The sequence below is a fragment of the Panicum virgatum genome, chromosome 2K (genome assembly GCF_016808335.1).
Source record: "Panicum virgatum strain AP13 chromosome 2K, P.virgatum_v5, whole genome shotgun sequence".
In the NCBI taxonomy this organism is placed as follows: domain Eukaryota; kingdom Viridiplantae; phylum Streptophyta; class Magnoliopsida; order Poales; family Poaceae; genus Panicum; species Panicum virgatum.
Genome location: NC_053137.1, coordinates 55176534 through 55246772, shown reverse-complemented (window position 1 = coordinate 55246772; position 70239 = coordinate 55176534). Strand labels below are relative to the sequence as shown.

At 46.7% G+C, this 70239-nt stretch overlaps 4 protein-coding genes across 8 annotated transcripts; 3 read left to right on the top strand and 1 right to left on the bottom strand.

Annotated features, from left to right (window-relative positions):
* Window positions 1-7489: 7489 nt before the first annotated feature.
* LOC120686626 (protein indeterminate-domain 5, chloroplastic-like) lies at window positions 7490-12834 on the top strand. 2 transcript variants are annotated; one of them, XM_039968839.1, is made up of 4 exons: window positions 7490-7646; window positions 8198-8553; window positions 8682-9078; window positions 11498-12834. In XM_039968839.1, the coding sequence occupies exons 2-4, from the start codon at window positions 8400-8402 to the stop codon at window positions 12483-12485; spliced, it is 1539 nt and encodes a 512-aa protein (XP_039824773.1). In that variant the 5' UTR covers window positions 7490-7646; window positions 8198-8399; the 3' UTR covers window positions 12486-12834. The 2 variants fall into 2 exon arrangements, with proteins under 2 accessions (XP_039824773.1, XP_039824779.1); XM_039968845.1 differs by having other exon boundaries at window positions 7510-7646; window positions 8203-8553.
* Window positions 12835-36975: 24141 nt separating this feature from the next.
* Window positions 36976-44159, top strand: LOC120686611 (putative E3 ubiquitin-protein ligase RF298). Of its 2 annotated transcripts, none has more exons than XM_039968828.1 (3): window positions 36976-37104; window positions 37271-39436; window positions 43395-44159. In XM_039968828.1, the coding sequence occupies exons 2-3, from the start codon at window positions 37409-37411 to the stop codon at window positions 43917-43919; spliced, it is 2553 nt and encodes an 850-aa protein (XP_039824762.1). In that variant the 5' UTR covers window positions 36976-37104; window positions 37271-37408; the 3' UTR covers window positions 43920-44159. The 2 variants fall into 2 exon arrangements, with proteins under 2 accessions (XP_039824762.1, XP_039824755.1); XM_039968821.1 differs by having other exon boundaries at window positions 36986-37195.
* Window positions 44160-45636: 1477 nt separating this feature from the next.
* LOC120686601 (protein COFACTOR ASSEMBLY OF COMPLEX C SUBUNIT B CCB3, chloroplastic-like) lies at window positions 45637-55852 on the top strand. Its single transcript, XM_039968813.1, has 4 exons — window positions 45637-45886; window positions 53676-53723; window positions 53834-55144; window positions 55275-55852. The coding sequence occupies exons 3-4, from the start codon at window positions 55034-55036 to the stop codon at window positions 55704-55706; spliced, it is 543 nt and encodes a 180-aa protein (XP_039824747.1). The 5' UTR covers window positions 45637-45886; window positions 53676-53723; window positions 53834-55033; the 3' UTR covers window positions 55707-55852.
* Window positions 55741-68220, bottom strand: LOC120686579 (ABC transporter D family member 1-like). 3 transcript variants are annotated; one of them, XM_039968797.1, is made up of 27 exons: window positions 68091-68220; window positions 67845-67970; window positions 66638-66800; window positions 66251-66527; window positions 65592-65816; window positions 64866-65063; window positions 64230-64684; window positions 63006-63144; window positions 62857-62935; window positions 61183-61421; window positions 60740-61044; window positions 60543-60654; window positions 60295-60456; window positions 59979-60078; window positions 59783-59891; window positions 59515-59605; window positions 58769-58893; window positions 58539-58688; window positions 58373-58445; window positions 57818-57998; window positions 57542-57700; window positions 57225-57371; window positions 56940-57143; window positions 56703-56857; window positions 56565-56617; window positions 56405-56483; window positions 55741-56279 (listed from the first exon to the last, which is right to left on the bottom strand). In XM_039968797.1, exons 3-27 carry the CDS (start codon window positions 66697-66699, stop codon window positions 56193-56195), a joined length of 3966 nt encoding a protein of 1321 aa, XP_039824731.1. In that variant the 5' UTR covers window positions 66700-66800; window positions 67845-67970; window positions 68091-68220; the 3' UTR covers window positions 55741-56192. The 3 variants fall into 3 exon arrangements, with proteins under 3 accessions (XP_039824731.1, XP_039824727.1, XP_039824738.1); XM_039968793.1 differs by lacking the exon at window positions 68091-68220 and having other exon boundaries at window positions 67845-68054; XM_039968804.1 differs by lacking the exons at window positions 66251-66527; window positions 66638-66800; window positions 67845-67970; window positions 68091-68220 and having other exon boundaries at window positions 65575-65732.
* Between the last annotated feature and the right edge of the window lie 2019 nt (window positions 68221-70239).

Sequence of the window (70239 nt, the reverse complement as noted above, 5' to 3'; positions counted from 1 at the left end):
TCACTTCATTGCTTGAGGACAAGCAAACGTTCAAGCATGGGGGGAGGTGGAGTAAGTGCATTGTGTTGCCAATGGTTCTGAGGAGCAAAAAGAAAGAAAAAAAATAAAGAAAGAAATAAAAAAAAAGAGGAAGAGAGAAAAGAAAAAAATAAATAATGATGAAAAGCTCCTCGGTTCCGTTTGCTTCATTAAACTCCAGGTACTTTGAAGATTATTCTATACTCAATTATTCCAACCATGTACAATCCGATAACAAGGACTTCAGTCGTGCCTTGGGATCAACTGTTGCCATTTGCACATGTCCACCATCTAAAGTGTGTGTTCCATTCTCTCCCTCTCCACAAAGAAATTATTTTCCAATGGTCTTTTTGACGAGTCTCGGTAAATCCATAAGAAGTATTTCTTGTTTTGATAATATCTTGATTATAATATCTTTTGTTAGTACTAACCTTTCCAGAGCTCCAGATAAAGCCTCACACATACATATGAGAGAAAGAAAGGAGAGAGTTCTAGCAAGTTTGAGAGACAAGATGAGCTGAGAGTTTCCATGAGCAAATTGCAATGAGGTTTGAATTATTGATCTTGGTTTAGCATTACTTATGGAACTTACTTTCTTACTCCTGAGACTTGTTTAATTTTGAGAGCATGTGCTTAATAATTGTGGGGAAGCATTTAACTTGTATCTACCTTCCACATTGAAAAAGCTGGGTACAACTTGAACTAATAAATACAAAATATTTTTTGGGAGCATTGTGTTTTCTCGTGTATGATCAAGTGCAGGGATTTGACACTGAAAGGCAGTGCTGATTTTTATCAAAGACTTACTCGAGGACGAGCAAGGTTTAAGCATGGGGGGAATGTTGGCGCTCCTTAAGTATCTATTTTATCCCCTATTTAACTTTGATAATGGCATGAATTTAATATCAAAATCACTAACCATCCTAACCTCGGTCCAATTATTGGTCGTTTTCACGTTTGCACATATATTTTGGAGGTACTTCGTTTTTGCAGGTTTTTGACCAATTTTGGAGCATGAAATGGCGAGGCCCACGATCACGCGATGACACGAAGAATGACGAAGGCCAAAGCCCGAACAAAGGATCGAAGGCCATGATGATTAGAGGCTCATTCATGCACATCCACCCTCCAATGAAGCCCAAAAGACAAAGCCCACAAGATAAGATTGAGATGCTTCGGGGCTAAGCAAAGCAAAGAGATATTTAAGGAAGGATTTTCCATCCTATCCTTCTTCTCGAAGAAATCTCGAAGAAAACGACGTCTAAAGGGGTGCAATCGTGAAAGACATAAATTCTAGAAGATTCCAGGAGACTTGGGGAGAAAGTTGAGCACGAGCCGGCGAAGGAAAGACCCAGGCCGGCCGGCCTAGGCTCATTGGGCCGGCCGGCCCAGCCTGTTTTTAGGTCGGTTCGACCTCCCCTTTGACCGAGGGTTCCCTGAGGCTATTTAAAGACCCCTTCCCAAGGTTCACGGAGAGAGCAATTCGGGAGACGACGCCAAGGAGCAGAGAAGATAGAGGGACACCTCTAGGAGAGCCGAGGGTCGTGCTAGTTGTCTAGGGTTTGCCCTAGCCGACGTGGGAACCTTGCAAGGAAGACCACGTCGGAGTTCTGGAGCTAGGATCATCAAGATCAAGGTAGGGTCCCGGTTGTGATCTTGTGATATACTATCATTCATGGTGAAGTTATTTGTGTTTCCGAATGTTTAGCGACCATGTTCTCCTCTTTCGATTTCGTTTTTTTCTTTGGGTTCGCTTCATCTTAGATCTATTATCGAGATAGATCACTTAGCATGATCTTGTAGTCATGGTGGCTAGAGGTTCATGGCGGAACTACCAAAGTGAGTTCGACTTGCTTCAGGGTATCCCGTTGAAAAGGGGGGCGTCGTGACAGGCCGTCTCCGCAGAGTAGGTTGGGTATCGAGGGATCGGATTGGAGATTTTGGGTTTAAAGAGGCTTTTCATTGAGATTCACATCTATCTTACTTCACTTTATCTAGCTGGAACTACAACATATGCATGATCTAGGTGATCTAGATTGGTTATCTCTAACTTCCTCTTGCTACCTTCGGTGTTTGTCGTGTTTTTAGTAGATTAGATTCGTTTTCACCATCTCAACACAAAGGAATCTCTATGCTAGTAGATTGTTTCTTGTCTCTTTGGTTCCGTGGATTGATAAACCTTGGGGGAATACTCTGAGGGAAAAGCTACACGAAACCGTGCGCTTGCGGTATATAAATCGGGGGCGCTAAGGAGCGTCAACAGCTGTCAGCTCGGAGCTTCCCTTCCTTAGAGACACGTGGCGTCTCCGGACCCATCCCCAGGCAGGGAACGGGTCCGGGGCCGTTGGCCTGGTGAGGAAAGAGCCTGACCCGTGGGGCCTGGCTACTCCGTCCTTTGCGCGCAGTTACGGATAACTACGCGGGTCCTGCCTTGCTGTAGTAAGAGTGGGTATCCCTGCTACAGGGTACCGACAAGAGCTTTCTTGCAATCTCAGACCTGTCAATTTTATCTATACTTATTACTAAAGTGAGTAAGGTTTCCACCTAAATTTTTGGTTTGGTATGTTGGTTTGGTCCGATTATTGACAGATGGGCCTTAGTCCATCCCATATGCGAGTCGGACTAACCCTCTCCGTCCACGACTCGATCATGTAGATCCCTATAAGTTAATACACGGGCACTAATACATATCCGATAATTACACCAACTTATTCGTAGCAACGCACGGGTATAATTGCCTAGTATAGCTTTAATTCAAATACCTCTTGCGCCCCTTGCCTAGGCAATATGTATAGTCGTCATATAATCTTTAATTTTGGGTGACTATCGTCCCTAATAATCTTTTCAAAAAGTTCTCTGAGAGCCTCGTGCATGCACCCTTGATGCCAACCCATTTTACTTGGATTCTAGGTGTGATCATTGCTTGTCTCACTCTGACTCAGACGAGTTTTGACACAATTATATGTGCATGAAGCATCATATCTCCAGCACCTCCTCATTATACGATCTATGTAGGATAAGTTGTACGACGTTGGATATCAAATGGCAGTTACATTGACCCGGTCAAAGGTTGTAGAGGGAATTTGAAAATGATTAAAAACATGCGCGTGTGTTTAAAAGCGACATGCAAGGTGGGTATTTGAAAAGCTAGCGTCCTGATTTGTAGGAAGATTTTTGCAATTCCCCCCCTACCACAATATAGATAAATCAAGATATCTATTAGAGATAAAAACAAGATTTATCTCCATATTGTCAAGCTATATGTTGTGCAAAAAAGATCCAAGGAGGGTGTCGAACTGTCAATAAACTCCAGATATTAACCCAATGTTGGGGTGGGGTGGGGGCTTGATATTACACAAGTATATGGTATTGATCAACCCGAGCTAGATGCAAGTGTGCATTATGGTAAATACATTTAAGGGGAAAAAAATCCATACACACTACTAGTTGAACCTTCAATCCCTCCTCATGTGCCATTGTCATTGTGGTGGTGTGGGTGTGAGTGTGTGTGTTGTGGCGCGGGGGGTGCGGCGAGTGTCATATATAGACACATATCAATGGCCTATGAAGGATTATGAGTTTTCTCGGTGGAATATAAGAAAATTCCCCTACATCAAAATATTACCATATTCCTTTAACCTGTGGCCCACGGGAATACTTCAACTATGGGTGAATTTCTCAACTAATATCATACCACTTTCTCTCATACATCCTAGCCGTCAATAACCATTTCCACGAACTATGATTAGTTTAATGGTTCCATAATCCAACAAACCGTGTAGCGTTAACAAACCATATCATGTGATACAATGGTCGCCTTTTCCCACTGCACCACTACCAACATACCATAGAATCCAGCCAAGACTGATGTCTCACTCTCACCCATCCTGATCCAGCCAAACCAGTGACTCATCTGTTAATATCTAGCCAAGAGCTCCATGCTGGTGACTTAATCATTTTGACTCTTGCATGCCTGCAAATGCGGCATCAAGAAGCATAAGCAACGCTGTGTGTTTCTCTTGTTCCTTTCAAGAAGAGAATTGTTGGTCAACTGCGGCGACTGCGGCGAGCTCTTCTCCAGGTCCGTTCAATTCCTCCGCCGCGTCCGTTCATTCCCGGCCGGGGCCCCTGCTGGCCTTTGGTTGTTTTGTTCCTCGGCATACTGACAATATCAGTTTCTGCTAGAGCCAAGCGTCCAAGACACGCACGCAAGCACATGGCTGGATTATAGCTTTCTTGCCGTTTCTTCCTGTATTTCTTTATCATATCGATTGTTGTTTTGCATGAGCATGATTGTGTCATGATGAATCGGTTGTATCTAGCTTTATGTGTGTTGGCGGTGCCTTAGAGCTGTCAGTACGTACGTAGCCAGAGGATATTGTGTGTGTAGCTTGCTGGTATAGGATTCCTGTGCTGACAGCCGGGGGCTAGCTGTTGTAGATAGAAAGATAGAGCTGTATTTTTGTTATTTTGTACTACATACAGCTGGTGCCTGGTTTCCATCTTACGTTTCCCTTGGTATGTTGCGCATTATTGCTGCATTAGAATGCATGGCGTCACTTGGACAGATTTCTCTGGAGTAGTTCTCAAGAAAAATCTTTGGTCCGATTTTCTTGAGATCGATATATATGTGGAATTCTAACATGGTTTTAGTTTGAGTAGCCTGATACATATTTTATCCAGTCAAGTGCTGTATTGGCATATGAGTTTGTGCTAGCTCATTGTACTTAATTATGCCTCGAGCCCTAGATAGCATTTGATTCACTCCTCAAATGTAGTAGCACACACATGCAGAATTATATTATTCAGCTCCATAAATAAGTAGCCTTTTGGCACTGTAAAATTTTTAGTCAAAAAATAAGTAACCTTTTGCCACCTGTAAAGTTGTCACTCAATAAATAAGTAGCCTTCCTTCCAAAAAGAAAAAAAAGGGTAATTAGGAAGGTAGATATTCATTTCACGTTAACTAGATTATTTTACACACTCAAGATCTTGTATGTGATCTTTAATCTGAAAAGGTCTATCTCAATGTTAGGTGATATTTTGCTTGTCGCCACTCTTCTGTACCATCTAGATTAACTTTCTGAACATTTTTATTCATCTAGGAATATTTTACTTATAGCTTCTGAAGCCATAACATTTTTTTCTTGAACGGGACCTTTTTTTCTAGAGCAGCTAATTTCTAGTGGAACATTTTTTTTACTTGACTGCAGCATTCTGGAGGAATTTTTTTTGTCTTTAGCGGAACATTCACAATCGATTGTTGGATAGATATGCAAAAAGATTATGCTCAATTACTGATTAGTGCAACATACTGACCTCTCTAGTGTCCCGAACTATACCTTTTGTTTTTGGTTGATGCATGCATATAGAATAAAGAGAACGTTATTAATTAATACCTTGTTTGGCTTTTGGCGTGATTTTCCAGTTAACTGTATATCTATCATTCTCACTACCCAAGCAATCAACATGGTATTATTTTGTGAACCATTCAATAATATTGCCACTTGCCAAGAGAAAAAAGATCTATTATAGCAAGACCCTCTTCAACAGTCTAAAACAACATCCTAATTTTGATTTTGAGCAAGTGTATCTTGGGATTTGTTTTTGTATGGTGTATTAATAATTTATTAATAAATTAAATGATGTGATATATTTTAGAATTTCCAAGTAATTTTTAGCAATTTGATCCTTGCATAGTTTGGTAAGTTCAAGCTGTATGTACCCTTTTTAGTCCTGTATATACACTTCTGTTCGATTTTGATGACATTTTTTGAAAAGAGTGATTTTGACATTTTCATCACGTACGCATGCAGGAAGGACACCTATGCTGCCAGGATTTTCATCACTTCTGTTCAAGCTGTACGCCGTGCAGTTTGACCACGTCATGCCATCGTCCTCAGGCCGGCACCCTCCATGCTTCGTTCTCAGGCGCCATCCTCCTCGTCTTTCTTCCTCGGCAGTGGCGCTCCTTCTCCCACTCAGGATTTCTCCGAGGACGGTGAATACTCCCGGGCCGGCCAGGGCATGTCTCTGCTTCACGGCAAGTCGCCCTTCCATGGCATGATGCAACTCCCCGAGCAGCATAGCAGCACCAGCCGGGCAGCAGCAATGCCTGCCAACGGCAACCTGCTGAACCTCGGGCATTCCCTGGGCTAGCATTGGCAACAACGGCGGCTCGGCGGGCGGCCAGGACGCGCGCCGCCTTATCATCCAAGACCAATTCAACGGCAGCGGCGGCGGCAGCAACACCCACCACGGCGGCGTGATGGCGTCCGTCGGAAGCCATGGCTGCCTCATGAGCGGCGGCTTCACTCCTTCCTTGTACAACTCATCTCCATCGGCCGGCCCACCGCAGAACTCAGCGACGGCGCTCCTGATGAAGGCGGCCCAGCACAGATGGGCTCGACGTCGAGCGCCGACACCGGCCCCAGCGCGCTGCTCCGCGCGGTCGGTTTCGGCGCCGCCCGCGGCGGCGGCCAGGGAACTAGCAGGGGCGCCGACGGGGCAGCAGAAGCCACGTCGTCGTCGCACGCGGCGCACTTCCATGACCTCATCATGAACTCTCTCGCGGGAGGCGGCGGCTTCTCCTTCGGCGCCGCAGGTTTCGGGGCCATGGACGACGACGGCAACCTGAGCACGCAGGACTTCCTCGGCGTCGGCGGCGCACCGGACCCGGCCCAGATGAATTACCACGCTCTGGTCGCGACCGGGGGAATTAATGAACAACGACAACAAAACAAGAAGATGGAGCCAAAGAAGAGATCGACGGGCATGCCGTGAAAGCGAGAGCATTCGCGCGCGTGGAAGGTAAGCTATCTATAGTGACAGCGAGGAACCGGACATCGGGGAGATAATGGAGTGAACTTAATCTAGTTAACCTTGGTTTCCTTTAATTTCTGTGTCTGACGGCGCCATGCCATGGCCAGGGCTGCACATGCGGCGGCTAGCTTAATAATCTTGCTTGCTATTTCGGTACAATTCCGTGGAGTTCTACTATTCCCAATCGCTTAGATTTGGGCTGGTGGCCTGTCTGTCTCCCCTGATGCCAAGCTCATCAGATCATGTGGAGGCCGGTGACCGGGCCTGAACCTAAGCAGCAGGATGCTTTGGACGTTTACTGCTTGTTGTCTCGTGCTCTTTCTGGATACGCCGCTGCTCTCCCCTCCTCGCTTGGTGACTGATGATGATAACGATGCTGTGGCCGGCGGTGGCTATATTCCATGCTAGCTGTGGTTTCTCCTCCTCCGGGTCGTGCCGCTTTCAATTCGAAATCGAAAGGGTCCGGTCCAGTCCGGCGCCGTGCAGCGGGGATGTGCAGAAGCGTCGTGTGCGTCGTCAACCGTCCATCAGGCAGGACACGCACCGCAGCAATGGGCAATCTGGCCGCTTGAGAGACCTGTGGGCCCCACGCGCCCCCGTGGGCCGCGCGACCCCCCACCTGCTGCCTCTCTCCTCTCTCCTCCGCTCCACTGCACGGCGCAGCAGTGCAGCAGCATATATTGGCGAGAGAGAGGCAGGCAGGCAGCGCTCCCAACCACTCCCACCACTGTTCCTCCCCTCTCTCTCTCGAGCTGGGAGATATCCTAAACTCCAAAGCGCAGGAGCGGAGGGGAAAGCAACAAGCGGTAGGGCTCAACTCCTCCCCCCTCTCCTCGCGTAAATTCCTCGGCGTTTTCTCTCGGTTCATCATCTTGCGGGCGCTGTTTTTAATCGATTCCTGTGTGGAGGTCTAGCTGCAGGCGTTCCCCTTTGTTGTTTCCGAGCGTTTGTTGGTTGGTTTACCTTCCGGGAGAGCCGCCATCTGCAGCTCTCTGATTCCAAGCGCGGTTGCCTGCTAGCCCAGAGTTGCCTTTCCCCAATCTCTCTTTCTCTACCTGTTCCTCGTTTGAGCTCTTATTGGCACGGGTTCTGGTTTCTTCCTTGCCTTGTTGCGTGTGCGTGCGAGTGCAACTCGTTTGTCATCTCCCTCGATCGCCTTGTTCGTTTGCACGGGGAAGGGATGGGGGTTTGTTTGGGTTGGTGTAGTGTTGTCCTGTGGCGCACGTAGGCACAGACGATAGATTTATCGATCCGTTGTTGCTAGCTCACAGCTAAATCTGGTCATATTTATCTCTCCATCTCACGCGGCTGCTGTCTTCTCTATTCTTGTTCTCTTGTTGCTCCGCTCTTTGTCCAGATCAGAAGACGCCGGGAGCGAAAGGCAGCTAGATACGCACGGCGCCTGCCATGTCGCCTCTCCGTGACCTGGACTGCTGGTCGTCGGTCACCTGAGAGTAGAGCCCGACGAGGGGGAGCTAGCTGCCAGTTTGCGCACCTGCTGCTGAGTGAGTCAAAGGGGGCAAGAGAAGAAGGAAGCTTGTGCTGTTTGTTTTCTCCCGATGGCGGCCGCCTCGTCCGCGCCCTTCTTCGGGCTCGGCGACACGCAGATGCAGCCCTCTCTGCAGCAAAACTCCTCCGCGGCAGCAGCCGCTCCCGGCGCCGCCGCCGCCGCCGCGCCGCCGAAGAAGAAGAGGAACCAGCCCGGCAATCCAAGCAAGTCCCCTAACTAACCCTACTAGCTACTATCTAGTATCTACCACTCATCTCTGATGATTGATATAGAGATCATCAGATGCATGCATGGTTTTGTTAATTAATTTCATGTGCCCGGCCGCGCGCAGACCCCGACGCGGAGGTGATCGCGCTGTCGCCGCGGACGCTGCTGGCGACGAACCGGTTCGTGTGCGAGGTGTGCAACAAGGGGTTCCAGCGGGAGCAGAACCTGCAGCTCCACCGGCGCGGGCACAACCTCCCCTGGAAGCTGAAGCAGAAGAACCCCAAGGAGGCCCGGCGGCGGGTGTACCTGTGCCCGGAGCCGACGTGCGTGCACCACGACCCGTCCCGGGCGCTGGGCGACCTCACGGGCATCAAGAAGCACTACTGCCGCAAGCACGGCGAGAAGAAGTGGAAGTGTGACAAGTGCAACAAGCGCTACGCCGTGCAGTCCGACTGGAAGGCGCACTCCAAGACCTGCGGCACGCGCGAGTACCGCTGCGACTGCGGCACGCTCTTCTCAAGGTCCGTCGTTTGTTCCTCGATGCGTCGACAAGATCGGTTTCTTTCGACTTTCTCTCCTAGCTATCTATAGGTTGTTTGCCGTTTCTTCATTCATTCGTTCCCCCCATTTCTTTATGGGTTGAATGATTGTGCCATGATGAAACGGTCCGTTGATGATGAGGAGTGAGCTAGGGTTGTGGCTGTCAGTTGCAGCGAAGGTGCGCGCGCGTTGCTTGCCCTACTGGTGTTGGTGTAGGCCGGGAGGGATTCCTGGGCCGGCGGGCTGCTGGAGATAGAGAGAGGAGAGAGAGAGGTCAGGTCAGAGGAGAGAGTGTGCGAGAGAGAGCGCAAGCAAAGCTCCCACCACGTGAATTGCTCGTCGGGAGGGGACTGGAGATATGAGCGCAGCACAACTCCTGACATGGGCCGTGTTTAGATAGGACGTAAAAAAAAATTTGACGGAATTTTGCTAATTTGAAGTACTAAATGAAATCTATATATTTACAAAAAATTTTACACAGATGGGTTGTAAATCGCGAGACAAATCTAATGATGCTGATTAATTCATAATTAATCTATAATTAGCAGATGATTACTGTAGCATCGCTGTTGCACATCATGGATTAAGTAGGCTCATTAAATTCGTCTCGCGATTTACAGTCCATCCATGCAAAAAGTTTTGTAAATAGACTTCATTTAATACTCTATACATGTGTTAAAATATTCAATGTGATGTTTTTTTTGTGTTTACGGAGTTAACGGGTAAAAATCTAAACAGTGCCAGTGCCATTGCCATGGTCATTTTGAGGGCCGCAGCAGTTTCTCTCCTTTTTCACATCGGAATCCACGCCCTGCTGCCTCTCTCTCTCTCTCTCCTTCAGAGGCCTGCATCCCTATACCTGTTCACGTGACGGCATTGCCCTTCCGCAAGCAGCCACGCGGCCAGCAGGCTTCCTTCCTTCTCGTGGGAATTGGGATATGCATGGAACGGGGGCACGCACGCGCTCTGCGGGGGTGCCGGCTGGCTCCGCTTAATCTCGGCTCACAGTCCTGTATTTTCTGTACTGCTGCTGGTGTATGTACGTGCATCATCCTGTTTCTCTTGGTGTGTAGCGCATGGCATAGCTAGCTGCGTTGGCATCAAATGGCTGGACTGATCTCTGCATGTGTTAAGCCTTGAGAAAATCTTGCATGGGCGCTGATGATTTTCTCATTCAATTCTGTGAAATTCAAGCACGTTTTGGATTGCAAGTACAGTTTGTATTCACCAGGACGTTGTGTTGGCAGAGGTGTTTGCTCACTGTACATGCAGCGTTCGTTGCTCCAGCAATTGTTTGCTTGAGAGTAGTCAGCATTTGACTCACTAATTAAATGTAGCAGCACGCATGCACAGTACATATATTCTGCTCCATAAATAAGTATAGCTTCCTGCCACTTGTAAAATTGTCACTTCATAAATACTGCATACCAGAGCAATGTTAATATATAGCTGGCTAGTATATGCATATGTATATGTATAGTTACCATGTCATCTAGAGCCATCATTTGTAATCACTGGCATGATGGGTTGGCATTAGGTTGGTCATCTTCTCTCTTTCTCTTTCATCTGCATTTACAATGTTTGTTTGTAGTTTGTATGTAGAATCTCGCTCTTGCATGGGAGCACGGTTAATAATACAGCCAGTTGCTGGCTGTTTGAATTTTACCTGCCTATCTCTTAGCCCACTCGTACAGTAGTTAACTCTTCACCATTAATACATGGCCCACTCGTCTTTCTCACAAAGTTTTCTTTGTTCTTGTGTCGAAGCTGGATGTAAGCTCGCTCCTCCACTTCAACATTCAGCATGCTTGCAGCCTGTTATAATACTTGCTCTGAGAGCCCGCTTCCCTTGTTTTCCCTTGACTCTCCTCCACATAGCCAAAAGTGCCATGTAGGCAGACAATGAGCCCCTTACTATACTTGTTCCTATATATACGCAGAGGGTAGCCTGGCTTCCTGCTAGAAAAAAAAGGAAAATGGTCAGGTAGATATTAAGGGGGACTCGTATAGAGTAGCTTATTTTTTACACATTCAAGATTTTTGTGTATGTATCGCAATTTACTGAAAAGGTTGTGATGATGGGTTGCTTATTTCTACTACCAGTACTCTCTAGCATGAAACTCTGATCTGTTTTTTAGCTTTATGCATAAAGGAGAGAATCTGAATCAAATTCTTAGTGGCTCCCATCGCTGGACAAAGATATATATATATATATATATATTGTTCTGCTTGTTGCATGATTTTACTGCTTGGATGTATACGGTATACCCATTTATATTTCTCAATGCTAACAATTAACGAACATGGTATATTTTGTGCACCATTGGATGTTGCCACTTGCCTAGAGCAAAAACATTTATTTGTAAGCTTATACCAAAACAAATAAAAAATCCACTGCAGGAGGGACAGCTTCATCACCCACCGTGCTTTCTGCGACGCGCTGGCTCGTGAGAGCGCGCAGATGCCGCCATTGGGCGCCGGCCTCTACGTCGGCTCCGGCAGCATGAGCCTCGGGCTCTCCGGCGCCGCCGCCCAGATGCATGGCTTCGGGGACCAAGCCGGCCAGTCCTCTTCAGCAGCGGCGGCCGCTCAATTCGACCACATCATGCCACCGTCCTCGGGCCCCTCTTTGTTCCGTTCTCAGGTGTCGGCGGCCTCGTCGTCGTCTTTCTTCCTCGGCGGCGGCGCTCCTCCTCCCGCCCCGGACTTCTCCGATGACCCCCAGGGCGGTCAGGGCTCGTCTCTGCTCCACAGCAAGTCGCCCTTCCAAGGCCTGATGCAACTCCCCGAGCAGCAGCGCCAGCCGGGCAGCAGCAACGCCAACGGCAACCTCTTGAACCTCGGGTTCTTCTCCGGCAACGGCGGCGGCTCGGCCGGCGGCCAGGACGCGCGCCTTGTCGTCCAAGACCAATTCAACGGCGGCGGCGGCGGCGGCGGCAACGCCGATCACGGCAGCGTGATGGCGTCCATGGGCAGCCACCTCAGCTGCGGCAGCTTCCCCTCTTCGCTGTACAACTCATCTCCATCGGCCGGCCTGGCGCAGAACTCGGCGACGGCGCTGCTGATGAAGGCGGCCCAGATGGGCTCGACGTCGAGCGCCCAGAACGGCCCCAGCGCGCTGCTCCGCGCCGCCGGCTTCAGCGCCGCCAGCGGCCAGGGCACTACTAGCAGGGCCTGCGGAGAAGGGACGTCGCACGAGGCGCACTTCCATGACCTCATCATGAACTCTCTGGCGGGAGGCGGCGGCGGCGGCTTCTCCGGCGGTGCAGGGTTCGGCGCCGTGGACGACGGCAAGCTGAGCACGAGGGACTTCCTCGGCGTCGGCAGGGGCGCCATGGCGCCGCCCGGGCTCCACATCGGCGCACTGGACCCGGCCCAGATGAAGTGATCGATGTGATGATAGGATCAGGGAAAGAACAACAAGAACAAAACAAGGAGAAGAGGCAACAACCAAGAAGTCAATAAACAGACGGCGGGCGCGTGCACGTGAAACCGAGCTTTTCGCGTGCATATGGAAGGTGAGCTAATGAGGGATTGATCGGAGAGACCAAGTGAACTCAATCTAGTTTTGTTTTTCTCAAATTTCTGTGTTGTTGATGATGGTGCCATGACAAGGCTAGGGGCTAGCTTCATGCAACTTAATTTTGCTATTCCGGTACAATTTCGTGGAGTTTTTCCCCAATTGCTTAATTAAACCTTTGGCTGGAGATGAATTAATTGTATGTGGTCTCCCCTGATGTGAAGTTCATCATGTGGAGGCCGGATGTGTTTGGACGTTTACTGCTTGTTGCGTCGTGCTCCCCCTGGATACGCTAGCTGCTCCCGTGGCACTGCACGTACGGTGATGATGATGATGATGATGGTGTTTGGTGTGGTGATATTTCATGTTGGTTTCTTCTCTGGGTCGCGCTGCTTTCAAAGTTGAAAGGGGCCCGGCTGTGCAGGATGCCGAAGCAAGGCGTTTAACTGTGGGCTTGGCTAGGTCGATCAGGACGGCGCAGGAAGCTACGACAAGCAGATCGACCAAAGCACGCATCCCGGTGCCGGCTGATGCTTGACTTCTTGCTGCGCCCCTGCATCAGTTTTCTCTCTCGAGTCTCACACAAGAGGGAAGGATTTACTCCGTACTCCAGTACAAGTATAGTAGGGCACATCGAAAGGTTGCTAGGGAACATTTGGAAGTAGCCGGATGCTACACAACAAAAAAGGGTGAAGGGTCTGACGAAGGATTGGGCACGTGAAGAGAGAGAGAGAGAGATGTGCATGCAAGTCTGCGCATTTCCAACGTGCTACTGTTGCCCACACGGCGGCTTTCAATTGGAAACTGTTTGTGGCAATTGGGTATATGGATGTACAGTAGAATGTTGTACTACAGTGTTTTCTGTGCGCCGCTGTACTGTACAGGAAGGTACGTACAGAATGACCAGTACAGGTAGCTGTGAGTGTGCCTGCATCTGACTAGTATATTAATTATTCGCTATAGACGAAACTGTAGCCTGTAGGGAAGCCGTCAGCGCAGCTGGATATGCAACAACTCGCCAAAAATTATCTACGGAAGATGAACAAGAATTGTGTAAACATGGAAGGAACAGTACGAAGAGAACTGCACACGTACGCATGCATGGTCTGGAGGCAATACTAGCTAGAGTATTATATATATATGTTGTTTAGTGATAATCTCTTTTCTCTTGGAGTTGTTTACCTTTTTTCACTCCTGCTGATTTGGATTTCTACTGTTCCATAGAAACGAAACTCACTCGGTTCTGAATATTGGACATACTGCCGACGTACTAGGCGTGAAAGCCATACTTTTGATAATTATTATCAATTTCTTATAAATTATTATCATTGTCCAAAATAGAATGTGTCGGTACCCCAGGACTGGGGTACCCCCTCTTGCTATGTCTAGGCAAGGGTCTCGTAGTTATCCTTAGCTACGCCCTGACGACCGAGCAGCCGGACCCCTGTGGTCCGGAGCCCTACTCTCCCGGCAAATGGCCCCGGACCCGCTCCCCGCTCGGGGAAGGTCCGGCGACGCCACGTGTCCGGGAGGGAGGCCCTCCGCCGAAACCGCTGGGGGTCCCGGACCCCAGCTGGGTCCCGGACCCCCATATACTATCCGGACCCCTCAGTGGGTGGAATCGACACCCCGACTGGGTCCGGAGCCGCCACGTGTCCACAGGTACGGGCGCGCGCGCGGTACCGCTTGGCTTACACTGGAAGACTCGCCTACCTACTGCATTCAATGCGGTAGACGGAAGCGCGCCTTGCCACAGCAGAGCCCGAGGCGGCTTTTGCCAGGTTGCACTGTTGATCGCGTGTTACCAAGGCGCGTAGTACAGTCGCTGGCACCGTCCACGCCGCGTATGTCAATCTGCTATGCCAGTTGGACACGGCGGCTCGGCTTCGCCCGTTATGACGCCTACACGGTAGGCCCAGCAGCCTACACCGCAAGCTACATCACCCCAACGGGCGCCTTGCCGATGGGACAATAAGGACTCCCCTCAGTCAGAGAATCTACATGGCGATGAAGCATATCCGAGAAGAGATCCTCACCCGCTGTAGCTCCATTAAAGCTTCATGTGCAGTATACTATACATACACGTTGGACCCACCTGTCGGGGTCTAACTACTGTGTACGCGTCCCCTTGCTCTATAAAAGGGAGACGCCCGTTAGGAAAGGACTCAGGCCCAAGGGGGCGGAGGATAGTCCCATTCATACCTAGAGCAATACACCACTCAGTGGACATAGGGTATTACGCTCCGGCAGCCCGAACCACTCTAAATCCGCGTGTTCTTGCGTTCTAGCCCCCAAGCTAGATCAGCCTAATAGCCTAGCACTTCCCCGAGTACTCCCCCTCGGGGAATAGGCGGGTGCGTTCCGCCACCCGGCTGTGGGTACCCCCAAAAGCCCACGACAGAATGCAATTCTAATTCTATCCTAAGGTAAAGTTGTATAAGTTTGACCAAATATATAGAGAAGAGTATCAACACATACGATATCAAATAAGTACAGTTAGGCTCATCATGAAATTTATTTTAGTATACACTAGTCTATCAACCCGTGCTCCGGCACGGGCTAGTTAGAGATATCTAATAATTATCTATCTCACACTATCTTTAACCAATTAAATATTCTAATTCAGTACTGCAAAGATACATATTTATCATTATGTAATTGTAATAAATGTGATAGGTTTAGTTACTAACAATTTTTTCTCACTTCGCATCACACCTCCATATATGTTTGATATGTAAACTTTGTTTGAGCTATGTGAACAACATGAAAATTGATATTCTTATCTCTTCTCTTATACATGAATATATGGTGACAAACACATTATGGTTAGTATATTTATATAAATAATAACATTAATAATATATTAATAATGATAAGAATAGTAATTTAGAATTGTATATTGATGCGCATTAAGATTGTATTATAATAACATAATTTTGATTCAGATCTGGGGTTCATTTTAACTTTTTATTATGTTATCATTGGATAATATATATGAAAATTTAGGGGGTTATTTGATATTATTTTATAATGGCATAAGAGGGTAATTTACATGAAGATTAGGGGGTTATTTTAGATTATTTTCTATAATGGCAGAGGTGGGTAATTTAGATACATGTTTAGAGGGTTACTTTAGTCTATTTTCATAATGGCAAAAGTGGGTAATTTATGAAAAAAATAATAGATCCAATGGCTATTATAATTAGAGTTGCTGAATTGATGGCCGGATGTTTCTGGTTTTTGTGAGAATTTTTAAGATTTTTCTATTTTTTAAGACCGTCCACCTAGGATCCTAGGTGGCTTCACCTGAAGGCTTCAAAAGGAGCCTCCAATTAGTAATAGTAAGATGACCTCTATTTTGAACAAACAAAGGGAGTATTATTGTTGGACACGTACATAACAACTTTACAAAATCCCATGTCTATACTCTACCATCTCATATTAGGATTATTACTTGTTAATGGTTGATTGAGCTCACTCGATTTGAATATTTTGGGCATCATGTTCCCCAAAATCCCATTCGCTTTTAACTTTTCTCAAAGGCTTCTCTCACTTTGTAAAAAGAAAAATCATCATGAGTAGTTGACAAGCAATGTACCCAAGTAAGCCTAGGAAGCCTCTTCAGAAAGATGGGTGTGATGAACTCCCTTTTTCGTGGTCGATTGCGTCAAAGAACAAAGGGTTTGGCTCACTTTAACCTTTTCTGACGACCTCAACGCTAGGGGTGCTTTTAGATTATGGTAGCCAAGAAAAACATCAACCAAAAAGTCTTGCAAGTGAAAACTTCACAGCTTCACAAAAATTCTTTTCTTTAGAAAAAAAACAGTGATGATATGAGGTGAGTAAGAGATGATCGAGGCACAACTTCACAAAAAGCACACGTATATTCTCTCCAAAAATCGATGTCTTGTGTACTGATGAAGCTTTAGCCCAGGGATGGTGCAAGGCATCTCCTAAGAGCCTAAATTGATTAGAAATTTATAAGAAACGGGTTTAAAAAGGACCAGAAGAAGTTTATATTTTTTTGAAGAAGTAGAAATTTATATTTTTATGAGATAAAAACGATCAAAGGATGGTTGAGCTGGTTTGTGAAAGGCCGGCTATTAGGACCAGCGAACTGAGTGTAGCTCAGTTGGTATTAGCTAAGGTTACTAGTGCTGCATCTAGGTTCGAATCCTTGACTCGGTACGAGTTCTCGTATTTTCTTAAATTTATTATAGATTTTAACCTGAGTTATTTTTTTCTGTGGTAGCTTCGGCAATCTTGAAATCTATCGGCTTAATCTCTCAAAGATCGTAGAGGTAGAGTTGCGTGCGTGTATCTACAGTGCATCGACCAGTAAAAAAAACTCTTTTCTGGAAAGAAACCCGGCGTCGTGTCTAAGTGCTAACGAAACCGGACGCGGACGACAAGTCGCCGAATCACGCTGGTGTCGCGCGCACCAGCAGCGTTCCCGTACGTGCGCCGCTATACACCAGAGAGTACCAGACGACCTACCGCTTCGCCCTCTTGCCGAGTTGCCGAACAGCCGAACTAGTCTCGACACGACTGCCTGTGTTGCCGGCCGTCCTTTACCTGTGGCCTCCCTGACCCTGAGCGGTGACCGCAAACCGTCGTGTCCGTCCCGATCGAGCCGTCCGTGGCCTCGTGGAAAGCCGAGCCCCATCCCTGCCGATCGAGCAGGCTGCAGGCGGCTGCGTGCTGGCCGCCTGCGCGCCATGTCCTGCCGGACCGGTCGCCCGCAGGGCCGCCGCCGCTGCTATCGTTGAGCGATTCACATCACACGGCGCGCGCCTGCCCTCCCGCTGCGGCGCGGCGGAAGAGACGGCGGAAGCCGACGCGCCTCGGCCTTGCTTGTTCGGTAAAGGAAAAGAGGGAAAGTGGCCGGCGATTCAGCGGCCGCAGAGCTTTGTTTCCACGTGGAGTTTTCTACTCCCTCTGTCCTAAAAAAATATAAATTTCGTTTTTCGAGGAGTAAAACTATTTTAATTTTGACCAAATTTATTTAAAAAAATTACTAATATTTGTGTTTCCGAATAGATGTAGTATAGAAGTATATTACATGATTAATCTAAAAATATTTATATTGTAACACAAATATTAATACTATATTATATAAATTTGATCAAACTTGAAATTGTTTGACTCCTCAGAAAGCGAGATTTACATTTTTTTTTGGGACAGAGGGAGTAGCACGTTGTTCCTGGATTCTCACACAGTCACACGACACGCACTGACCCGGCACTACATTGCTCTGCTCGATCTGCATGCATGCATGGCCATGGTCCATGGACGAAAACTACCCCTTCCCTTTCAAATTATATGTTCTTTGACTTTTTATCCATAATCTTAATACTTGTCTTATTCAAAAATTTGTGCAAAATATCACTTCTTTCATTGTGACTTGCTTTATCAATACAAGTTCTTCAAGAATAATTTCAATTTAACTGTATTTGTATAATTTTTTGAATAAAATGAGTGGTAAAATTTGGGGTTAAAATGTTAAACAACCTATAATTTAGGAATGGATGGAGTAGGCCGTCGCCGGAATATTATACGCTACTGCTGCGTGTACTGTCTATCCATATGCCGCCAGCATATCCACACAATCACACATGGGCTCCACGACGCCCTACATACGCCACTCCATGGCACGAAGTTAGGGTGTGTTTGGTTCAGGAGTGAGCCGGAACGGAGCCGTCCCGCTCCTTGTTTGGTTCCCGAGCGCCAGAACGGAGCCATTCCGCGAAGAGAATATTTCCCAATGATTCGGGACGGCTCCATCCCGAAAAATCGGTCGAACGCAGCCATCCCACTTGGACGGCGCCTCACGCCGTGATGGGGAGCGCCCAGGCGTGCGGGCCTTGTCGGCGCCCTGCTCGGGACGCGGCGGGGGCGAGAGGCGGCGGAGGGCCTTGTCGGCGCCCTGCTCGGGACGCGGCGGGGGCGAGAGGCGGCGGAGGGCCTTGTCGGCGCCCTGCTCGAGCCGCGGTGGGGGCGAGAGGCGGCGGAGGGCCTCGTCGGCGCCTGCTCGAGCCGCGGCGGAGGGCCTCGTCGGCGCCTGCTCGAGCCGCGGCGGAGGGCCTAGGCCACGTCCTGCTCGAGCCGCGGCGGAGGGCCTCGGCCGTGCCCTTCTCGAGCCCCGGCGGCGGGCGAATGGCCGCGTAGGGCCTTGGCGGCGGCGGCTCGGCGGACCGGCGGACCCGGGGCAGAGGTCCGGAATGGCGGCGGCGCGGGCCCTAGGGCGGAGGTGCTGGTAGGCGCGGCACGGCGGATCTTGGTCGGCAGCGGCGGAGCGGACCCGGCGCGGTGCCGCGGCGACCAGGGCGCAGTGGCGCGGCGGACCGGAGCTGCCCCCGGTGGCGAGGACAAGCGACGGGATGGGAGGCGCGCGAGCAGAAGCTCAAGCTCGAGGAGGAAGATAACCAGACGAGCGGGACCCACAGACAGAGGCCGACGGATCTAAAATTTTTGTTATCCTATTCCTCCCACCAAACATAAAATGGAACCGCTCCGTCCCTCCAACCAAACAGCTCTTATGAGAGCCGCTCCATTCTGAAAAATAAGAATCGAACCGCTCCGTCCAGCTCGCTCCTGAACCAAACACACCCTTACTGAGCTTCCTATCTGTGTGTGCACGTCACGATGCATCATTTTCCTTCCTGAAGGTGAACCTCAACATGCAGAGACAGATTTAAGAGAGAACCAAAGAACGACTCACTGGTTCGGACTGCGACAACATCTTAATATTGCTCTCCTCTTGAGACGTCGTCTTGGAGTCCTTGATTGCGACACTATGGGTGACAGGAAGGTATATGAGCATCGACGATTTTTACATCAAAGTTTCTAAGAAGACAATTGATGTGGGGTTCTTGTTTCTAAATAAGAACCAAAGCAAGAGAAAGGAAGGACGTAGAAGAAGTTCAAAGTTTAGCCTTTCGGTTTCTTTTTTATTTTTTTATTTCTTGTATTTTGTGTTCCTCAGTTGGAGGTTTAATTTGAAGCCTAATTACACACGTAAACTTCTGACTTTATGAGCAAATGTGTTATGAATGTTCAAGATTATTGAGATTTTTCCTTAATTAAAAAAGAAAAGTCACGTACGGCTGGCTACTCGCAGTTAGTACGTTTTTACCGCGACCACCGAACCGACGGCGGCGGCAGGGGATAGGTCCGTCCGTGCGCGGGCGAAGCGTCCGTGTCTTTTCTGCCGCCAGCTTTCGCCTTGGCGCCGATCTGCAGCCTTTGCGTGCGTAAGCAAGCAGCAGCGAAAGGCTCGGGAAAGAGATCTATCCGCGCTAGCTGCTGCGCGTACACGGCATGCACACAGCACACTGTCCTCTGCCGCTGCGGCCGATGCTTTGTTCAAAGCCCTGGGACAAAACCAAGTACTGGATGGGCGCCGCGCGCTAGCTAGCTACTTCCTCTCCGAATTATTTGGTCGGCGGCGACAACGGCCGCCTTGGCGGCTTGCCGTCCCACCGGAATCTCCGGCCGCCGTCCGCTGCCCGCCACATCCATCCATCCTTCCATTGATCGGAAAAACGAAATCACACTTGCGCCTGGCTTGACGAACGCGCATTCTCCTGGAAAAGGGGATTTCCGGCTAGACCCTGGCCGGCCCGGCCATCATCGTCCGTCCGTGCTCGTCATGGATGGTCGAGGCGCCTGTTGTTTGGCCGAGCGAGTGCTGGGGCAGGCTCGGGTACGGTCCGGGCGCAGCAGCGCATCCATCACATTCACATGCATGGGAGGGCCGATGGGGCGAGCTTGTCTCTGGCGCTGGTCGGGCGCAGTTGGCGCCTTGCACGGGGAGGCATTAGCCGGGCACGCTCTGGCCATGCGCTTGCGCAGGTCATCGTGGTCCGCTGCCCGTCTGCCTCGGCCAGGCGCGGGGACTCAGGCCGTCACAGGCTAGCTGCTGCCTGCTCTCGCTATCGCTGCCGGGGCGATGGAGCTGTTGGCTTGCTCGCAGGACGGAATCCCAATCAATCTGCGTCGTATCGTACCGCGGGGTTCGATAGATATTCCGATCGAACGATTGATAGATTAGTGCTACGACTGGGATAAGCTTAGTCAAAATGGCGATTTGATTGGTCGGAACAAGGCTACTATGATGTGGAAGTTCGAAAAGGCAGCCGTTAAAGTTTCTGAACTTGTTTTCATGAACAGCCCTGCCTTGTACTCTTACCCAGACAAGGCAGTGCATATTGCGATTGCGATGACACAGGAATTGCATTACAAAACATTCGCGGGGTCTAACCGTCTAAGCATTAGCTTTCATTCCACCTCGGTATGCTGCGCTTGTAGTCATCTGTTAAAAACAGTTGTTCCACAAGAAAATAGTAAAGAGATTTCGCAAAAATAAAAGAGAGAAAACAGTTTCGAATGGGAAGGAACTTGGAAGCGAATACGACTAGATGGGCCTAAATTCGAGTGTAGTTTCTGGGCCAAGCTGTTTCATTTCCAAATGTGTTTTGGGTTCTTCATTCGAGCCCATTTAGTTTGCTGAGCCATAGTTTGCTGGGCTCGATCGGATTGTCAGACCAGCCCAATACTACCATACGAATTATGATGTTGCATTTACTTGAAGTTCGACATTTGGAGCCTATAGTTGTTGCATTTCAATACCTAGTTCTTAAATTCAACATTATTTTTTTTAATTCCCATTAGCTAAGATCAAGAATTCATCTTCATTGTTTATACGAAGTAAGCTGAAATCTGAGGTTGTTTCTGCAGTTACCAATTCTGTTAAGCACAGATAGGAACTGGTTTTGTATTATTAATGCAAAAGATAATAAATAATTAGCATATGCAAACAGTGGTACATGGAAAGGGCGAAGAGGGAGCACTTGTGAAATTCAATTTCCATGCAGTAGCATATGTACTCTCTCGCACGATATTGTTGTGATGATGTTACATTTATAGTAGTGGGACCCAATGGTAACCTCCTTAATACCATTGCCTTTGACAGCCACCCCCCCACCCATTGTCTCATGTCACATGTGAGCTTTCTTGCCATGGATCTCGAGCTAGGGCACAACACGAGTTTTTTTTGGTGGTGGTGGTGGGGGGGGGGGGGGGGTCAGACCAGATGGGATCTCAAGATGGGTGTGGCAAGTTCCTCACATCGTAGAATGAAGCACGAGGGCTTAGTCGAATAGAAGCTCTTGGATGCAGAGGCACTAGGATGGGATCTTCGTCAGGCAGCAAGCCGAAATCCCGAAGTACTAGTGTCAAGCTGGGGTCTCGGCAAGGCGGCTAGATCAATGGCGTACCCGATGGGTGGGCCATGTATGTCATGGCATACCTAAATATTTTGATCCACCTAGTAAATAATAGTGTCATTGATCAAATTAGTTAAGAGCTTGATTATCAATTTGTTGTGATAGACATGGAGTTGCTTTCTTGTATATCTGCCTTCAATCCTTCCAACTCATTTGCTTCTTTTGATACATAAAAGGTACGTAGACTAGCTGAGTGAAAGCGATCGGGTGCTCTAACCTAAGAGGGGGAGGAGGTGAATTAGGCACTCTAAAAACTTTAACCTATGGCTCCAACTAGTTTGCACAAAACTTAATCTAAAACAAGCTATCTAGATGTGCAACTATGGTTCACCTTAGTGTGAAACTCTCATCCAAAAAGAGTTTAGCAAGCTATAGCCAATCCTATCAAGAAACTACTCAATGAAAGTAGAGGCACAAAGATTGCAATATGAAATACGGAAGCTTAAAGGAGGGATGAGAGGAAGCGAACTCTCGACAAGAGGATTTATCCCGTGGTTCGGATTGCCACAAAGGTGCCCCTACGTCCATGTTGCTAAAGCACTCACGAAGAGTATCGCTTCTCGGCAATCAAGTCTCTTTCATAAACACAATCACGGTCACCTTGATCCCGATCTTCACTAAGAGAGATTGCCCACGAAGGAGGGGTCTGAAAGGATCTTAAGATGTCTAGAGGGGGGGTGAATAGACAATCTGTAATTTAAAACACTTAACAAAAATGTCAGAAGCAGACTATCCCGGATACTCCGGTCATAAGCCCGGATACTCCGGGTTTGGTGGTCCGGAGTATCCGGAGCTATATCCGGAGTTTCCGGGTTTGAACGACCTAAAATGAAACTGCAAGAAACTCTGTAAGAAAAGTAGATCGAGCTAGAGAATGAGTACCAGGGGTTACTTAAGGTTGATATCCAACAAACAAAGTTCACTAGAAACTCGTGAGTGAGTAGATTGAGCTCAAACCCTAGAAATGAAGTCTCACAAGCAAAGGGCAATGAAATCAAGTAAACTAACACGAAGGAGACAAGGATTTGTTTCCCGAAGTTCACACCCGAAGGTGCTACGTCTCCGTTGAGGAAAGATTCGAGAGACGGTGCTCAAGAACCCCTATGCTCCTCTTCCAAGGGTGAGATCACCTCTCAAGCCCAAGGTTACTTACTATGGATTCCTCGGCGAGGAATGGAGCTTATAAACTTCTTGTGCAGCTCACAATCTTGATTGAGCAATCACAAGCACGCCTAGCCGTCTAGGAGCACAAGGCTCCAAGAGTAACAAACTCGAATCCGCGGGCTTGACCAAAACCAAGTGCTCAAGAGATGAGAATGAGGCTCACTTGCTTGAATCCTAGCTCTTGCTTGCTTCTCACTCAAATCCCTCAAGGGAATCACTCAAGAATGGAGAAAGGGGAGTGAGAGAGCTCTTTCTTGGCTTAGGTTTGAGTTCATCTCGTCAAGTGGCAAGAGAGGAGGCTGAAAGGGTATGGAGGGGGTATATATACTCTTCAGCCTCAAAAGAGCCGTTGGGCGAAGGGGTACCCGGAGACTCCGGGTATATGCCCGGAGACTCCGGGCAACCCTAGGTTTTCAGACTTTGAACAGAGCCCGGACACTCTGGGCAACGGGGTCCGGAGTATCCGGCCCTATACCCGGAGTATCCGGGTATGGAAGGGGAAAAACTCCAGTTTTTGCTCCTTTGAGTTGTTTTGTGGCTCACAAGTGTTTGTCTAGGTTCTCTTGAGCACTAGTTTCAAATCAAAGCCCTTGAATCAAGTCCCTCTTGATAGTACGACGTTCCTATACTCAAAATTCAAATATAAAATCTAATTCCATGAGTATCCTTTGAACTCCGCTTTTTTATTTTCTTTTTGAGGGGTCGTACATCGTCACTTGATTCACCTATACAAACTCACCACCTGCACACATGCTCAATTACACAATTAAATGCACATGTGTTTTGTCATTAACACCAAAACTCACTTAGGGGCCTAGATCACTTTCAATCTCCCCCTTTTTGGTGATTGATGACAACCCACATGTAACTCATTTGATAATCATAAAGCGATAAACATCTAGCATATAAGAGCTCCCCCTTAATGTATGCCATGAACTTTGAATTTTAAATTTGACTTGTCATGTCAACAATCTTGGCATATATATCAAGAGAACTACAAAGGCTCTTATATGTTTTACAGTGGGGTGAACAAGTGAGTGTATCTGTCAGCTGGACCCGGAGACTCTGGGTATAGGTCCGGAGATTCCGGATAATGAATCCGGAGAATCCGGCCTGTAGCCCGGAGTATCCGGCTCTTCTGAGCCAGAACACAGAAAAACAGAAAAACAACAGTCAGTGAGCTCAAACAAGACACATACTAGCAGAAATTTCTTAGAATAAACCCAAGTTCGATAGCTAAACACAGAGTAGCACACATTACAAGGTTCTCACACCACATAGTCCTTTCAAAGGATCAAGGAAGTTCAAAACATAAATAAAACGACATGAGTTCGAAACAAAGGGATACAAGGGCGACACATGCCCAAATGAGTACATAAATGGCCTTTCACTACCCCTTTGTCATCAAGTGCCAAAACGGGAATGAAAAGAAGCATGAAGTTCATCTACTCATCATCTTCATCTTGAGCGGCATCCTCGGAGGTATCCTCATCTTCATCGGAGTCGGGGTGCTCACGATAGCCTATGGGCTCATCTTCTTCGGTCTCCTCTTCCTCATCAAAGATCTCTTAGCCACTTGGAGGAGCACGGCGGGAGGAAGAAGAAGCATGGCGACGAGGAGAACGGGGCTGACGACGAGCACGTGGAAGTAGAGCATGAGTAGCGGCAATAGAAGCCTCATCGGTGGCATCTCACTCAGCAAATGGATCATCAAAGTCCGGGAGCTCACGGTGAGGATCCAAAGGAAGTCCCAAATGACCCCGAATCTCATTGATGGACCTTGTGTTCTCATGCACATCATTTGCAATATTCCTACACATTCCAAATAAGCTGCGGAGGGCCCTCTTTACAAAGGAGTCATGATGACAGTGACGAGACGATGAAGAGGCACCCACAGAAGATGGAGCAGGATCATGTCTTGGGTTCCTTGTTGCACCGGCATGAGCTGGAGGAGGAGGTGGTGCATCACCTGAGCGGGCACGCAAGTGAAGAGGCTCATGCTTAACTGTCTTTGGAAATGTGACCTTGGTCACCCTCTCTATCATATACATGATGTATGGTGCAGCAGGAAGGGACTTCTTGGCCTCAATCATAGTCCTTCTTAGCTCATTCCAAATGAAGTCCATAATGCAAAAAGGTCTACCACTTGGTAAAGTCCGGGCTAGAAGATTCACTGCATAGTATCTAAGTGCCACGGGATCACCATCCTTTGCATCAATGGTTGCTCTAAAGAATTGATTCATTGCATAGTAAACCGGCAAGAGATGGTTTGCCTTTCCTTCTTGAGCACAAATAGGATTGTAGAACAAGGTGGGTACTTGATATGTCTTGAGTTGTTCCTCAACATGAATGGGATCTCTCTTCTCATCCTCAGTGCCAAGTCCAAGTAACCTAGAGAAGGTCATGTAATCCACTCCATATTTTGCTCCTTCGTTGGTCCAATAAAATGCAATCTCATTTTCATCATAATATAAAGAAGAATGAAATTGAGTAAGGATCTCCTCATTCCAATCATAGCGAAAACCCATAATATCATAGAAACCCATCTCCTTGCACTTTTCCATAGCCTCATTAAAGAATGGATCCTTCATATTCTCATAATATTTCCAATCCACGTACTTGCAATGAACAATGGGAGTACGAGACTTACGCATCATAACTGAAGAATAGAAGTCTTCATGAAGCTTGCACCAAAAGTGCCGCTCAAGACCTTCACTCTTGTCATATCTGTAAACTTTCTCTTTGCGTGCCTCCCTAAGTGCCACATCTTGCTTGTAATAGTTTCTTTCCATCTCTACTGTGAAGCCAGGCACTATCCCAGGTCTATGAAGCCTTGGAATGTTAGGATAAGTGCGCTGCCCGGGAGAGTACTCAACTACCAAGCGAGGGGGGGGGGTCTTAGGACATATGTCATGAGCAATACCCTTGCTTGTCGGAGTCGGACGGGATGGAGGAGCCGCGGCTCGGCTTTGCAAAATGTAAGGAGCTTTCCTTGGCTCCTTTCTTGAACTGCTGCCAGCGGGTTCCTTGCCCGCACGATGATGTGGACGCAACTCCCTTGGAGGATTTCGAGGAGCATCTTCCCTTTGAGAGTGAGGATCATGACGACGCTTTTGCCTTCTTTGTTCCGCATCCTCCAAGGACTCACCAGCGCGTGGCCTCACCATGCCTAAGTATAGATAACAAAGATCAAGACCAAGCTGGATAGAATTGGGAAGAAAAAGATGTGCTGGTGGTGATCAAGTCCGGAGACTCCGGGTATATCCCCGGAGACTCCGGCCCAGAGGGTCCGGAGTATCCGGGTGTATATCCGGAGTATCCGGACAGGAGCACCTGAAACCCTAAGTTTCAAAAATCTAAGGATTTGACCATGGGATTTGAATGAAACTTGAGCCAAAGGTTCCTACACATGCTAGGAAGAGATGCCCTAAAGATCTTTCAAAGAAACCTACGACATTGGGAGATCGGGCGATCCGAAGTTCAAAAGTACCTTTGAGACCGTTGAGAGTGCGGGAACTTCAAATCCAATGACTCCCCAGAGTTTCCGGAGGGGAGGAGAGCCTTCCTTCAAAGATTGACGAGTTCGTGATGGCCGGAAGGTAGAAATCGCCCCTAGGGCGTGAGTGGAAGAGTAGAGAGAAGAGGGGGCGGCGGCTGTGGTAAAAAGACTGAAGGGAACCGTTTACCCCGACCCTCCCCGCTGTATATATAGTAAATTCCAAATATCCGGAGTATCCGGCCTCAGGGCCGGAGTATCCGGATAGTCCGGAGTTTCCGGGCCCTGGGCCGGAGACTCCGGCTCCCCTTGAGACTGAGCAGAAAAGAACTCCAAGGAACTTGATCTAGATGGATTTGATATAGATAGATTTTGAGGAACTAAAGGTGTGAGAGAAATTACTCAACTTGAGATCAGCCAATAATCAATCAAGGAGAACAATGATCTCAAGTGAGCAAAGTGAATAACCAATTTTTTTATAAAACAAAGGTCACACAATTTGAAAGTTTTTCAAGATTTTTTTTGTTTTTTGTTTTGAGATCCACTTAATCTATGATCACTCAAATGTATGCAGTAATTCAAGCTAGGTTACGAGAATCCAAGATGTTTAGTTCACTTCTCAAAGCACAAAACCTTGACTCATCTAGAGGCTTAGTGAAGATATCGGCAAGTTGCCCGTCGGTGCTTACATGTTGTAAAGCAATATCTAGCTTAGCCTCATGATCCCTTAAGAAATGATGACGAATATCTATGTGCTTTTTTCGGGAGTGTTGTACGGGGTTGTTTGCTAATTTGATTGCACTCTCATTATCACAAAATAGAGGAATTGCATCAAAATGACAACCAAAGTCACTCAATGTTTGTCTCATCCACAAAAGTTGTGCACAACACGCACCGGCGGCGACATATTCGGCCTCCGCCGTGGACAAGGCAACCGAGTTTTGCTTCTTAGAGCTCCAAGCTACTAAGGACCGGCCAAGGAATTGACAAGTCCCCGTAGTGCTCTTTCGATCCACTTTGCAACCGGCATAATCCGAATCGGAATAGCCAAGTAAATCGAGAGATGAGCCCTTGGGATACCATAAACCAATGTTAGGAGTGAAGACCAAATATCTTAGGATTCTCTTAACCACCATCAAATGACATTCTTTTGGATTAGCTTGAAATCTTGCACACATGCATACACTAAGCATAATATCGGGCCTAGATGCACAAAGGTAAAGGAGGGATCCAATCATGGAGCGATATACCTTTTGATCCACGGCCTAGCCATCTTCATTGAGATCGAGATGCCCATTGGTTGGCATGGGAGTTTTGATGGGCTTGGCATTTTCCATGTCAAACTTCTTGAGCATATCTTTTAAATACTTGGTTTGACTAATGAAAGTACCATCCTTGAGTTGCTTGATTTGAAATCCGAGGAAGAAGGTCAACTCACCCATCATAGTCATCTCAAATATCTTTGTCATAATCCTACTAAAATCATCGCACCAAGTTTTGTTAGTAGAGCCAAATATAATGTCATCGACATATATTTGGCACACAAAGATATCTTTATCAACTTTGCGAGTGAAAAGAGTAGGATCGGCTTTGCCTATTTCAAAGCCTTTTCTTAAGAGAAAGTCCTTAAGGCATTCATACCATGCTCTAGGGGCTTGCTTGAGCCCATAGAGCGCCTTATGGAGCAGGTAGACGTGGTTTGGGAATTTTGGATCTTCAAAACCCGGTGGTTGCTCAACATATACCAATTCGGAGATTGGTCCATTAAGGAAAGCACTCTTCACGTCCATTTGATATAGCTTGAAATCATGGTGAGTAGCAAAGGCAAGCAAGATACGAATTGACTCAAGCCTAGCTACGGGGGCATAAGTCTCACCAAAATCCAAACCTTCGATTTGTGTGTAGCCTTGAGCAACCAACCTTGCTTTGTTTCTTGTTACCACGCCATGTTCATCTTGTTTGTTTCGAAAGACCCATTTGGTTCCAATGATATTTTGCTTGGGTCTTTCTACTAAGGACCAGACTTTATTCCGAGTGAAGTTGTTCAATTCCTCTTGCATAGCCATCACCCAATCCGGATCATCCAATGCTTCTTCCACCTTAAGAGGTTCCAAAGAAAAAACAAACGAGTAATGTTCACAAAAAGTAGCCAAACGAGATCGAGTGGTTACCCCTTTACTTATACTTCCAAGGATATTATCCACGGGATGATCCTTTTTAATTATGCGATGAACTCTTGGATGTGGAATGGAGGATTGATATTGGATTGGTTCAGCTTCTCTATCATCTTGAGACTGATCTTGATGTTGAGTTGATGCCTCGGCTTGAGTAGCCCGGATACTCCGGTCTGGAGTCCGGATACTCCGCTCAAGATGTCCGGAGTCTCCGGATTCATATCCGGAGTTTCCGGATTTTGCAGCGGATGTAGAGATAGATGGCCCTTGAAACATCAAGTCATCATCATCATTGTCTACTTGTTCTTGAGGCTTTATTTCACCAATCGCCAGCTTCTTGATAGCTTGACTTGATGATTCTTCCATTCCTACAAAATTATCAACTTGCTCTCCTTGAGAGCCATTAGATTCATCAAATGTCACGTCATACGCTATTTCAACACAACCGGAGGTTTTGTTGAAAACACGATAGCCATGAGTATTTGAGGCATAACCAAGAAGAAAACCTTCATCAACTTTAGGTGCAAACTTAGAGTTCTTGGGCTTCTTGTTAAGAATGAAGCACTTACTTCCAAAAACTCTAAAGTAAGACACATTAGGCTTTTTACCAAGTAGGAGCTCGTATGCCGTCTTGTTCAAGATCTTGTGAAGATATAGGCAGTTGATTGCATGACATGCCATGTTGATTGCTTCCGCCCAAAATTGATCCGAGATCTTGTACTCATCAAGCATTGTTCTTGCGGCCTCGATGAGAGTTCTATTTTTCCTCTCAACAATTCTATTTTGTTGAGGAGTGTATGGAACCGAGAACTCATGACCAATGCCCTCTTCATCTAGAAACTCTTCTACGTTAGTGTTCTTGAATTCGGTGCCATTGTCACTTCTCACTTTCTTGATCTTAGTCTCAAATTCATTTTGAGCTCTTTTTGCAAACTTCTTGAAAGTCTCTTGCACTACACTTTTGTCATGCAAAAAGAATACCCAAGTGAAACGAGAACAATCATCAATAATAACAAGACCATATTTGTTACCACCAATGCTAATGTACGCCACCGGGCCAAAGAGATCCATATGTAGAAGTTCAAATGGCTTGACGGTGGTGACGATGCTCTTTGATGGATGTGGAACACCAACTTGCTTCCCGGCTTGGCATGCACTACATACACGATCTTTCTCAAAAGAAACATTTGTTAGTCCTAGGATGTGATCCCCCTTTAGAAGCTTGTTGAGATTTCTCATCCCAACATGAGCTAGTCGGCGATGCCATAACCAACCCAAGCTAGACTTTGCTATCAAGCAAGCATCAAGTTGAGCCCTCTCTTGAGAAAAATCCACAAGATAAACCTTTCCCTTGAGCACCCCCTTGAAAGCAACGGAGTCATCGCTTCTTCTAATGACGGTTACACCCTCGTTAGTGAACAAACAATTGAAGCCCGAATCACAAAGTTGTGAGATGGACAACAAATTGTAACCAAGTGACTCAACTAAAAGAACTTTTGAGAGAGTGAACTTTGAGTTTAGATTAATGTTACCGGTACCAAGCACTCTTCCCTTTTAATTTCCCGCAAAAGTAATGAAATGATCTCCACTTGATGCGGTTATTGTTTCAAACATACTCCTCTCTCCGGTCATATGATTTGTGCATCCACTATCAATCACCCAAGTTGATCCACTGGAGAAGTATCCCTACAAAATAAAGTTACTCTTTTCTTTTAGGTACCCAACAATACTTGGGTCCTTTAATATTAGTCACAAGAACTTTGGGCACCCATACATGCTTTTTCACTTTTGTGTTCCATGTACGGTGTCCTACAAACTTGGCAACCACTTTACCACGGTGGTTCCTTGTCAATACATAATCGGCATAAAAGGATACATGAGATGATTCTTGTGCCTTGATCTTAGTTGGGTTAGAGGCCTTGAACTTATCTTCTTTAAATGAGGATGCAACAATCTTAGCACCCTTATCACATGTTGTACCTCTCTTGATGAAGTTGACATGACCACTTTCTTGAATCACATCATTTGTCTTGTGAATGGGAGTGGTCATATTCACTAGACCTCCTTGAGCACCAAAGGCGGTCTTGTTCTTGTTCTTGGTAAATGGAATGGCATGTGGGGTACCTTGCCCATTCCTACCAAGTCCCTTACCCACTTCAAACCCAAACTTGCTCATGTATCTTGACCCAAATCTCTTGGTGTGTTTCTCAAACTCACCTACCCTTGTAAAGGGAATTTTCTTTGGGACTTGAGTATGTGATGGAGCCTTTCTTGCAACAAATGAGTGAGTCTAGAGATTTCTTTCTTCATTGCATTCATCTCAACATGGTTAGTAGCACAATTTTGAATATCGATGTTATAGCACCGTGCACAACCATTACTAGTAGAGGGACTAGATGAATTAGATGTTTTTCTAGTCTTAGGAGCACTTTCCCAAAGAGTATTAAATTGAACTTCAAGTGCCGTGTGATTAGCTTGTAAGCTTGTTATGCTCTCTTGAAGTTTGTCATTATCTTTCCTTAGAAAAGTGTTAGTGTCATTGACAAAAGAAAATTTTCTAGTCAAATCATTCACTTGTTCTTTTTCACTAGAGAGTGACTCTTTCAACTCAAGAAGAGTGCCATCCTTGACTTTGATTGAGTTCACAAGCATCTTGTTTTCCTCTCTTTCATAGGCGAGGTCCTTTTCAAGAGCCTTGAATTTCTCTCTCTCAAGTCTAAGCAATTCTTCTTGTGTCTCAAGAGTCTCATCCGCTTCATCTAGTTTCATAACTAATTTCATCATTTTAGTTGCGGCCCCTTTACCATATTTCTTAACTAGTTTAGCAACTTCTACTTCATTATCCATTTCATCGTCCGATGAGATTGGAGATGTTACCTTGGAGTTTTTAGCCATGAGGCACATGATAGGAGCTTCATCCTCATCATCGGTGAGATCTTCAAACAAGCTTGGAGGATGTGGAGATGATGCCTTGAAAGCCATGGTTGCAACATCTTCTTTCTCGGACTCACTTTCTTGTTGTGAATCCCATTCTTGACCAAGATGAGCTTCTCCGGCTTGCTTCTTATATCTTGATCTATCTCTCTTGGATGTGCTTTCTTTGGTGTCTTTGTTCTTCTTCTTCTTCTCTTCCGGGCAATTGGCAATGAAATGCCCAACTTTGTTACACCCAAAACACGGCCTATTAGATCTTCTTCTTGGCTCATACTTCTTGTTCTTTCCAAAGTTTCTAAGGTTGCCTCTCTTCAATACTCTTGTGAAGTTCTTGATAAAGAAAGCCATTTTCTCATCATTAAGCTCTTCATCATCACCACTACTAGTGCCATCATTTTTTTGAGGATTGGTTTGCCTTTTCTTTGTCTTTTGACTTAGCTTGAAGTGCCAACCCACTATTCTTGGCCGCTTGTTCTTGAAGCTTAGCTAGATCTTGGTTAATCTTGACTCTCTTTAATTGATCATGGTGAGCCTCAATTCTTCCAAGGACATTCTCGGCGGTGAAGTGCTTGAATCCTCTTTCGGCTCTAATCAAGCTAGGTAGAGTAACATCCCTAGCCATATACACGGTCAAGAGCTTGTCCACAATCTCACGGTCACCCCACTTGTCACCACCAAGAGATTTGATTTGATTTGTGATTTTCTTCTTGCGGTTGTACATCTCTTTCACACCTTCACCCTTCTTCATGGAGAACAAGCTCAATTCATCTTCTAAAGTTTTGATTCTTGATTCTCGTACTTTTCTTGACCCTTGATGGTTCACTAGGAGAGTGTCCCAAGCATCTTTGGTGGTTGGTGCATCCTCTATCTTGTCAAACTCTTCGGGACTCACGGATGTGTGTAGGATGTTCAATGCTTGGAAATTCCTTTGTAGCACATATGCTTGAATCGGTGTTGGTGTATTATCTTCATCCGGAATTTCACACCCAACTTCCACAACTTTCCAAAGATCCTTGTGGATTGCATTCATATAACCGAACATCTTAGTCTTCCATTGATTATATCCGGTACCATCAAAGAAAGGTGGCTTGCCCATATGAATTGATGCATTGTGCTCACTAGGTAGAGAAAAAGTGTAATCATGAGCAACTCTTCGATAATCACCTTTGTCTTTTGACTTTGATGAGCTGCCCTTGTTTGAAGAGCGTGAGACTCTTCTCTTGGAATCGGTGTCGGAGTCATCACTAGAGTCAATGATAACTCGGGAGCTAGTCTTTTTCTTCCTTTGCTCCTTCTTCTTTTTCCTCCATGCCTTCACTCCTCATAAGACATCTCATCATCGGATGTCTCTTCTTCACTTTCATCTCCACCATTCTTTTTCTTATCTTTCTTCTTGTTGTTGGATGGCTCTGCCTTCTTATCTCTTTTATCACCGGTATCGTCTTTTTCACCTTCATCAACCGAATTCACCGGGTTCTTTTCATCATCCGACATCTTGACCTCTCCGGACGGTTAAGCCCTTTGAATGGAGAGCCGGGCTCTGATACCAATTGAAAGGATCTTAAGATGCCTAGAGGGGGGTGAATAGGCAATCTGCAATTTAAAACACTTAACAAAAATGTCAGAAGCAGACTATCCCGGATACTCCGGTCATAAGCCCGGATACTCCGGGTTTGGTGGTCCGGAGTATCTGGAGCTATATCCGGAGTTTCCGGGTTTGAACGACCTGAAATGAAACTACAAGAAACTCTGTAAGAAAAGTAGATCGAGCTAGAGAATGAGTACCAGGGGTTCCTTAAAGTTGATATCCAACAAACAAAGTTCACTAGAAACTCGTGAGTGAGTAGATCGAGCTCAAACCCTAGAAATGAAGTCTCACAAGCAAAGGGCAATGAAATCAAGTAAACTAACACAAAAGAGACAAGGATTTGTTTCCCGAAGTTCACACCCGAAGGTGCTACGTCTCCGTTGAGGAAGGATTCGAGAGACGGTGCTCAAGAACCCCTATGCTCCTCTTCCAAGGGCGAGATCACCTCTCAAGCCCAAGGTTACTTACTATGGATTCCTCGGTGAGGAATGGAGCTTACAAACTTCTTGTGCAGCTCACAATCTTGATTGAGCAATCACAAGCACGCCTAGCCGTCTAGGAGCACAAGGCTCCAAGAGTAACAAACTCGAATCCGCGGGCTTGACCAAAACCAAGTGCTCAAGAGATGAGAATGAGGCTCACTTGCTTGAATCCTTGCTTTTGCTTGCTTCTCACTCAAATCCCTCAAGGGAATCACTCAAGAATGGAGAAAGGGGAGTGAGAGAGCTCTTTCTTGGCTTATGTTTGAGTTCAGCTCGTCAAGTGGCAAGAGAGGAGGCTGAAAGGGTATGGAGGGGGTATATATACTCTTCAGCCTCAAAAGAGCCGTTGGGCGAAGGGGTACCCGAAGACTACGGGTATATGCCCGGAGACTCCGGGCAACCCTAGGTTTTCAGACTTTGAACAGAGCCCGGACACTCCGGGCAACGGGGTCCGGAGTATCCGGTCCTATACCCGGAGTATCCGGGTATGGCAGGGGAAAAACTCCGGTTTTTGCTCTTTTGAGTTGTTTTGTGGCTCACAAGTGTTTGTCTAGGTTCTCTTGAGCACTAGTTTCAAATCAAAGCCCTTGAATCAAGTCCTTCTTGATAGTACGGCGTTCCTATACTCAAAATTCAAATATAAAATCTAATTCCATGAGTATCCTTTGAACTCCGCTTTTTCATTTCCTTTTTGAGGGGTCGTACATCGTCACTTGATTCACCTATACAAACTCACCACCTGCACACACGCTCAATTACACAATTAAATACACATGTGTTTTATCATTAACACCAAAACCCACTTAGGGGCCTAGATCACTTTCAGGGTCTCCGTCCCCGCACAAAGTTGTCGACGCCGCTCCACACCAAGCCGGAGGGTCGTAGACTTGCCGGGGAGCCACCAAAACTCCAAGGATGGCCGGCGCACCAAGATACAATTTTGGTTCACTCTAGAACCACATCACAAGGATCTAAACCTTGCTTGATCACTCACTCAAGAGCTAACCTAATACTAACACTCACAAAGCTTGTGCTAAGGACTAAGGATTTGATCTCTATGCTCTTGGATGACTTGGAGGTGTTCTTGGATGTGTGTGTGATGTCTTGGGACTCCAGCAATCTTCAAATGGCCGGGGGAGCACATATATATAGGCCTCCAAGTCGAACTAGCCATTTGTAGCCATTAGTAGCTTTTCTGTGTAGGCATCGGAACTTCCAGTGCAGGGGCATCAGTTCTTCCGGTCACTCACAGCAACTGAAGTAGCCGTTGGCTTCCTGACACAGCTGCAGCGACTCCAGAGACCATCGGTTAAACCGATACATAGGGCGTCGGTTAAACCGGTCACTCACAGCAACTGAAGGCGCTCAGTCTTACACCAAAGCCAGGGTGTTGGTTCTTCCGACAACCATCGGATGCACCGGTGCTTAGGCATCGGTTCATACGATCACCAAAATCACTCGAAATGGCATAAATGGTGCCATGTTCGTTACACTGAGTTCTACCTTAACAACATGATTTGGTGAAACTTGATTTGCAACTTGACAATCATATTGATGATGTGAGACAAAATGATAGGTTCAAAGGCATGGTGAATCTTGCTTACCTCTCACTAAAGCTTGTGCATAAACAAATAGACACACGTTATATAATATGGTTTACACGCTTTTCAAATTGGCATGGCTTTTACCGATTGGGATGACAAGTGTTCAAAGGGTATTATACCATATAGCAAGTGGAAAAAATATCGTAACATACCTTCTATAAAAATCCTAGGTTCGCCGCTGGGCGAGATGGTATCTACGGGAGGAAACAAACTGACGACAATGAGTCAGGATCTTGATAATTAAGGCGGTAGGCTGGAATCTTGGGGAGGGAGCATGCCGCGAGCCCAAAGCGGTAGACGTGGTAGGATGGGATCTCCCTGACGGAGCAAGCCAAAGGCTCAAAACGACGTCAGAATCAGAAAGTGGGAATCTCAAGGAGGTGGTGTCTTGGATTTTCGGTGAGGGAGCAAACCAAGAGCTTGAAGGGGGAGTGGAGAGTGGATGGGGTCTCAGTGAGGGAACAAGCCGAGAGCCTGATGGGACATCAGTGAGTTGGGATCCGGATGAGGTGATGGAATATGATCCGGATGAGGTGATGGAGTGGTATCTAAACGACACAATAGCAAGCTCGTATCTTGGTGAAGTAGGCTGGGATCTTGATGAGGCGGTGGGATTACATCTAGATAAGGCAACAAGGAGAGTTGTGGGTGGGTTGGGGGGAGGGGGCAAGAACTGATGCGGTTTTCTGCGAGTTTTCCTCTTTCTTGATTCTTTTTACTGAGAGCACCTAGAAATATATGCAAAATTTGAAAGCCTTCTTTTTCGAAAAACATTTGAGAGACAGTTTTGGAATAGCTTTTTGGAAGACTGTTTTTGGAGATGCTTTCGAAACAGAGTTGTAAAAAAAAATCCCATACAATATTTCTATGAAAGTTTACTGAAAATATTTTAGTAAGTTTTTCTAGATGCTAATGACTATTGAGTGGCATAATTTTACGACTTTAACTTCTGTACTGAGATGTCTGTCTGTACATAGTGAATATAACATTTCTATAATTGATAAGTTCTGAGATCCTATGACTTTTGTTATAGTTAAAGACATCCAACCGGATTTTAGAATTTGTGATATTTGTTCTTGCATATGCACCACTCGCCCAATGAACAAAGTAGCTCTCAGAATTGTGCCGCCTCTTTGCTTTGTGATACAGGATGCAAGTGGGTAACCATTGGTGTTTTTGGATTTCTCATTTTAGTTTATTTTCTCTTCCAAATTAATTATGTAGTGTTCATTTTATCAAATTTTGGATCGACCTAATGGCCCAAAAAAAGATCGGACTTGCATCCCTAGTGATATTCAAATACTCACACTCGCCTAACGTAGATATACGAGCCGACATGGCTACGATGGTTTGAGAGGGTTCTTTACTTCTGTTAGTTATTGAGGTTGTTCGATGCTGTAAATGATTAGGGATAATTCAGTCGTACTGTTGTGGAAATACTGGGCCGGGTATTTTTACCGGGCTGAGCTTGAGCAGGCGACCGAAATGAAAGCCCCATATTTTGGTGTGAGCTTGGGCAGGCAACTTGGGCCCGAATCCCAGCCCAGTTTCTTCCAGGTCCGGTAGACTCTCCGGGCGTTTGTGTGCTCGGCGATGCCTACGGAGCGAGGCAGACGCCTTCTCCCCCCTCATCAGTCATCTCCTTCCCCCTCCTCATCTCCTCCCTCCCCCGCCTCCCCCATCTCGCCATACACACCTCCCCTCCTCTCGATCACCAGCCGCCTCCGCCTCCGCTTGGACCCCCTCCGATCCAATCCGGTACGTGCCTCAATCCATCGCCCGATTCTCCCCTCCGGCGATACAAGATCGGATCAAGGCTTCCGGACCATCTGATCCTACGACTCGGCGCGTACGAGTTTTTCCTTGGTTCTTGATTCGTCCAAGCTTCACGATCCTCACAGTATATTTTTTCTGAATTTTCCAGGTTTTTTCCTTGATTCGGTGCGCGGGAGCCCGGTCAGTCCAATCCGGCTGCGGAGAATTTTTATTTATTCTCGCTTGCATCCTGTCGGTTTTCCAAAGGATTTGCTGTTGGTTTGGTGAAATAAGAGCAGCTTTCTTGATGTATACTACCGCGACCCCGCCGCCCCCGTCGGCGGCGCCGGAGAAAGCCGCCAGTCGGAATAAGCGCAAGTACCGTGCCGAGCCGCCATCTGCCGAGTTGGGCCCATTCGGGCTGGAATACCCTCTGACGGCGGACTGCGTTGGGTTCCAGTTTATGTCGCCCGAGAAGGCTGCCATGGCAGCGGCGGCGGACCTCGACCTCATCCCAAGCACCTGCGAAACCTGTAAGGATATCCACCCTACTGCGGAGGAAATATTAGAGTGCCAGCGATATGTGAATTGGAGTGACCCAAATGAGACGCAGCTGGAGGAGATCCTTCTCAAGAGCCTGGACACCACCTTCGACAATGCGGTCAGTCTGATCACCACAATGGGCTACTCTGAGGCGGCTGCACGCGCTGCTGTTGTGCGGGCAGCTGCCCAGTACAACTGGAGGGAGAGCCTTGCAGGGTTTGGAGAGTCTGCGGTTGAGGTTCTCAAGACTGAAGGAGACATGTTGCCGAGGGAGGGTGCCTCAGTTGAAGACATGAGGAAGATTGAGCAGGCTGTGCTTGGTAGCATGGTTGCTGTGGTAAATGAGGTTCAGCCATTCTACACCAAAGGCGATGTAATGTTTTGCTTGCTTATGTCGGACATGAATGTTTCAAATGCCTGTGCCATGGACTACAATCCTGCTTCCATACCAGCAGTGGGTTCTCAAGTTATCGCCCAACCAGTTATGGGAAACTACGAACCTGGCTCAGGTTCCGATCTATCAGTTTCTATTACCAACCCACAGACTGATGTTACTTTCCGTGGAAAGCTTAACCCTGTACCACCCAGCTCTTATGGTGCTGTAAAAGCTGATTCATCGACGACACCAGCAAGTCTGAATTTATCGAGTAGCAAACCCTCTGTACCAGGTAGGATACCGTATGCGATCCCAAACATTGAGCCAAAAGAACACCCTGTTCCTACCCGTGATCGTTCAGAGGACCAACCATTTGTTGCTGCTGTGACACAATCTGTGAAAAATGACAAGCCATCTCCTAGCAAGAGGGGGAGCTCTAAAAGGGACTCCTTGCATCGCCAGAAATTGACAAGCTTGGATAAGAGCTCCCGAGCATTGGGTTCTAAAGGATCCCTTAGGTCTGTCAAGTATAGCTCTTCGGGAAGTGTGGTATTGGACAGGAAATGCAGGTCATTTTCAGACTCTACTACTAGCAACTTGAAGGGCTCATCAAAAGTTGGCAAAGGGTTTGCTGCAAGCATAACGGCGCCTGAAGTATCAGTCGACCTTTCCTTTACTGGTACCCTTTCCTCTACTCCATTCGATGCCAAGGTGGTTAGTAACTCAAACCCAGCACCTGCTGCTAGCACAGATCTTTCGTTGTCATTGCCCTCCTCAAGTGATGGTTTTGCTCCATCTTTGAATCATGATTCCAATGCTGAGGGTATGGACTCTAGTAGCAAAATTAATTTTTCTTATGATGAGGAACAAAAGGTCTGGATCCCACAAGATAAAAAGGATGAAATTGTCTTGATTCTTGTCCAGAGGCAGAAAGAATTGCAAGCACATATGCGGGACTGGACAGACTGGGCTCAGCAGAAAGTGATGCAAGTTGCTCAGCGACTTGCAAAGGAGAAGGAGGAACTTCAGTCGCTTAGGAAAGAGAAGGAGGAGGCGGACCGCCTACAAGAAGAGAGGCATCATTCGGAAGAGAGTACTCGGAAGAAGCTTTTAGAGATGGAGTCTGCAATTTCTAGGGCAAATGCTCAGCTGGAGAAGGCAGATGCTTCTGCTCGTAGACGTGAGGCTGAAAATGCACAACTCATGTTACAGATGGAAGCTGCAAAGCGGCATGCAGCAGAGTCCGCAACAAATATTTTGGAGCTTTTAAAGAAGGATGAGAATAGTCGCAAAAGGTCTCAGCGTTGGGAATCTGAGAGAGCCCTGTTGCAAGAGGATCTTGCAGCACAAAAGAGCAGGCTATCTCGGGTTCAAGAACAACTTCAGCATGCTAAAGAGCAAAAGGATCAAGTGCAGGTACTAACTTCTTTATTTTTACCTCTCTGTAACATTATTTTAAACTGAAGCTAAATATATATTACAATCATGCGACTTACATTCATTTTTCAATTCATGCCATTCCTGGAAATTTCTTCATTGCTACCATAGTTGACTCTATTAGGGTGCAAATGAATATTGTGGGGCCAGTTCTTTTTCTTAGACAGAAATGGTATAATTTATAAATGTGGCAAGGTATCACTGAGAAACTTGTAAAAATATATGGAAAACAGCGCACTATGGGTCCGTTTGGTTGCTTGTACTAGTCTGGCCAAGCTTAAAATCTAAGCCAGGCTCGGCTAAGCATGGCTTGGCAGGGCAATTAGCTTGTGTTTGGTTGTCTGCTCAAGATAGACTTGTGCCAGTTAGCTTCTGTTTGGTTGGTTGGCTACGAGTGATATAACGACCCTGTACTACATAGAGGTGGAGTTACCCCTCTTGCTATTCGTAGCAGTGTGGGCAGGAGCCGTGCGCGGCCGCAGCAAGCGAGCTCCACCCCGCGTCGTGGGCAGGACCCAGCGGTGCGTGTAGGAACCGTGGGCGTGGCATCGGTGGGCAAGCCCGGTGGCTGTGGGCAGGAGCTGCACACGTGAGTGGCCGTGGTCGAGGTCCGTAGAGCAGCACTGGTTGGAACTGTTACTTACATTGGATATCGAAGGGAGAGAGCCATCAAAGAGAGGAAGAGCACAGCCATAGGACTTGTAGATATATAGGAGAAGATAATATGGGCCACATGGGCCTTAACACCCCCCTTCAAACTCAAGGTGGAAGCGGAGGATCTGAAGCATTGAGTGAGCATGTTAAACCAATGTTGTTCTTGAGTTTGTGCCTTTGTGAAGAAATCTGCCACTTGCAGTTCCGAGGGCACATACTGAAGATCAATTGTTTTCTGATGACAATGAGACCGAGTGAACGAGGCATCAACACCAATATGCTTTGTGAGTTCATGCTTCACAGGATCATGTGCAATCTGTATGACGCTAGTATTATCACAGAGAAGAGGCGTGGGACCATCACAAGAGATACCAAAGTCAGCTAACAACCATCGCAACCATATAATCTCTGAAGTAGTGGTGGCCAGAGCTCGAAGCTCTGCCTCTGTACTAGACCGGGATACAGCCGCCTGCTTCTTGGACTTCCACGCAATAGGAGAAGAACCAAGAAAAATACAATAGCCCGTAACCGAATGATGATTGATGGGGTCACTCGCCCAAGTGGCGTCTGAATAGGCATGAAGGTGAAGTGGACTATCACGAGCATAGAACAAACATTGAGAAGATGTCCCCCTTAGGTATCTCAGCACACGAAGTAAATGGCCATAATGAACCGAGGTAGGAGCACTGACAAACTGACTCAAGATATGAACTGCATGAGCAATATCAGGTCTAGTAACAGTGAGATAGACAAGGCTACCAACAATATGCCTATATCGAGAGGGATCCTCCAAAGGTTTACCATCACTAGGACGAAGTTTCAAGTTAAGTTCCATAGGTGTCGCAGCTCTGCGGTGATCACTAAGTCCAGAACGAGCAACAAGATCTAGTATGTACTTAGATTGAGAAATATAGTAGCCCTTTGTAGATTGCAAAACCTCAATCCCTAAGAAATAACTGAGAGGACCCAAGTCTGACATCTGAAATTGCTCACTGAGTTGCTTCTTCACATGAGAAATATGCTCCGGATCGTCACCTGTAATCAGCATGTCATTAACATATAACAAGAGTAGAGTACGTCCTCGTGGAGAGAGATGAATAAATAAAGCAGGGTCATGCTCACTAGAAGAGAAACCAGCATCCCTGATAACAGAAGCAAATCTCTCAAACCAAGAACGGGGGGGCTGCTTCAAACCATACAAGGCTCGACGAAGACGACAAACATATCCAGAAGGAGCATCAACACCAGGTGGGGGATTCATATAAACTTCTTTATGCAAATCACCATGAAGAAAAGCGTTCTTGACATCCATCTGAGAGATAGTCCAGGAAGAAGAAGCAGCCACAACAATCAGAGTACGAACAATAGTCATGTGTGCGACTGGAGCAAAGGTTTCATCATAATCGCGACCTTGGGTCTGTTGGAAGCCTCTAGCCACAAGGCGTGCTTAATATCGCTCAATAGACCCATCAGATTTGGTTTTAATTTTGAAGACCCACTTGGACGTAATAGGCACAACCTGTGACGGTAAAGGAACAATATCCCAAGGGAGAGAGCCATCAAAGAGAGGAAGAGCACAGCCATAGGACTTGTAGATATATAGGAGAAGATAATATGGGCCACATGGGCCTTACACTATGGGCCTTAACAGGAACGTCGCGGAGAGCTCCCACATGTGGCTCCTGCTTCCGGCGGCGGCGGTGGCCGAGCTCCGGCCAGCGGACGGCGGCGGGGCGAGCCCCGCCAGAGCTCCACTTGGCGGCGCGGGCGAGCGCTGCCGGCCGCGCGGATTAGCTCCACCGGCCACGCAGATGAGCTCCGCCCATCGCGCGGGGGATGTGGCCGGCTGCGGGAGCGCATTTCCCATCGCGGCGGGGGCGGAGGAAGCAGTTTGGGGCGGAATGGCAAACGCCGGAGGCGGAGATCGACGAAGGGAATATGCCTGACGGACGTGAGAGGAAGGACGAGCAGAGGTGATAAGATTCACTCTTCAAGCCACCGCACGCTAGCCCAAGCCTGGCTTGTTGGGAACGGACATTTTGCTCGTTCTCCCTAAGCCTGGCTAAGAGGTACCTTTTGCATTAGATAAGCCAGGCTAGGAGAGCTGGACAGGCAACCAAACATGATCAGGGTGCCCACACTTGGTTGGGGCTAAGCCACCCAACCAAACAGACCCTATATGTTGTGTGATGTGATTTTATTTTCTACTCAATGCTCTAGTATATTCTGTAATACATATTGATGTTTTTGTCATTTTGTGGCTTGTTTAGCATGTAAATGTTGTGATTGTGTTGGTAAGGTTTTGTTCCACACGCTTTAGTATATTCTGTAATACATATTGATGTTTTTGTCATTTTGTGGCTTGTTTAGCATGTAAATGTTGTGATTGTGTTGGTAAGGTTTTGTTCCACACCTTTTTTTGTGTGTGTGTTCTCACATTGAAGGGATTGTGGATGTTGAGAAGTTTACAGAATAAATGGTAATTGAACTGGCCTCCTAGCTATGACTGCTCTAAGTTCTAAGCACACTTAATTTTTCATGAGTAGGCTGCAAGCTTTTGCATGCAGACTTTTCTGGAAGAAGTTTGGAGCTTTATATGGCGTTACATTATTCCCGCCCTTAAATTCTGGCCATTTTTCAAATGTTTTACAGCGTTAGATGAAGTTGAGATGTGATTGCATTTTTATAGATGGTATCTGATAAGTTCCATAGTTTAAACTGGTACAACGACGCTGTTGCTTCAATAGCACCTCTGAGGTTTCTCGAACCATTTGCTGAGTATGCTTAATGAAAACCTTCCTTCTTATACCTATATCTTCCAGATGTTGGAATACAAATTACGAAGACATGAAAAATGACTTGTACATTGTTAGATAAGCAAGTCAAGGCAGTGATTATTAGTGGAGAACATGGCTTACCATAGACTGCTAGTGAATCTGGATTGAGGTGTTCTATCCCATCCTTGAACAAGCTTTAAGAAAAAAGGATGTGTGTGCTTGCAGTATACTTTTCATAGCTTCATGGTTTTTCAAAGTCATTTTGAATTGATTGTGCTTGTCATGTTTTCCGAAAATCAGAATTGAAGGACGATTAATACTATGGATACTGGTTCTATGAAGTCTTATTAATGTTATAAGCTTGCTAGGTGCTACATCTGCATAGTTCAGTTCAGTTCGATTCTCTCTACCGGACTTCCTTTTACTTTATGGCTTTCACTCTTCACTGAGCTTGTATATATAATAATCACATCACTGATCTTCTGTCTGATTGTCAATACTTGTAGACAAGGTGGAAACAAGAAGAGGCTGCAAAGGTTGAGGCAATTGCCCTTGTTACCTCAGAGAGGAAAGAGAGGGATCAAATCGAGACATCAGTGAGGTCAGAAGAGAATTCGCTGCATCTTAAAGCAGCAAATGATACACAAAGATACAAGAGTGAGATCCGTGCTCTTGAGCAGCAGATCTTGCAGCTGAAGGTGTCTATGGACTCTTCAAAGTTTGCTGCCCCCAAGTGGGGAGCCGACAATAAAACCTACGCATTGCATCTTTCTGAAGGGAGAAAGAACGGCAATGCCCAAATTTTGTCCAATATAGCAGTGCCCCAAGATCTCGATTTTGATGATATACAGCGTGACCGGGAGTGCGTCATGTGCTTGAATGAGGAGATGTCCGTGGTGTTCCTCCCTTGTGCCCACCAGGTGGTCTGTGCCAAATGCAGCGACCTCCATGAGAAGCAAGGGATGAAGGAGTGCCCTTCTTGCCGGACCCCCATCCAGCGCAGGGTGTGCGCCCGCCCCGCCGGTTGCTAGATTTCACATATACAATTTTGAGTTTACTTTTTTTTTTCACCTTGATTGCTCAACTTGAGTTGATGGAAGATTGGAGAGAATAATGAGGGGGTGAGAGTGATGAAACAGCGACAATAATACATCGTCAAAATCAATCAAGCTCCTGCAGACAATGGGTAATGGTTGGGTTTGTTATATGGATATACCGGCAGATTCTGAGTGTTTTGGTTTTCCTGCATACCAAGTGCTATTTGCTTTTCATTTGCTGGCAGAAAACACACTACAATCTGTATGATGCCTGGCACCAAACCTTATTATCCCCCCTGGAACTCCTGGAAACCTAGCTGAAGGGAACTTCGTTCACCTCCTGAACCAGGTCTATGGATCTGTCATCTGCCACGGAGCTCCGGTCTCTGTAAAGTTAGTCACAGGCGCCAACCTCAACCTGCACAGCTGGCCGCAGAAGTAGATGTTGGTGTGTCATGGCTGTTCCGTTGCCAGGACTTCCAGTTCTATTATGCAACGGGGATTTGATGGAAAATGCTGGCAACTGGGATCAAGTTTCCTAGGACTTGCAGAACGATTACGAAAACAACTCAATGAGACCACATCTCAGGAATTTGAACACCCGACGTTATTCACGGCGTGATACATGACAACCAATATCATTATTCCTCAACATTAATAAAATTTATGAATTTAATTGCACTGATACTGTTTTCTCACATAGGAATTAAAGCCAAAATACGATAATTGTTATAGGCTGCCAATTGCCACTGTTTTTTTAGAAACTCCAATCGGCGCTGTTTTTTTACATCACCCCTTCACCTATTAGGGGTGGATTACATAACCCGCCAAACTATGAAACGGTCTATATCACCCCTTGAACTTTTCAAAACCGGTCAAATTATCTCCTAAAACAGTTTTGAAAAAAATCATAATAAATCACAAAAGAATCATACAATGAAAAATCCAATTGTGTTAGACTCCAAATGAGTAGATCTACATAGTGAACATATAATATGATATACTTTAGTATATTTTTTTGCTGTAGCTTTAGATCTATGTTTTTTTTCATAGCTGTAAAAAAATGTACTAAAACATACCATATTATATGTTCATAGTGTAGATCTATTCATTTGGAGTCCAACACAATTGGATTTTTCATTTTATAATTTTTCTGTGATTTATTATGATTTTTCGAAACTACTTTAGGGGGTAATTTGATTGGTTTTGAAAAGTTCAGAGGGTGATATAGACCATTCATAAGGTTTGGGGTTATGTATTCCATGCCCCGTAGGTTGGGGGTGATATAGACCCAATCGCCCTTGCTAAGAGGCCCAAACTGAGATATTTATTTGGGCCGAGCAGTAAACGGGTTCAACGTTGGACTCAGGTTGGCCCAATACTGTTCCATGTCAGGCGGTCACCACCGTCACCACGGCTCGTCGGCTTCTCCTTCCTCCTCCCTCGATGCCCGTGCCACCCAGGGTTCACCATTTCGTTTTCCGGTAGAATCCCGGTGATCGGCGGAAACGGAATTCCGTTCCGGAATTTCGGTGAATTTCGGCGAATTTCGGACGAAATTTGTTGAATTTTAAATTTTGAAACGAAATATATCGAAAAATACCGAAATTTCGGATCCCGGTAACTAGCGGCAACGGAAAAAAACCGAAATTTCGCCGAAAAGTTAAACCCTGGTGCCACCCACGCGTCCTCGTCGCCCATGGCGGCTCCAATCAGGGGCCTCGCGCTTCCGCCGCCCCGCGCCTGCCCCAGCACGTCCCCGCGGCGCCTTGACCCTTCCACACGGGGACGCAGCAGCCGCAGCCGACGACGCGTCCACGGAGTGCGCGCGGCGGCGGAGGGCGCTTCGCGGGCGACGGAGCCCGTGGAGGTGGTCGGGGTCGGGAGCCGGAAGGACGCCGTCATCGACTTCTGCCTGGGCTCCCGCACACTGCCCTGTCCTCCACTCCCATCCGTTTCCGGTAAGGAACCGACACCGAATTCGTAAATCGTGGACTGTCTGGTGCGCGCGCGATGCCGAGCTCGTTTTGGCCTTCAGGCCGCTTTGTTTTGCGCAATGCAGTTCTGGGGGCTCTTGATATGTCGAATTGGGGCCCCAGCTGGAAGAATCGATCAACTGCCGAAGTTAATTTAGTATCGTGGCTTCGATTTCCACCAGTGATATTTTCTAAACTTTGAATCATCTATGGGGTTTTCTCCATGATGCTGCAATTTCGGAAAATATCTCGTCCGCGATTTGCCTTCCCGTAGTGTTTATTGTCCAAACGGAGTGATGAAAATGACTCTGTTGCTATGATGATGCACAAATTTCACTATATTAGTTTTCCAATTATATGGTGTGCATTTTTTTTCGAACGGTATCGGGGGAGGATCCCCACCTACTATTCATTGAAACTTGTTAGGTTTGTTACAAGTAGTACCTTGGAATTCCAAGGCTAAGAGAATACATGAGAGTACATGAGAGAGGAGCATGAAGTGAGACAGTTTACGAGATGCTACTCGCAAACTAGTCGCGCCAGGCCTGCACTTCCGGTTTCGTTTTCTTGTAACGGCAGCTCCAAGCATCAAGATCCTTGAGAACTCTGCGAATAATGTTCGTTGAGGATGAAGGTTGGCAGTCGAATACAAGGCCATTTCATGCCTTCCAAATGTGCCAGAGGACAAGAAGTATCATGTCGAGTTTGACAGTCACCGAGAGGACGCTGGTAACCTGAATCTCCCAGGGTCGTCGGAACGTATCCCCAAGGATGGTGATGTGTAGTCGTTCCCAGGTCTCGATAGCAGCATTGCAGTCAGCGAAGATGTGTTTATCAGTTTCCAGGGTGCCATTGCAGCGGGCGCACCAGGACTCTTCCAGTGGCTTGATATTCCGATGGAAGAGATGAGCACGAGTGTTGAGGCGGCCATGAAAGAGTAGCCACGCGAAGAATTTGATCTTCGTGGGAAGCTTGATCGTCCAAATCTGAGCCATGTCGATTGCCGGGGTAGAATTGCAGAGGGCAAAGTATGCACCGCTCGAGGTAAAAGGTTCTCTTTTGCCCGTGTCAAGTAGGCGGACATCCGGCCTGTCAAGGATAGCGACACTGGCAAGACAGTCAGTAAGCATAAGAAGTTCCTCACGCGCAGCACGTGTGAGCCGTGGTTGTAGGAGGGGCCGCAGCCCAGACTGAAGGACCGAGCGGACATCGTTTTCGTGGTGGATGCAATGGGAGAAGAGTGCATGAAAGGTTTCGGCCACAGTGGTGTTAAGCAGCCAGCGGTCGTGCCAAAAGGATGTGCTAGCACCATCACCGAGCAGAACAGTCGTCAGGGCGCGGTACCGCGGCAGTTCTTCCTGGACGAGCCGGGAGAGATAAGAGTCGGGCATTCCAGAGGAGTGCGGCCCAGCATAGGTTAGAAACCACGTTTTCCACGGCAGCGAATTGGGCTCATGGAGCTTGTGGACGAATTTCATGAGGAGGCAGTGATTCAAAGTTTCCATGTTACGAACACCCAGTCCACCATCGTCCCGTTTCTGGCAAACACGATCCCAAGCAATGAGGCAACTCGCTCCATTGCTTTTTTCCTCCCCGGTCCAGAGAAAAGCGCGTCGTTTAGCATCTAGGAGTTCTCTCACACCTTTCGGGAGAAGGATGGATGACATATAGTAGATAGGTAGACTCCCAAGCACCGCATTCACTAAGACGATGCGCCCTCCAGAACTCAATAGGCGTGCCTTCCAGCCAGCTAAGTATTTGTCAAAGGAGGAGATGAGTGGCTGAAAATCAAAAGGTCGAAGTTTGTGTGGAGACAGAGGGAGGCCGAGGTACATCTGGGGGAAGGTCGAGAGTTCACAGCCCAAGACAGTGGCCATTGTAGAGGCAGTTGCAGCATCCACATTCATGGGCACAAATGTAGATTTGTGGTAGTTAATGGTAAGACCGGTTGCCATGGAGAAGTCATCAAGGGTGTTCTTAAGAGCCTGTAGGGACGCAACATCTCCTCTAGTGAGAATCAAGGTGTAATCCGCATACTGGAGCACAGGGCACGGGAGTGATGCCTCCAAGGGGTGGGAGAGCTCGCCATTCCTGTAGGCACGCTGGATAAGTTTTTGTAGGACATCCGCGACAATAATGAACAGGTAAGGGGACAGGGGGTCCCCCTGGCGGAGTCCTCGGTGGCATTTGATCCAGCGGCCAGGCACGCCGTTTAGCAGCACGGCGGTTTTGCCAGTGGTGAGAATACTTGAAATCCATCCTCTCCAGCGGCCATCAAAACCACGGGCATGGAGGATGGCGTCCAAGCTTGACCAGTCCACCGAATCGAAAACTTGAAATCCAATTTGAGCACAGCAGTAGGAGCATGTCTTTTGTGGCAGCAGCTGAGTAAGTCTACTGCATAGACAAAATTCTCGGCAATGCTCCTACCATGGATGAAGCCGGTCTGGTCAGCGCCCACAACCCGTTGAATGAAGGGCTTAAGCCGATTCACCATCACTTTGGAGAAAAGTTTCATGGGGCAGTTTTGCAGAGAAATCGGACGGAAGCCGTCAGCAGTCCGGACGCCCTCCTTTTTTGGAATGAGAACGAGGAGGGCCCGGTTCAGTCCATCAAGGTCCAAGGTGCCATCAAAAAAATCAGCAAACAGGTGATGAACGTCCGGGCCAATAGATGGCCAAAACTTCCTGTAGGAGGGACCAAAACCATCAGGACCGAGACTGGCGCGGGTGTCCATTGCAAAGAGCGCTTCAGTGATTTCAGAGTTGGAGAAGGGCATGGAGAGGTTGCAGGAAGCAACATCCATATGTGGATAGAGTTCCAGCAGATCAAAACACCATTCAGTACTATGATCCCGCCCAAGCAGTTCCATGTAGAAGTTGTAGAGAATGGTGCTTTTAGCGTCATGTGCCGTGGTAGGAAGGCCATCAAGTTCCAAGCACGCAATGGTGTTAGCTCGCCGCCTGCCGGAAGCAGCAACGTGGAAAAAACGCGAGTTTTCATCCCATTCAAGCGCAACTCGCAAATTAAAACGTTGGCGCCAAAACTCTAGTTTTTCAGCGTGGATGCTCTGCAGTCCTTGAACAGCAAGTTGGCGAAGGGCCGCTTCATTCGCACAGAGCGGACGCGCTTCTTCCAGAAGATCAAGGGCATTTATCAGGACCTTTGTATCAAATTCGCGCTGAGTCAGTGGCAATTGGCGACGCGACCAGGACCTACACGCCCCGCGGCAATGTTTCAGGCGTTGCACAAAGGATTTGGCCGTGTGCCCAGAAACAGTTTCGGCAAGTGCACTCTGAATAACAGAAGGGAACTGTCTGTTCAGCAGCCAAGAGTTCTCGAAGCGGAAACAATTACTCCTAGGGATGCGAGTGCAGGCTGAGACGCTGAGGGGGACGTGGTCAGAAGCAAATCTAGTGAGTGAAGAGAGCGCGGTATTTGGGAAGGAGGCATCCCAGTCCAAATTGATGAAACATCTATCTAGCCTAACAAGGGTTGGACAGTCACGCCGGTTGCTCCAAGTAAAAGCGCGGTCCACAAGAGGGATCTCAATAAGACCGAGAGAATTAATCAGCTCATTGAAGCGATCAGCATCGGGTGCGCAGTAGTTAGCATTGTTTTTGTCCTCAGGGCACCGCGTGAGATTGAAATCGCCGAGAAGCATCCAGGCGCCAGAAACCATCTCAGCGACAGAGGCCAGTTCGCTGAGGAAAGCAGCCTTATCTTCACGTAGCGTAGGTGCATAAACGTTAGAGAGCGTGAAGGGCATGTTGTCAGCAAGCAAGGAGAAGCCAGTGGTGAGAGTGTAGGGAAGATCCACAGTGGAGGAGGGGCTGCAAACAGCGGCATCCCAAGCAGTGAGAATGCCACCAGATGCACCCGACGAGTCCCTGGCCACATAACTGGAGAGGCGAGCCGGAAGAAAAGTGCGCCGTTTGTGCGAGTTAAGTGCAGGCAGTTTGGTTTCCTGTAGAGCAGCAATCGAGGGGCGCGTGGAGATCAACTCAGAAAGGACGTCATCGCAGCGACTGGATTGCCCGAGGCCACGGACATTCCACGAGAAGAAAGAGACATTTTTACTCATGGGGGGGACAGGGAGACACCAGATAACTGAACGAACATATCATTAAGCACGGGACGAACGTGAGGGCGTACAAGTTACACCGGCCGCCTCTAAACCGGGACCCCAACCACGAAACTGAACCGAGATCACAGCACAAACAGGAGGCATACAAGTTACACCGGCCGCCACCAAGCCGGGACCCCAACCACACAGAACGAATCACCGAGCGCTCACGACCTAGCGCCGGGAGGCCGAGCAAAGCATCAAGCCAAGGACTCACACGCTCGCACAACAGAGGAGGAGCAGCCCGGTCATGAAGAACATGATCATGCCGGGTGGAGGGACAACCCCTAGTAGGGCGTACATAGCATGAGTTATAAGCATCGCAGAGCATCAGGCGACCTCGCCCACCTCCTCGTCTGGCAGGTCAGGGATGCCGGACACACGGGCCAGGCAGCGCAGCTTGCTTGAGGTGATTTGGGCGGAGCAGGACGCTGTAAAATGCCGGAGCAGGCGAGAGCCTCCTTCATACGTGCAGACGCCTGTGTCAGGTCCAACTGGGCAGCCTTGACGCGCGTCGCCTTGGAGGTGGCGTCGACGTAGAAGGGATCCTCCTTGGCGGCGAGACGGAGACTGTGCCAACGTGTCTTGGCAGCACTGTCCTGAGCGCGCTTGCGACGCGCGCGACGTCGCCTGACGCTGACCCCGTGCTCCTCCTCGAGCAGTATGTCCTCCAGGGAGGGGGCGCCCGAGGGGGAACGACAAGCCTCCTCAATCTCCAGAAGGGGCGGAGACGGAGGAGGCGAAGGCGTGGCCAGGCGGACAGGTGGCGGAGGCGTGGCCGGCCGGACAGGTGTCGGAAGATCGCGGATCACCAGCTGTGGAACACTAGCAAGGGAGAGAGTGCGGCCAAGCGCAGACATTGCACCGGCAACAAGAGTCCAGAGGGGAACGGACGGAAACAACAGCAGGCCGAGCGCGCGGCACGTACCAGGATGCTGCCGGAAGGCCCCGCGGCGACCAGCCCGGGTGGGACCGGAACGCCCACGCTGAGCGAATGTTCGCCCCAGAGGGTCAAAACGCTCCGCAGTCGCGCGCCCCGGTGTAGCAGCGTCGCCGTCGTCGTCACCCCAGTCGGAGAAGTCGTGCTCATTGGGGAGCGGGGCGCCATCAGGGTGCGCCTAGAACTTGACGACGCGCACCCTGGCGATGCCCGCCAAGCCACCGTCCAAGCTCCGCACCACCAGGAATGGCTTGACAACGCGTTCGTTGTCGAGGAGGACCAGCACACGGACAGCTGAGTAATCAGCAATGTCAGCGCCGTAGTCGCAGTCTGGTGGGTGGTCCCCCACCGTCTCCGGACACTCCTTGTCGACGCAGCACACCTGACCGTAGACATGGAACGCGCGAGTGATGCTCTCCCGGGTCCAGTGCTCTGGCGGGAAGTTGGTCGCAGCCAGCACCGCAAGCCGACGGTACCGACACACGAACCTGAAGTCGGCCTCCTCATGGCGGACCAGGCGCAGGATACGCCCACTCAGCTGGAGCGGGCCGCATCGCAGCGTCTCCTCATGGAAGAACGGGTGCCGGAACACCACCATCATGGACTCATAGGAGGAGGCAGCCAGCCGGACGGGAGGGTCGTCGCCGCGCTGCTCCAGGGCAGTGCGGATGAAGAGCCCTGGGTCAGCGCACTCAGGCTCGACAAAGGCGTAAGCGAGGCGCCGGCAGGGCTCCATGTCCACGGCGGGCATGTGGACCTCAGCGAAGTCATGTCCGTCGGCGGCATCATCGCCACAGGTGGGGCAGGACGAACGGGGAAGAAAGGGGTGGCGGCACGCCGAGCACGGTGGGGGCGGGGGTGGTGAATGGTGGAGGTGACAGGAGAAGGGGCGACATCTGCAAACCGGACGGAAGGAAAGCGGTGTTGTTCCCTCAGAGCAGAAGGGGAACGGGACTGGGAGAAGGTGGTGGGGGAAGGAGGGACAGCTCCCGGGCCTGAGGACCGACGGTCGACCGTCGGAGAGCGCCAGACCGCCGCGGCCACAGGTGGGAACGCACCGGGGGGGGGGGGGGCGGGGGCGAGGTGGCGACGGGGAGTCGTCGCTGGACGTGAACGCCGCACGCCGAGCGATCCTCGCCCAGAACGCGGATTGCCCCGTCATCGAGCACGCTCCGCTGCGATGGCCGTAGCGGAGGCGCTGCCGGCACCGGACCGGGTTCCTGCACGCCTCGACGTGGTGATCAGTGGCAAGGCACCGAAAGCACTGGTTGTGAAAAGAGGGCAAGGAGCAGGCACGGCGAAGCTTGCTGCCATCTGCCGTCTTTATAGGCGCGGCGGCGGAGGAGAGCAAAGCACGGAGGTATGGCCGCGCCGTGCCTGGATGGGACGGGGCCGAGACGACGGCGAGCGGAGTGGGGCCGATAAGACTTCCGTTCGGCGCGCTCTCCGCAGGATCGCCGCTGAGCTCGCGGGTTGAATGCAGGGTCTGTGGAGCGGCAGCGTTGGGGGATGAATGAGCTGCAGTGCTGCCGAACTCTTGGTGAGGGGGAGGTCCTGTAGAAGATCGAGCTTTCCAGATTTCATGGGGGATCGGTGCCCCTGCGGAGGCGGAGAAAAGTGCCTCTGACCGGAGGGGGGCGTTGGAGGAGTGAATGCAGTCAGACGCGTGGAGCTCTCCAGCGAGTTCCTCATCAGCCGGGCCGTCCGTGGGTGGCCCCGAGGGGGGGGGGGGGGCGGTGGGCCGGGCTGCATCGCGGTCGCCGGATTTTGAATTTCAGAGATGACGTCATCTTCCCACTCGCGACGGCGATCGCCGGCCGCCATGGCAGAGAGAAGGGAGGGGAAGAAAAGCAAGGACACGCTCCCAACCTTGCATCTCCCACGGGAGACGATGAAATGAGCTAAGTTCTTGTCGGCAGCCCTGGCAGAGAACAGATCGGGGCCGAGGCTGTTCAGCTCGAACCGGTGGGGGGGCCGAGAAAAACAAAAGCTCAGGGCGTTGGCCACCTTGACCTTGGAGGGAGCGACGGAGCCCGAATCCGGCCTAATCCAGAAGCCAGAGTCCGGGGAATCTGGAGCTCCCGAAGGGGCCGGGACAACCATCTGATGGAAGTGAAGAAGAACAGAGTCACAGAAGGGCGCACCTGGGTGTCCAAACGGATTCCGCCGCGGAGCATCACCACCCCGGGTGGCGCCGGCGGCATACGCTGATTGACCAGTGGCATGGCGCGAAGCAACCCGCCGCGGGGGTGCCCCGGCCGGAACCACGCGAGCAGGAGTCGCCGACGCCGAGCTGCGATTTGCGCTGGGGCGCCGCAGGGAACGCCGCCGGAATGGGGGGAGAGGGACAGTGGCACCTAGGGGCGCAAAACAGGGGGTGAGGGATGTTGGAAGAGGGAGGAGGGCCGGGGAAGAGGAGGCTAGTCGAGGGTAGGAGGGCGGCGGCGGGTCCCCGGACGGTGCAGGGGCGCCGGAGTCGACGCCCTCGAGAGCGGCAGGAGCGCTCATCGGTTGGTCCCCTCTACTCTGCAGAGTGACCTGCTTCTAATTATATGGTGTGCATAACCAGGTGTTAATCTAATATGTATGTTACCCAGCATTGTGAGTTTTTCAAGATTTTCTGCGTACCACATTATTATTCTGGGAGAGCAGAGAGTTCTTTATGAGAATCAATTGGTTAATTTTGCTTATTTTTTTTCCTTGTGAAGATTGCTGGCTCTGCTTGGTGAGCCGCGTGGATGGTGGAGGAAGCCAATGTAAAGCACCAAGTGTCCGCTCTTCTTTCTCTACTTTTGTGGTGTCTGTCTTCTCGGTATTAATTAACTGTGATCTGGCTCATGTGCGCTCAACGCCTTTGTTGAAACAGGGAAAGGAGGAATTCAGCACAGGCCCACTGTCAGTGCTGATGATGAGCGTCAAGAACAATACCCAGGTTGGTACATTTCTACAACTGTTGTGATCTCAGCTTACCTCTCCACTTTCAACTGTCAGTCTATCTACATTGATTTGCTCGCCCAAGTGTACAAATTTTGATAATTTCTTGTCATGTAATCGTGCTAGCTCAAAGTTCAGTTAATCGAGGTGCACACAACAGAGTGCACTACATCTTCTACAGTTATCTTCCCTGAAAATTATATCACCATTAGGGTGTGTTACCATATTTTCTGTAGATGTAGCATGTTCCTTAGCTATGGTTCTCAATTCACTTGCTGCAATATGTCCCCCAAAGCCATAGCTGTGATTCCAACATCACTTATGTCCATGTAAGTGGTGGCACAGTAGTCTCAGCAGTCAGTTTTGCATCATGATTTGAAGTTGTGACCTATAGCAGTAGTGCCTCTATCTCAGGTTCTTCAGCCTACATTTTCTACATTCCTGTGTTTTCATTATGGATCATGTGTCATTTATGTTCATCATCTGAAGCTGGATTTTTGTGTTTTTGCCTGGATCTGTTCTCAGAATGTAATGACTGATATTGTTGTAACCTGACTAATTTGTTGAGTCTAAGTTGCTTGTAAGTTGGTTAGCCATAAAACGTGGTCATGTATTGACGTATTGCAAAATAAACACTGATTGGTCTACCTAGGTGCTGCCAGCTTCCAGGCTAGCAAGTCTCAGTGTCCCATGTACATTTTCATGCACTAGATCTGAACTCTGCATTTTAAACCCTGGACATTGTCACCCATCAGCTATATTATGGTTTCTCTCTAATGTATTGCATTTTAAGCATTTTATATTATGCTAAATTGCTTAGTGCTGACTGCAGTAGAATTGTTCAACTGTTCCTTATTCTTATCACACACTCATACTACCTCCGTTCCAAATTGTTGTTCGTTTGACTTGACCACTCGTCTTATTAAAAAAAATTGTCTTTTGGGCCATACGTTGGCCTTTGTCTGCCTTCTATTGGGCTTTTCTACTGGGCCTTTGCCTGCCTTCTTCTTCTTCTATTTGGGGGCGGGAGTCTCTTCTCCTCCTCGCCCCTCCCCCAGTCCCCCTTATCCAAACAAACACAAGGCAGGCTGCTGCTGCTTCCTCCGACTCTTGCTCGCTTGCCCCTCAACTCATGGAGGCTTACTTGCTTGTGGCTCCCAAACCTTCCATGGCCTCGACCGTCTCTGCAGGTGCAAGGGGTCCCGCCAGGAGGTGCCTTGTCGTCACCGCCACCGCCACCAAGGTCAGTACCCAATCAACTACTAGCACTAGGAGGAGATCGAGCTCCCTCGCCTCGATGAATGTTGCCTGAACCTGTTGTTCTTTCTTGGAGCTCGATCGATCAATTCAATGGTAACTTGCTTCAATTCCAGGAACCCGGCACCCGCTCATCAGAAACTGTAATGACACGAGCACGCGGCGGCCTGTTGGCCGTCGCCGTCGCCGCAGCGAGCGGCACGCCAGTGCTCCCGTGCCATGCTTGGGTGCTGGCAGGCGACCTGGACCCGGCGACGGCCAAGACGGTGGCCGGCGTGGCGGGGCCGGCGCTGTCGGCGCTGGGCTTCCTCTTCATCCTGCGGATCGTCATGTCCTGGTACCCGAGGCTCCCCGTGACGCAGTTCCCTTACGTGCTGGCGTACGCGCCCACGGAGCCCTTCCTCGCCGTCACCCGAAAGCTCATCCCGCCGCTCGGCGGCGTCGACGTCACGCCCGTCGTCTGGTTCGGCCTCGTCAGCTTCCTCAACGAGATCCTCGTCGGCCCGCAGGGCCTGCTCGTCCTGCTCTCGCAGCAGCAGCAGCTTTGATCCACATTTTTGTATCTAATAAATAACCAACGAAAAAGAAAAGATGATGTTTTTTCTATAAATCATCAGTTGTCATTTACAAACAAGGCACACTTCGTGCCCCTATCAATTTTGTTTTGATACAAATACTAATAATGATTTCTACACGGCACCAATCCATTCATTCTGTTGGCCACCACACCAACTTATTGTCGTATAAAAATCAACAATCTGGCCGCCTATCGACATACTATATGCACCAGTACTATGCTATCCCATTGGACACGAATGTATATTTCTTCCGTTCCGTATTTCAAAATTTCATAAAGAGAACCAAAAATGAAATCTTCAACGCAAGGGAAGGCTCCATCACACACTCTGCGTGCATCCTTGCAATTGCCTTCCTGGCTTCTAATGACTGCCACCAATGAAGCAGCGAATGACGACAACAGCTTTGTACAATTCACAGGTAACAAACTATAGATTAAAGTCAGTTGACGGCAGCGGTTATTGGTGGATGGCACATAGCTCCCACTTCCCTTCTCCATCGATGAGTTTCAGTTCCAACGAATGGAAGGGAATCAGAGCAGGCCTCTGCAAATTAAGAATCAAGAAAAGGTTTCAGCAACAAGCACTTCACATGTGAGAAACAAAGATAAAAACTGCGCCGGCAACTGCCAACTAGAAATAAAGAGAGTATGATGAACGCCAATGCTTACTTGCGAGGACGTGATGACTGTTATGCCAATGTTGGTTGCTATCCTGTACAAATGCTCCTCGACATCCACACTTGTGGCACTGCAAAGAGTATTATTTCTAAGTACTGCACTGTTTGTTCACCACAAATGAAATAAAAATAAGAAAAATATTGAGACATACTTGGTGCACTCGTCAAGGATGCCATATTTAGGACAGTGAAAGAATAAACGAGCCTGAAAAGAAAGCAGCTATTTAAACAGATGAAAATTTGTCAAGACAAATAATACTGATTCAAAGAAATAGATCTTAATCACTGACCATCCCCAGCCTCTGCTGTTCTCCCAAGGACAGGATATCTTCCCAGTTAGGAGTAGCATCCCAACCTTCCCTTTCTAGAAGATACACCAAACGGACATTCTCTAGAATCGTCTTCAAGTGATCATCCAACATCTTGGAAGCCGTAGACTTGTCACCTACACACCAATATAAATATATGACTAAATATGAGGCATTTCACAGAAACAGCAACATATTGGCAGAGATGGTGGCACGAACTTCTTTCATGTGAAATCATCTTCAACTCTGCCTCCTCACGCGAGAGGGGGTATATGATCTGATCCCTCAAGGTTCCAAGACAAGTATATGGACGCTGAGGTACATTGAAAATTCCTTCAGATGGCTTGGTAAGTCTACCAGAAGCAATGGGCCACAAACCTCGGAGCACCCTAAAAATAGAACTCTTTCCACTACCATTTGGACCTTAAAAAACACAATAGATATTAGAGTAACAATATTATCAGTGCCAATTTTAAGCTAAACAGAAGCTGCAGGATCATATACCAGTCACAAGAAGGCTTTTCCCTTGAGATACATCACAAGATAATTGGATAGCCAATAGCTTCTGTGACGGCGTGACAATATCCACGTTATGGAAGGAGATGATTTCTTCAGAGGCGACATTTATAGCATTAGAAGGCACAGCGGGATCTACATGAACAGCAATACTATGTTCAGGTCCAGGCAAGTGACCAATCAAGCACACAAAAGACAGAGAAAGTCTAAATTTATCATTTTCTGAACAGCAAATATTCAGTGGACTATCAGTCTGCCACACCACTACCTACTAGCACCAAGTTTCAGTATGAATTGCCACTTACTGCTTTGTGCTGCCTGAAGAAGCTCCTCAAGCTCAAATATTCTATTAATACCACCAGAAAGTTCAAGGAACTTCTTGTGTAATTCAAGGATATCACCAAATGCTATGAAGCTTTGTGACACCACAGATGCCAAGAACCGCAGGGCATGTGCCAGCTCTCCTGTAATTTAGAAAAAAGAGTGCACACTTCAAAACTCTACAGCAAGAGGAACACCATATAGAAAATGGAAGGACTTGATATGTTTTTAATAATAGAACTTTTAGGATTAAAATTAACCTTGTGTTGAAGTCAAAGCTCGGTCTCCCTTGTGCTCCAAAGCATATAACAAACTCAGTCCCCACGTCACATTATGAGGTAATTGTTTCGTCACAAAATCATCAAAAATACCATAAAGCCACTTTTTCCTCAATAGAACCTTCGAGTGGTTGAGCCATGTTGAGAATTTAGCTTCAATCATCTGTTTTTTAGAGGGAAATAAAAGCATAAGTGAGGGCATACATTTTTACCAAGAAAAGATCATGTATAAGATGACAAAAGAATCTACAAAACTCTAACTTTTTAGCATTTTGATTTAATTTAAAGACAAATTTGTGATTGAAGTACATGTACAATAATTGGTAATTGTGATTTTTATTCAACCTCAAGATTGATTGAAAGAAAGCACCAGACAACACACTATTCAGAAGCATCATGGTGAAGGAAGGTATGGCTGGGAATTAGTAGATTGATTATGGAGGTGCAAAGCACTCATACAGTATAGCAACTCTTTAAAGCTATACTGTATAGACAAGATAATTTTGAGTTGCATTCATTTAGTATGAACAAACTTACAGCTTTTTCCCTTGATCCACCACCAAAGAAAGCTATTGACTCAGCATGTGTCCGCAGTCTTGAGTGCATGAATCTTGAAAAAGGTTACAAGGTCAACACTTTAAAGCTTTTCAAATGATAAGAAAGTGAACTTTGCGAGTGCTCAATGAAGTATGTATTACAAAACCTGAATGTGCCTTCAAGTTCTTGTTCTTGGTTTGCAAGATCACCGAAGTCAGGGGACACAGCTCTTAGAAAACCAAGACCTAGGAACATGTAAGCATACAGTATAGCAACTCCTCTTCGCCCAGACAATATCTTCATTCTCCATGTAAACCTGGTGAATTCCAATAGGGTTACAAACAAAATCTCAGTATTAAGGAACACATAGCCAAAGCTCGGAGATCATGAACTCACCAAAGAATGTCAACTAGTGGCTTCACCATTCCAGTAACCAAGCCAGCAAGATCATTGGTCCACTTCTCTACATCATGTGTTAATCTTTGGTCTGCATCAACATTCATGCCCGAAATGTTGAATACCTGCAAAATAAAGTTAAATTGTCATGTTTTGTGCAAAATCATAGATATTAGAATCAGCACAAAACACAAACCCATTCTGAAACCCAAGCTCTACCAAATTTTCAGAACAAGGACCAATATTAACTTTAGCTATCCAATCTACAGTCAATTTAGTTACAAAACCATCCAGTTGATGTACAAAACTACCGTGCCTTTGAATCGGCCCACTACATATTTTCAGTATCAACTACCAGGAAACTTCAAATGTTCTGGTAGTAAGCAGCTCAGGATATGTTTACAAACAGATTAATCAAGTATTAATGCCGAGTGCGGAGTAAACACAGAACAGGTCAAATTGTCACATTCTCGAACTTTATCTATCCAATTACTCCAGATACAAAAATGGGAAAAGAACACGATAGTACCAGACTGAGGTTGCACAGTATTATATACAGGCACACGTGATACACACAAACCACATGAACAATCAACCATTAGTAATAGCCAAAATTCTCTGACGGTATTAAATGCTTGCTCATCCAATGATGATATGCATGCCGCACAAAAGAATAACAATAGATAAAGGAAAGAAACCACAGTGCAATAAAGGCCTGGTGAGTATTCCATCGGAGAATGGCTCACCTTGTAAAAAGCATTTCTTTTCAAATAATATTGAAGTAGATGGTTGGTCATGCGAATCCTCCATCCAAGGGCAATTCTTGAAGTAAGATTTCTGCAGAGAAATCATTTAATCAAATCATGAAACCAATCGCGTAAAACAGTTAAGGTGCACAAGAAGCTAATGTGTATGCCTGGGAAAATAATTATTGGATTCATGTAGTGAATATTCCATGAGGAACTAAATTCAGTATCTAGAAAATACTTCAAATCAGTGGAACCAACAAATTACCTTAGTGAGGGTGATACAATAGAATTTGCAGCACTTTGCAGCACACTGATTCCAGTCAAACGAATGAAGGCAGCTTTGTCCTGCTCCAAGACATACTTGACACTTGTTCCTGTCAAAATGAAATATATTAGTATGTAAGCACCCTATCAGTTCTAGTCCATATAGTTAGTGAAGAGAATAATATCAACGATCATACCATTCAGTGAAGCTATACGGTCTGAAATCCAAGTGCGGGAAAATACAAGTAGTGCCACTGCAAGAAGCTGCCCTCCTTGTTTATCAAACAGCTTTGGAACCTGGCAATCAAAAAAATAATTAGCAACAATATAAGTACTGAAGAGCTTATAACTTTCTAGATTTTGTGGTATGTTTATAGCAATCCAATTCAAGATTTGAGCTTCTGGTATCTTCAAATCATCACATGTTAAATCAAGTTCAAGAGAAAATAAGCAGCTGATAGTAAGGAGCACAACTTATCCTAACACTAAAACAGATTATGTACAAGTATGTACCAGTATTTGAGACATTGCAGCAACTCTGGCAGGCAAAGGTCTTGGAGAGCATTGCAATTGTGTGACGATAGGTGCTTGTACTGTATGTTCTATCTCCATACTAGGGGAAGATGTTATGACCTCTGTTGAATAGGACTGCTTGAGCTTTGATGATGCATTGCCCTGTTATAAATAAAATTCAGTTAAAGATTGAAGGTGAGCCAAATAGTAACACATTGATTGAAGTGATGTTATGAAAATATAAGTACCTTTGTGTTCGTGACAAAAGCTCTTTGAACAGTACGGGCATCAGATTTGCGGTCAGTTTCTGATGACTTCAACACATCAAATTCTACTACAGGAGAGAAGGAAGAACCATTTCTACAGTAGTAAAGCCAACTTCAGCCTTACTTTTTCAGCTCTCAAAAGTTTAAAAAGAAAAAAGCGTATTTTTCATGACTGTAACCTGTTGTCTTGAACATTCCACCCTCCTTCACCATCCAAGGACAAAACGATTTCATGAAATGCAACTAATGCTGGACGGTGAGATATTGTTATGCATGATGTGCCCATTGCTCGAACCCGTTTGCAGAAGCGTTCTTCCATATCTATTGTCACAGCACTAGTGCATTCGTCCAGGATAGCAAACTTGGGCTTGTGATAGAACAGTCTAGCCATTCCTAATCTTTGCTGCTCGCCAAGAGACAATTCATCACCCCAGTTAACTTCCTTATCAAGGGGGTAGCGTTCTAGCAAGTACTCTAGATCAACCTGCAATCAAAAGGAAACATCAAGGATTTCCATCATATTTACTAGTTCTTTCAGTTGTTTGCAAAAACAAAGTACACAAGGATGACGGTAATGCTTGATTGGTCGATTTATAAACTACATAGACATGTTTGTTATTACATTCTTTAGTAGATCCACCATGCCACTATAGCTGAGTGGTTCAGTTTCCTGGTCTGCGGTGAGTGGATAGATTAACTGGTCACGAAGTGTTCCAACAGCTGTATATGGTCTCTGGGGCACATAGAATATTTCCTTGTTGAGATTAGAACCAACACCGGGTTTGACTATATGACCAGATACCAGCGGCCACAGACCACCAAGAACACGGAATAGAGAGCTTTTTCCACTACCATTGGGGCCTGAAATATAAAGTTCATGTGCATAACAGAATTAATGTCCCATGGCTGTATAACTTACATAAAGTGAAATCTCAGAGATAAAAATAGCATTAGGCATACATAAAATGTTACGAATAAACAGCTACTTGACAAATCAACCTCGCCCTCATCCAAGGAGATGAACTTTCTTTTTTTGAGGACTAAACAGATGATTATTATCAGTCGAAGAAGACATGTTAAGTCCATCTAAGCCAAACAAATAATTAATATATCTCATGTAACGTTGATTATCAGAAGAATCAATGAACCACACAAACAAGTTTAATGCATTGGTAAAAGAGACTGTACCGGCTTGGTTTAATAATCCTAATTGTCTTTAAGCTGAACATATCTAAGGGTGCTTAATCAGACAGAATAAGCACCAATAATATTAAGAAGAAATATAACCTTCCTATGCTGCAAGTCCTTTTCTAAAGGTCAGTTTAGCCTCTTCTGTTTAGCTATTTCTCAGGGTGCTGCTCCCTATGGTATCGTGCTTTCATATTCTCTGATAAAAGTGCAGCACCTATGGGGCAAGAACGGCAGAGCTCTTGCCCTGTTATCAGGGAAAAAATGAAATACCTAATACCTAAAATTGAAATAGTAAGACAAAAATATATTCCAGGCAAGTTTTTTTTTTGAGCCAAGGATCAGCCAATTCCAGGCCAAAGAGAATATTTGAAGACAAGTCCCAAAGTAATTCACTATATTCAACTGGCCTTTTTTTTCCTTTAATTCTTGAATACGCAAGGTGGGCTGCACCCTTTTGTATTATGTCAAGGACCTCAGCGCCCAAGACAGCAAGACCTCGACTACGCAGTTCGTAGTCTCGGCGGGTAGGAGCGCTAGGGTTTTTGCCTAACTGCTCAATGGTGAAGGGGATGAGATTAAGAGTAGAGAGAGAGAGGGGTAGGAGATAGGTGTTCATTGCTTAATCCAACGAGTGCCGATTACATGAATTATATAGGCCCGTGGCCTGCTAACAAAAGGAAACAAACTCCTTAATTCTAGCGATCCTTGCATGTCGATCTGCATGCCTAAATCCACACCTAGCCACTCGACGCCGACGGCTGCTGCTCCTGGACGCGCGGACGACGTCGGTACTGGATGCCCCACATGACATATTATAGATAGAAGAAAGAAAACAACTGAATAGAATTGAATGTGAAAGAAAATCTATTGGACTGGGACAGCAAGTCACCAATAACATTCAATGTATCATATACTCAAAAACAGTACCCTCAGATAAGTGGAAAGCACGTCTACAGAATAGGAAATACCAAATTATTCTTGCATGAATTTTCTTGTTCTTGCAGTTCATTTGAATACTCAACAATCAATTCAATTTCCTTTACAGCAAGCATTGAGATAAGCAACACAGATCCAGATAATGGGAGTAAATATTTAAGAGCATTACCAGTGATCAATAGATTAGAGCCTGACTCCAACCGGAGCGTCAAATCATCAACCAAGACGTTCCCAGAGGGTGTCACCACCTGTACAAATTGTTTCTAAGAATATCCATACAGAGTAGATAAAATTAAAATCAGTATGGTATATTATTACCTTAACACCTGAGAACTCTATATAATTTGCCTCGCTGATATAATTTCCAACAGATGAATTTTGACTCAACAATCTATCACGAACACCAGATAGCTCACGTGAGACATCCAGTAATTCATGAATACGATTAGCATAGCCACTGCAAAAAAAAAAAGTTAATCAACGTCAAATACTACTCAGAATTTCAAGTTCATTGAGAATCTAAAACTGAATTGACAGCTCGGTAGATTGGAGGTTGCATGTACACCCGCATCCTAGGTTTAAGTCCTCTTTAACTCAAATTTGGGTGTGCACTTATTCTTATTTCAAAGGGTAAATTGCATAACTGCCCTCATTCTATACTCCAATTGCACATTTGCCCCTCTATTTTGAAATTTGCACGTTTGCCCCTATTTTTTGAATAGCAACGTATCTAGTGCAAACCAAGGACCTCGTGCAAACCCGTGCAAACCTACTAAACAAAGTTTCAAAAAATTCTGAAAAAAATCATGAATGTGCCTCTCAGATGACATCATCTATATATAAAATTTCATGGTCAAATTCGTCTTACTCTAGAAGTTACAAAAAAGACAAATTTGAGATGCATTTGAACCATTATTGTTGTCAGAAAATTTGTCTTTTTTGTAACTTCTAGAGTAAGACGAATTTGACCATGAAATTTTATATATAGATGAGGTAAGCTGAGAAGCACATTCATGATTTTTTTTAGAATTTTTTGAAACTTTGTTTAGTAGGTTTGCACGGGTTTGCACGAAGTCCTTGGTTTGCACTAGATATGTTCCCTTTTTGAATAGGGAACTATTGGAGATGGACTCTTTTTTGCCTCCCCATATCTATTTGGGGAGTTGGCAAACGACAAATTTTTGAGAGAAAATATTAGGAACTCTTGGAGATGCTCTTAGTGGCTCGGACTCAAAAAATAGGGGCAAACATGCAAAGTCTGAAAAAGGAGGACAAAACATGCAGTTAGAGGTGAAAATGAGGGCAGTTATACGATTGACCGTATTTCAAATGCATCTAATTCCAATACAGTTCTCAGGAACTGGAACTGAATAGTTAGGGGCAAATTGCTCAGATTTGCAAGTGACATATTTCATTTATATCTTAACATTTTGGATCACTTAAGGTTGTGATCCAACATGATACAGGATAGATTAGGTTACTTTATTACAGTGTACGTAGCTTACAGGTGGTCGTATTTGACATAGCGGACTCAGCAAATACCTGAGAATATTTAAGCGCCTTGAACTGATAGAAAGGGTCCCAAGAGACTGAAATAATGATATTATCACACTGGTGTGATATCGGAGATTGCTCAACATCTCTGCCCGTCCTAAGGTGGATGATTCGGGTCTAAGATTCCCCGCAAAGAAAGGTTCAATAATTAGGATAACTCCCACGGTGGCACCAAGATACTTCAGAAGAAAATCTTGAATCATGCCAAACCACCAGTTTTCATGAAGAACAACATTCAAGTGCTTAACAAGTGCCCCGAACCGCTGCATAATATGTGATGCTTCTCTGCTTTCACCACCATAAAATGCCACACTCTCAGCGTGGGTTCTCAATCGTGAATGGACCTGGCGATATTCCCCCTCTAGCTGTTGTTCCGTAGACTTCAACTTACCAAAAGCAGGAGAAAATTTTCTAATCGTACCACCAGCACCTATAACATATGCCTGTAAAGTGCACACTTATTAATAATTTTACTCAATATAAAGAATAGACTCTTGTTAAATAGGAACAAACTTTCTCTAGAGAAAAGAAAAGGAAGAGAACTAGGAGCAATTTTATTTTAAAGTAAGTATTAATATCATCTGCAATTCATAAAGAGTAACAGTCGATCCATAGAAGAATTACCAGAATCCACAATACATATTTCGGACTTGCATAAGAGCAGAGACGCCAGATATATATTAATCCTTCTGCAATTGCAGCCAGATCATCTTGTACAAGGTCACTTAGTTCTGAGCAGAACTTTGGTATGTCACTTGCAATTCTTTGCTCTGGGTTTGAGATCCTATGATCAACATGTGAGATCTTGTAGTATACCATGTTCTGGACATAAGATGGAAAAAGAATTAATCCAGCTGAACATAAAAGATTCACTACAAGCCTGCAAGGGAAGGGTAAATGGGGGTAGGGTTTGATATTCAAATGCAAAGAATGAAAACTACAGGAAGATAAAACAACCATTAACATGTCTTTGGTTTATGGTACTTGATGGTCTATTAAATAGTTCGCCCAATCGTAGATACAAATCTACCTCTCTTGTTTGCTGGGGGAACAAAATGGGTTTGTCCATTATTTTAACCTCATAATCATAAGCCTAGTAGGAATATTAGAAATGGTGGGATCATGCAATCATCGATGGACTAATCAGTCCTATAATGAGGTGATCCCTCAAAGAGAACACCACATTTTTTTCCAGAGCATTGCATCTATATAATAATATAAGTAGCTGAACTCCAGGGAAAAAGTGAGTTAGTTCATTGTTCTGGGCAAAGACAACAGGGGGCAATTTGAAATCATGAGTAACAAAGAGTGCAGACGATTGGTGGATTCCAACCTTATAACCCAAAATACCTCAAAATAATCAGCATGGACAAGATCTGTCAAAATTTTCTTGAAGCGCAAGCCTAAGGACCCTGTCAAGTACTTTGACGTCTGGTATATTGTGGATTGGAGAAAGCATAGAAGAAGGTTTTCAATAATCAGACGTGTGAAGGTTGGAACACGCCGAAGGAAAGCAGCTCTGAACAAATACCCTTGTACTTTTGCTAATCTGTGGCCTACAGCTGTACGCAAGACCTGCAAAAAGATAGGATGCATCATCCCAGTGCTTTAGAACAATAACTACATGAGTATGCATAACAAAGTTCTGAGGTTTACATGTAGCTAGAGGAGCAAATATAAAGTCACAATGTTCACATAACCGATGAGGACATGTCTAGTGTAGTTGGCAATAAAACAGGAAATACATGTTCAGAAAGCCCATAATGATTTAGAGTTTAAGACTCAAGATACAGCTAAACCATAGATAATCAGAATTGAAGAGTGCAACACAGTAACATACTACAATGGCAAACAGTAGAAAATTGCAAAGAATAATTAAAAAGATGCAAGGCAATGAAAATTTAGAAAATAGCACATAGATTACGTGCATGTTTTGATATACATCAGAGCATGAATATCAATATGACAAATAACTGAAATGAGCAAATAGCGAAAGCTGCATAACTTACTGCTGTTATAATCAAGCCAAGAAGGTAATTTGATCCATTTGGGCCAATCTTCTTAAGTAAGATGGCAGCTAGAAAATGTAAGGACTTGAGTCCACTTTTCTTTTTCCTTGTTTTAACCAATTTACCTTCAGTACCATCATGACCAATTCTGTGTTTGGTATGAGCATTTCCATTGGTGCAAGAATTTTCTTTCTGTTGCCTTTTCCATCGGCCTGACTGGGTATATGCTAAAGTTCCACCTGCAATTAGTGCTCCAGAAACAACTGCAAGTGTTCTCCTGTACAAATTTGAGGGAAAAGGAAGGAAGCACAAGTTAAGATTCATGATGATAATCTACTCTCCAATTAAAAAAGAAAAAGAACAGGCAGTATTGTTGGATCAGCACACCTTCTTGAAGACAAAAGGTTGCGCCCGCGCTCTGTCAGTTGCAACAATTGAAGCGATGCCATTGTTGCTACTCTTTGATCAGCTATATACAGGCTAAACTAGAACAGTCTAGTTGTAAGGGCACTTGAATGATCCAGGAAACATCGGTGGGCAGAATCTGAACCTGTGAAGATGGAAAAGACAAATATTGCAGAACACTCCAATGTACTGTGTGAAGGCACTGTTGAGCAAAAAAAACTCCCTACTGTAACAAAATCTAAAATATAAGTTGAAACGCATTAAGAATCAAGTGCAAGAGAAATTCGTTCCTGCATCAAACATAGAAGGATATGAGATTCATTTGTTAAGCTTAAGCTATGGAGGATGAGCGAGCAATATCATAACCCAGGCGGGCAGGGCAGTACTTTAGGCTACATTAATTGAGGAGCAGCTTTGAAGTGTCCTTGCTGCTCATAAATGGACACTAGGATGGTACAGTGAACAGCAGCTGCTGGCTAACCAACTAGACAATCAAGGTTGGTGGTAGAAGATCAGGCAGGCAAGTAAAAGTTTATCAGGCACATTTGACACATTAGCAGAGAAGAAGCAGGAATCACATGGAGGAGCTTGCGGTTGGCGTAGCACCCACCTACCAACCGCATGAGCAGCATCTATGTAGTTCATCCATGACACGGAAGCATTGGAACATCCGACAGCAGCAGCAGGCACAGGCACAGGCACAGGCACAGGCACAGGCGGTGGTAGTACAAAACTTGGGACCATACCGTATTACCAGACCAGTGATGTTTGCAATTGAATGAAGCCATTGCGGTAATAAATTGGTGGCCCAATGCAAGCTGAAATATTACCAAAAGCAGTCCTAGGTAGAAGCATGTTGAGTTGGAGCCAGGGGCGGACCCAGCATTGAACATGGGTGCACACATGTACACCCGATAATTCTTGCAAACAAAATCGAAGGGAGTAGGATAACTGAATTCAGATCCGAATACAAATAGTTTTGTTAGGGTTTTGGGTGCTCCGTCTCGCAGCTAGGGATGCAAGTCCCACCGTTTTTGGTTCACTGGGTCGACCAAACTTGATAAAATGAACTAGAATGACATGCTATGTAATTAGTTCAGGAGAAAAAATAAACTAATATGACAAACCCAAAAACACCAATGGGCTCATCCCTACGCACAGCAGACGGAAAGAGAAGGAGCGGGCATACCTGGAGGATGCGCTCATCGCCGGCGAAGGGCTGGGCGAAGACAGAACAAATGGCGCCGCCGCTCGCCCAGTCGTCGCCGCCGGGGAAGGAAGAGCAAGCGAGGAGAGAGTCCGAGAGAAGGGAAAGCTTTAAGAAAGAGGGAGGAGATGAACCTTAGGCCCTGAGCGGAGCCGGGAGGGCTGTCAACGAGCCGAGCTCGAGCGATCGAGACGAATTGGAGCAGAAGAGGTATCAGTGGAGGGGTACCTGCGTCTGGCTGGTCGACCGGGGATCGCAGGCGGCCGCCGCACCGCAGGAGGGGAGGGGAGGGGAGGGGGAGGGCCGGAGGGGGCGAGGAGAGGAGAGGCGAGGCGAGGCGGCGCGAGGGAGAGTAAAAATTGGAGAGGAGAGGTGGATAGTATAAATAATAAAATAAATAAAAGAGATGGGGAGGGAGGAAGCAGACCAGACCTGAGTTCGCCGTTGCTCTTTCCGAGCGGGAGACTGCGGGAGCGGCGGGGGTGGGAAGGGAGAGGAGGTGCCGTGCCGATCGCTACGTGTGAACACGTGTCGGCGTGGTGGTCGTCGTCGTGGAGAGTGGAGACCTGACTGCCGCCGCCTCCGCTCCTCTCCTCACCGATCCCGCAACACAAAGCATCAGCAACCTGCTTCAGTTTTTCTATTTATATTTTATAAAAAAGAGTGGTTAGTTACTTTTTTTTGCTATAGTACTTACTCAGTCTCAAATTATTAAGTATTAGCAGAGCCCTATAAATCTAGTATATACTCCGTATAATAAAAATTTAATATGGATTGGGTAAGTATATACTCCATACTCGAAAAGAATGTCATTTTGGATAAGGTTTAGGTCAAAATTTGAGAATATAAATCATAAATAACTTTCAAGTTCTTGAGTTTCAAAATACAAAAACTATATGAATATATTTGTTTTAAAAATACTTTTATAAAAGTATAAATAATTAAATTTATAACTTTGCGATAAATATTTTTATAAAAATAAGAAGCTAAACTTATCGCTATCAAAACAATATTCTTTTCGAGTATGGAGGAAGTACTCCGTATAATAATAATAATAATAATAATAATAATAATAATAATAATAATAATAATAATAATAATAATAATAATAATAATAATAATAATATAGCAGGAATCCATGAATAATGTGAAGCACGCACGCGCACGCACGTGATTGTTGGATAATATACGCGAGAGCACATGACATGATCAACAACGGCTCGAACTAAGATACTAGAGGAAACAAGAGATTTTGGGTGGCGTTATGCTGCGATTTCACTGTAAAACGCCGGGGGCACTTTGGACACAAGGTCTAAGTCAAGTGTTGCTAAATTCGCACAAGTTTCCTCGCAACACAACGGAAACCAACTTTCTCCGTCAGTTCCTATCAGAAAAAATCAGGAAAAAAGAAGAAGAAAAGTTGCTCAAGTCCAGTATAAAGAAAAGAATATCTCGATACGTCTCATGCATGTCCTTGATTTGTGTGCTCTTTGTTTTTTTAGTATCCACTATTCCACTGTGTTGGCTTGTTAGTTAACCCGGACTTGCTTCTTCAGCACGTGTATTTTTTGTTTTTTCGTTTTAGGCTCACGTGATTTGGGTTGTTCGTTTCCTTCGTTGGAGCCTTGGAGGATCCCGCTGGGCCGCCAGCCCAGCCCAGCAGCTCTGGTTCACTGAAGTTGATGGGGAAAAAAAGCATGTTGCTCCAGTACAATTTTCTTTTTGAACGACCCCCACAAGTGCGTGTTTCATTGATATAGTAGAAAAAAAAATACAAGAATACAATCCCGGGAGATCATAGGCAGGGGAAAAAAAGCTAAAACTAAAAAAAAAACTTGTCCGATTGGATTGGGACATCGACACGGATCTCAAATCACTTCGCCCCGTGAGGCGTGGCAACCACCAACATTCACGCCCATAAAATTGTCGAAACCTGCAAACGGGACTCAGCGTCGACAGAAAAGCCGCAAGAAGTAGACGACACCTCACCGAGAAGGCCACCGCCATGCGGGACCCTCCGCCGTAGTACCGCTGCAACATCACACTCCACATGACAGTGTGAAACCACCGGATCCGGACCTCTCGTAGGCTGCCTCACAGTTGCCACCGCTAAACACAACACGCGGGGGCCTCGCCATGCCCGCCGTTGGACTCCAACTCTCTCGTCGCCTCGAGGAAAACACGGCTCGCGGGGGCCTCGCCACGTCCGCCTCAACACTCCACATCGCGGATCCGTTTCAAAAGTCGCTGTCAGGGTGATGAGCGAAGTTGTCGTGCCTCCCCAAACCTCCATCAAACAGATAAGTCGTCATCGCGAGTCAACCTCAGTACCTTGCTTTGCCCGCACGCACAACCTCCGTCGCCACGCCAACAAACC

Excerpts from the sequence above, each read along its gene's own strand:
- LOC120686626 (XM_039968839.1), top strand. The coding sequence starts at position 8,400 with ATGGCGGCCGCCTCGTCCGCGCCCTTCTTCGGGCTCGGCGACACGCAG. Across the intron at positions 8,554-8,681 it reads GAACCAGCCCGGCAATCCAA|ACCCCGACGCGGAGGTGATC; the intron begins GCAAGTCCCCTA and ends GGCCGCGCGCAG. Across the intron at positions 9,079-11,497 it reads TGCGGCACGCTCTTCTCAAG|GAGGGACAGCTTCATCACCC; the intron begins GTCCGTCGTTTG and ends AATCCACTGCAG.
- LOC120686611 (XM_039968828.1), top strand. The coding sequence starts at position 37,409 with ATGTATACTACCGCGACCCCGCCGCCCCCGTCGGCGGCGCCGGAGAAA. Across the intron at positions 39,437-43,394 it reads AGCAAAAGGATCAAGTGCAG|ACAAGGTGGAAACAAGAAGA; the intron begins GTACTAACTTCT and ends CAATACTTGTAG.
- LOC120686601 (XM_039968813.1), top strand. The coding sequence starts at position 55,034 with ATGGAGGCTTACTTGCTTGTGGCTCCCAAACCTTCCATGGCCTCGACC. Across the intron at positions 55,145-55,274 it reads TCACCGCCACCGCCACCAAG|GAACCCGGCACCCGCTCATC; the intron begins GTCAGTACCCAA and ends CTTCAATTCCAG.
- LOC120686579 (XM_039968797.1), bottom strand. The coding sequence starts at position 66,699 with ATGGCATCGCTTCAATTGTTGCAACTGACAGAGCGCGGGCGCAACCTT. Across the intron at positions 61,045-61,182 it reads TGGTGGATCTACTAAAGAAT|GTTGATCTAGAGTACTTGCT; the intron begins GTAATAACAAAC and ends TTTTGATTGCAG. Across the intron at positions 58,689-58,768 it reads CCACTAGTTGACATTCTTTG|GTTTACATGGAGAATGAAGA; the intron begins GTGAGTTCATGA and ends GGAATTCACCAG.